The 72,089-nt window shown below is 38.9% G+C and overlaps 1 protein-coding gene across 1 annotated transcript; it reads left to right on the forward strand.

The window, feature by feature from the left end:
• Nucleotides 1-7,471: 7,471 nt before the first annotated feature.
• SLC17A6 (solute carrier family 17 member 6) lies at nt 7,472-38,944 on the forward strand. The gene is made up of 12 exons (XM_086472065.1): nt 7,472-7,557; nt 10,458-10,710; nt 11,784-11,902; nt 28,629-28,743; nt 30,335-30,422; nt 30,525-30,611; nt 31,528-31,670; nt 33,580-33,729; nt 35,895-36,027; nt 36,564-36,674; nt 38,124-38,251; nt 38,612-38,944. Exons 1-12 carry the CDS (start codon nt 7,472-7,474, stop codon nt 38,942-38,944), a joined length of 1,746 nt encoding a protein of 581 aa, XP_086328191.1.
• Nucleotides 38,945-72,089: the final 33,145 nt, after the last annotated feature.

Genomic DNA, 72,089 nt, shown 5'->3' on the forward strand with positions numbered 1-72,089 from the left:
ATTTGATTTTATGTTATGAATAAAATGATGGGAATCTTTTGGTTAAAATATTAGTCACTTGAGGATACGCTGGCATTGCTAGCTTGGATTAGTGTTTTCTGATGCAGATGCAAACCTATGACATAAGAACACACACCACCACCCCCCCCGCCAGGTTATTTTCCTATTTTGGATCCAGATTGGAGACAATTCTGTTAGGCTGATTCCAAGGAAATTTAAGAGATGAAATGTGACTACATTCAGTTGTGACTTTATGTGATGGTTGTCAGCTTGTCAAGAAATAAAACTAAAGAAGGAAATATGGGGTGAAGGGAAGCCTCCCTCAGTGAAAAACATGGATCTTTCTTGGGAAGGCATGAGAATAATTTTCTACAGACTCCAGTAACCCAAAACATCAACTAGACACATGCTTCCTCCTTATTTATATTTTGATACAGTTATACACACTGTCTCAGTATCCTTCTATATAGAAAAGCTATGGTAAAGCAGTTGAAAATGCACAAGTGTCCTTAGATCACTGGAACTTGTTCTGGCCGGGCCTAGTGGTGAAGACAAAATGTGTTGGCTGTCTGTATCCTAGCAAATTGTACTTTGTGGATATAGATTGCTAATTACAATTTTATGTATGTATTTCTCCTTAGAAAAATGGCTTTACATGTAACAGGCTCCCCATACATTCTTCCTACACAGCACTTTATGTGTTCTGGTTTAATTTAGTCTATTGACAAATCAGTATTTGTTCTAAAGAAGGATTATTCTCCCTCTTCCATAACCAAAAAAACCTGAGGCACGGAAAAAATGAATGACAAATTCAGGCTGTGATATCAATCCCAGACCCAGCACTGTAGTCCAAGAGTCTGCCTGCAAACTCAGATGTCAGTTCCCTGTTGTGCTGAGCACAACTATGTTCCAAATATCTATTATGAGTTGTGTTGGGTTGTTTTTCACCACCAGGGATAGTGTCCTGATCAATTGATGTATCTGAAGTTACCTTTGGTATCTCTTTAACCGTTTTCCTAGCAAATGAATGTCTATAATAGATTTAAGTGCTGTTCAAATCAATGCAACCTGTGATCTGAATCAACAGAAATTCCTCCCCAAACTTAATACATTTTAAAATAACATTAAGAGACAAGTCAACAGAAAAGAAAGGACTCCTGCAGCCGTAGAAAATCTGATTCTGATTTTCTAACTCTAGCAATGAAAAGGCACCATAATACAGTCTTCAATCTGTACATTACCCTCAAGGTTTCTCATGCCCCGACTATCACTCAGACCAAACTGACTTTTCATAAAAGCCTTACTTAAGCTGTTAAACAGTCCAATGATGGACATCATGGAAAAATAAAATAATGATAGATTAATGATATAAAAGGTCATTAACCATCATATTAATAAAATACAGGATAATATGCTGCAGTCCTTGGCTACATTTCATTGTGGGTAATTGCATCCCACTCACCAAGTGTTGCACAGCTTTCTTGTGTACTAAGAGAATTGTTACGCCGGCTCACCCCCAGAGCTAGGTGCATTTCTGTCTGTGTAACATGACAGATGGCTTGAAGTCCTTTGGGATCCTTTGCATTTAACTCATGGAGCAGTACAGGAATTCAAAGGAACAGATGTTCCTGTAATGTCTGGGAAGAAGATAAGCACCTCCATTTACTTTTAGGAAAAATATATTTGATATTGTCAAATTTCTCAACAGATATACCAAAAAAAAGAGATATTTTTAATACAAAGTTCATTGCTTTTGTGATTTAAAAGGCATTTGCCACTGGGTGGATTTTTATCAGATTTTTTTTTTTATCTAGTTGCTAATATTAAAACAAACTAGATTTTAGACAGGAAAAGGAGGATGGAGGAAATAAATAAATCTTTATGTAATGTAACAGGAAAATTTCTAGCCACGGAGTAGTCATATATGGCAAATGCAAATCACCCAGTGTGTCGGGGTTTTTTTCGCAGTGAAATCAGCTGTACTAAGTAGAACATAAAAACTGACTGCACTTCTAGTGCCTTAGTGGCTTTTACCACCAGAGGGCTGAAGCACCAGCTTCGACACGATAATGAACCTGCCCTGCTACACGAGCCAAAGACACCTTGGATTACATTGAAAGGTAGGCATTGCCATTGGAATTAACACTACAAATTCATATGCTTAAAACCAAGATATTCCTTAATACAAAAAAAGTGCAGCTTTCAGAGACATTCATGCTTTTTTTTCTTTGTTAAAATGACCATTGTTACCTTCTAGAAAGCAATAGCAACTTTCCAGATACTGGGTTTTTTAGCAAGTCATCAGAGTATTTCGTCACCTATGTTAGTGCAGAGATTTCTGGGCAAATTACCTCCAGTTCAGCTTAAAATCAGAAATTAGTGTGCAACTTCTATCCTCTATTATGTATCGGGTTTTGTGCTTATTAGGCAATTGGCAAAGCAATGTAATAATGTTCTAGCAACTGAATGGGGGCATCTGAAAGAGAGTAGCCCAATTTACAAGCCCTAAGCTGTCATACATCACACTGAGCTGGAGTAATGGAAAAGCTACACAAATTTGCTTGACAAAATCCACAGTCATGGTTTAGTTTGCCTCTGCAACCAGCTTCCTGCTAGATTTGTCCCTGTGATCTTGGCCCAAAGTTCCAGATTTCTATTTCCAAGAAGCATGAGCTTGTTGACAGAGACCTTCGGTGCGAATGTGTATGTTCTGCCAGACACATGCATTCTTTAGCCTGTTCCAGCTCAAGCCTGTTCTCTTTGGAACACAAAACAAGAGAGATAAACAGTCTTCACGCTGTTGTAGAGACACAGAGCCAAGATCTGATCCAAGCGTTCAACTTCTGCCATGTTTGTTTTATAGCATATAAATTACCAACCCGGCCCACAGTTCAGGAAATTAAAATATCATTCAAGATATAAATGACACAGACCAGGAGGAAACAGAAAGAAATTCTGTGAACTTCTAGTGTTACAGCACATTACAGCTACTCCTTTCAACACCACTGTGTAGTACACTTCTCAACGGACATAACAACCCCACTGTGCACATAACCTAGGTCTGGCATTCTATGCACAAAAAAGAGCAAGGCTGTTTCATAAAATGTATGTTTAGTCACAGCTGAACGTAACTGCAAAAGGCAAAATCATCTACAAAGTATTGACAAACCAATTTCATGTAGTTTTAGCTGGGATTCAGGAATCTTCACAGGTTGGAGTGCAGGATTCATCACAGACACATCTTTAACGTGTCAACACATGGACACTACAACTAAATCTAAAGCCACAAATTGCTCGATTGTGTTAATTTTTCAAGAGACTTGTCCAGTTCTTGCTGTGAATCGTCATGACACTGGAGGATAAAACAAAAGCCCACCTAGGTTGTTCTAGGGGGTCACCCTCACAAACTTTCAGGGAGAGAAATTTCCTGGGTTTAACAATCTCTTTGTCCCCCTTTTCTGCCTCTTCAGTCAAGGGCTCAGCACAAGACTTTATTTCAATAATTTTTTAAAATAGTGAATATTTATTTTCAATAAATAACTTACTGAAAAAGAGTTTACAAAGCTGTTGCTTCTTCCAGACAGCCTTCTCCCTTGTGGCCCGACAAGCAAGATGATTATTTTGGCATTGTTTTCAGACTTTGCAGTTCCATAGTCCCAAAGAAGGTAAAAAATTGCTTTGTTCTTAAGGTGACATCAAATTCCACTGGATTCAGTGGGCAGCTACCATAAATAGGAGTGAGAATTAGATCAAGATTTTTGAGGCATGTTTATGCTATCCTTAGTCCCAAATGACTCTGTGTTACAGACATGCATTTAATGGCATAATTAAGATTTTAAGCACATAATTTATTTCTGAAGATGATACTGTTTTATTAAGAGCAGTATTTTGTCACCTTCGAGTAGCTGGGGAAAACAAAATCTCTTAAATTTTATCTGTATGATTATATGAATTTAAAGTAGCACATATATGATTATTTTTCAAAATGGATCATAAAATATGTTTTAATTTATAAGCCCTGTAGGCATGACACTCGGGAAAGAGCTAATTCATATTGCAGTGTATCAGCAGGAAAGATGAGGATAACAATGGAATTGAAATAATTCCTATTTTTCAATCACCGGTGTTCATCACTGATGAAAATTTTAGCTTAGGGTGTAGTTTGCTTCAGCAAGACTAAAACTTAGAGAAGAGAAATATATATTGGTGTGTTGCCTTTGTATTCCTCTAAAAGAATTACACTGTATTTAGACACTATTCTGAGGGTTATTGTAGAAAATTTTGAGATTAGACATATAGCAACAAGAAAAACTGAGCGAAGAACCACGTCTGTACTTCTTCATCTCTTTCAATTAACTTGTTGAATTAGCTCTATCAGAAACCTGTAAAAAGGAGTCATTTATAGAAACAAAAGGGCAGGTAAGGACTCAATCCTTTAGCTTTCATGTAAGCAAAATAAATAAAAAAAAATCTTATCAGGCCAAAAGAGCTGTGTTTACTTACAAGATTTCAAGATTAAACAATAAGCTTTCCGCTCTGTGTGAAAAACTGCAGGCATCTGCAGCATCCTGCATCGTACCACATCATCCCACAGATATTCTTAGAGCTTTGTCAGAACTGAATTTGTCACTGTGTGACTTTTAGCTGAAACTCTTTCCTTCTGGTCAATATGTGAACATCTAGCAATGATAGCTGGACCTGAATTTTCTGCATAATGTCGTATTTCACCAGCCGCTGACACCAGTGGAAAGAACTCCCAGTGATTTCATTGGAGTTTGAATTAGGCCTTTTGTGACAGCAGTGTGTCTGTTCATTATAGCAATAATTATTGATAACAATTTTGATAACATATATTAATGTTATGTGTTATTTATCCTAGAAACAGCTTATTCTATCAAGGTTAAATAACTAATATATAATGTTAATAAAGTCTGTACGTATTTCATAACACTAATGACGTTATCTTTCTACTGCTCTTATTGGTGCCTCATGTGAAATGAAAACGGGTGAGTTTGATCAAATGTGACTTGGTAATGTCCGGATATAATATGTGATAGACACAAAACTTCTACTCTAGATGGCTACAGCAGCAGCCTAGTCACTACAGCATTTTACTATACCAGGGTTATTTGCTATTTTGCATATTTTATCCAATTAAGGACAAACTAATTCTCCTCTAGTAGGATTCTACACCCAGGAATGTCTCATCTGGCCTTTAAATTCATTTTTGTGCACTACAATAAATTACTTATGTTTCCCAAATCAGTCATCACTTACTTATTAAATGCTGTTATTTTGCTAATAATTATTGCTGCTACTTAGTAGCCACAGCATCAAAGCCAGGCCAGTGCTGAGCCTTCTAAAAAAAGGGCCAGAGCTCCTTGTACACAGTGTGCAAATAAACAAAGCACCCTTGTCCTGCAGACTTTACAGTCTCGAATTCCAGCTCAGAAAAGTACTCAGTAACTGAAAGGCTTGCGTTACAGAATCCAGTTCCATTTCATCCCTGCTAAACAATTCCTGTTCTTGCTGCCCCTCAGGAAAATCTATTAATACGGGTTTCTTTCGAGCATCTGCAACGGCACACTGGAGCCGTGCAACACGAGGAAGACTGGCTTATATAACTGTGCAGCTTTGCACGTACTGGGAAAAATCCTTTCAGCAGCATGATGGTAGTGAGAATGCTGTGCTGAAACCTGTGCTGAAAACCCCATTCAATACCTACCGTGATTTAGAAATCAGCTCTGTGTTATGACGCTAATTAGCAACATTCCAATTACATAAAGTTTTAATTTATTTTTTACTCTAGTACTTTGTAGTTCTTTTACAACTTTGAAAAGAAATATTGGAATTCTACGCGGATTAGTCATTAGGGGAGTTTCAATATCAAAATAATTGGTCTTGTATAAACGTGCTTTGCTGCTGTAAAACTTCATTAGCCCTCCACCAGAGGGCAACATCAGGAAAAAATACTTACATAAATCCAAAGAGCAGTTGCTTTTAGGATATTGCGGCTACAACACACGTTTTCATCAGGGAATCTTACTTTTAAAATATGCTGTTTACATTTTGGCACCAACTAAGCAAGTGAAGGAGCTTAATAATTTTAGAAGGCTTTGTTTAGAGCACAAGTTATACATTATGTTTTGTTATTAACCAATATACAGAAACTTTAAGGTTAGCATGAAGCCTAAGAGAAATCGGATGGTTATGACTTCGAATGAAATACTACGTTTTGCATCTTCAATCTATTTCAACGTGATTAAAGGCAGAAAATTACTACTAGATTCTGGAAAGAAAACTAATTCCGTTCAGAATGTGTCCGGCTCATTCCAGTGCTGTAAACACCACAAATGGAGTCTAAACGTTACGCTGGCCTGCTCAGAGGCGTGAAAGCAGAGGACACAAAAGCAATGGAAAGCGTTAAACGCTTAAGAGAAAGCCGTCACCAGCACCTGCCTAACACGGTACCAAACGAGCGGTGTGAGTCAATACGGCTGTAGAGACCACCGCACCTTCAGCACAGGCGCCGTCTGTCCCCAGCCAGAGCAGCATCTAACGCCCCGTTCCCCAGCAGGGTGAAGGCCGTGTCCCTTCCCCACGCGAGCGGCACCGCCGGCTCGGCGCGGCTGGCCCCGGCGGGCGGCACAGCCCGCGGCCTCGGGCCGGCCCCGCGGCGGGGGGCGGTGACGGCCCCGCCGGGCCCCGCGGGCGCGGCTCTCCGCGGCGCGGCGCTGTCCGCGGTGCTGAGGGAGGGGCGCGGCGCTGTCCGCGGTGCTGAAGGGGGGAGAGGCGCCCGGAGGGTGCCGCTCGCCGCCGCCTCGGGGCGCGACCTGCGCGGCCGCGCGGCGAGCAGCGGTGCGCGGGTGGGCGGGCGGGGGCAGCGCGGGCGCGGCAGGCCGCCGGGCCGTCCGAGGGACAGAGCCGGCGGCGCCGGGGCGCGGGGGTGCTCCGCAGCGCTCTGCCCACGGCGGCGAAGCGCACCCCTCCCCCTCCGGCTCTACAGCCGGGGACACCGCCAGCGCCAAGCCGAGATTGCTCTGAAACGCTCCCGCAAAGGGATCTCCGTCCCCTCCCAGCCGGGCATGGCACTGCCTCTACCCTCCGCCGCGGAACCCTGCAAGGCCGAGAAGAGTTTCTGACCGTGCCCGGCAACTCCGCGCTGCCGGGAAACCCGGGGGCTGCCTGCAGCGCGCTCAGAGTCCCCGCTCGCTGCCGCACACAGGCGCGCTCCCTCGCCCTCGCCCTCTCCCCCCCCCCCCCGGCTCCGCACGCCGTCTCCCCCTCTCCCTCTCTCTCACACACACACACACGCGCGCACGCTTTCTCTCACTCTCCTTTTACCCGGAGGTGCACTGATAGCCATTTAATGAGGGGGAAAAGTTAAGAGATTAAACCAATATGAACCATCGTTGCTCGTAGCAGTGCCCTACCCAGAGCAGAGCAGAATCCAGCGAGCACCCCTGCAGGAATGGAGTCGGTAAAACAAAGGATTTTGACCCCTGGCAAGGAGGGATTGAAGAATTTTGCTGGAAAATCTCTTGGTCAACTCTACAGGTAAGACTGAGATCTCTTATAGGACTCTGCTTCCTAGAAATAATTGGAAGATTTTCTAAACCGCCAGCTGCTGAAGCAGGTCGAATGTTTTGGGGAGGTGGAGGGGCTGGGAGCTGCTGAGATACTGCTGATATAATCTGGATCCTGGAAACTAGTGCTGAAGCTTCTCAATATGGCACCCTCGGAACTTCTCTATCTGATTCGTAGATGGTGTCAGTAAATATATAGCGAAAGATTACCCCATCTTTCTCCCACAAAATCAGGATCCCATCTTGAAATCATAATCAGGAGAGAGCATCTTCCTGTATTTTTGTTCCGTGTTAATTTTGCAATGGATCTTTCCCCCTGCCCTTACCAATCATTAAAAATAATAATAATAATAATAATAATCTTTCCTGGTTTCGATTAGTCTCATCCCTTGTGTAATTCATCGTCAGAGGAAGATAAACATGGACATATATAAATAATTTATATCCGAACGATTTTTTTTTCTCCTGAAGCTGAAACATATAGAGGGATGTGTTTAATTATTTATCCGTCTGCCTTGAGAAGCATCCACTTGTCTTACAAGTAATACACAACTGCAATTGCTAAACTCAAAAGCATCACTCAACAGTATGTTTCTGTGTGTACAGAACATTTCTACCGTCTTTGAGCCCTGTACACACAGATAAACAAGCCCAAATTCTCCCATACCTAGAAAGTGTATGCACTAAAGTTGACACATCGAGGTCCTCTGGCGACTTGAGTGACCTCCAGGACGCTTGAGAATAGTCTGTGAAATTCCAATCTATTTTCGATTGTTCCCTCTGCTAAAAATTACCCCGAAGTTGTTTGTTTTGTTTTGTTTTGTTTTGTTTTGTTTTGTTTTGTTTTTCCGAATTACAGATTAAAGGTAACTGCGGATTTATCTGCCTAGGGTAGGTCACGTAAAACTCTTTTTTCCATACCTATGCGGCAGTCTTGGGCACAGGCACAAGGCTGTTCCACAGCATGAGTCACAACTTCTGCTGCCATTTTCAGGAAAGGGGATATATCAGTGAAGTGATAAAGACGGAATTAAGATTTCCATTTTAGTAGGGCGGGTACAGCTTTGAAAAACCAAAAGCAAAACCAAATCCATTAACAACACAGTAAATATCCTACAGTTCTTGCTCATATTAAAGTGTAATTTTCAACCATCAGAAAAAAAAAAAAAAAAAGAAAAAGAAATATTGATAATCCAGAATAACTACTTAAAAGATAATTAAGGAAATAAACATCTTTTTTCGCCCTAAACGACTCTACAACATACAAATAAAATGATCAAGCCTACTGCTTTTCATATAGTCACACAGTGAATAATGGAGAAACGGTGTTTATATTTTTCAGCAAAACTCCGTTTGAACTCCCCTCTTGATTAACAAATGCGCGTTTTACTAATCTTTTTCAGCGCACAGGACTGAAGTGTTTTGTTTCCGATTCTTACAATTAAAATAGTTTTCCTGTCCCTTACACATCGATTTCTAGTGTCTTCCCGAAGACAAGAAGCCCATTCAGGGAGAAAACATTTCTACATCATCCTTTATTCGCACGAATGAATTTTGAACATAAACCCAAGGTGTTTTATTTTATTCACAACTTCAAGACATTTCTTTAAGCATGGAAATAGTTCTCCCAGCAGAGAAAAATCGGGAGAATTTCAACTGGATAGCTATTGTAGAAAATACCTGTATTTTCTCCAAAACACGGAGAACCTTTTGAGCCTTATTCTGCTAATTGTTACTGCCCCATTAGCCGGATGAATTAACCTCAAAGAGATACTCCTCCGAGGAGAATTTCTGGCGTGAGAAAACACTCCTAGAACAGTGGTAGGAGAGTCCTGAGTGTCGGGAAATGGTCACATATTCGGTCCTCAAGACGACAGAGCTGGGATGGAAGCAGTTAGTTTTCCTGTCTTTTAAATATCTCATTAACTACAAAAGAAGATTAAGAGATTCATCATGGGACGTTTGCTCGATAAATCCGATCTTTCTCACTACCGACACGGCGTTTTTAAAGCTTTTCCACCAAAGAAGAAATAAAATGAAATGTTCTAAGTCACCTTTCGTGGATGGCAAGGTGGTTGGTGGGGTTTTTTCAGTATTTTTCTGTTGCTTCAAAATAGCTGCAAGCAACCATTCCCCTTCAGATTCCTGCACATTGTTTTCTAGGAGATTGTGTTCTCGTGTAAAAACCAGGGGGTGGGGGCAATGAGATCGAGCTTAAAGATGGTCTGGGAATGTTAAACCTGCTGAGCCATCACACGCTCACAACGTGTAGCTGAGCAGACCCTTTGGAAAGACTTCTCCGGAGATGCCAGTTCTCTAAAGACAGTCATGTTTTCTTCCACTGCATGTGACAGCCATTTTGCAAACCTAAAATAAGGAGCAATATCGCCCCCCTCTCCCCGTCTGTTAATATTTCTTTTGTTCCCAGACCTGAAGCGAGATGCACACCAAGATCATCCCCCTTGGTGTTTCTAATTCAGCAAGGAGGGGAGAAAACCTTCTCCAAAAGACTGTTTCGGTTTCCATACTATGCTTCTTGGGCTACCCAACATGGCGCCTCTGCAGTGGTTACAGATGATGTCTTCTTAATGCGTCCTACATATTTAAGCAGAAGTCTTTAATGATAGATGAGCAATTCTCAGCTAGAGCTCCTCCCTGGGCTTCTGCGGCGGGGTGGCGGGGGGAGCTGGGGATGACTAATCGTGACTCCCACAGGTCATTGCTAAAGAACAATTGAAGGTGAGTGAAAAAGAAGGAATAAATCCTCAAATCAATCCAAACCAAGCCAAAGGGGCGGGGGGAGCGGTGAATTTAAGCCTTCAGTAGCACCCCGGCGGCCAGGGCTTGACTTTCCCTTCTTGTGTCGGGCAGAGTCCTAGAGAAGAGGCAGAAGCCCGGGGACACCATCGAGCTGACGGAAGATGGAAAGCCCGTGGAAATGCCCGAGAAGAAAGCCCCACTGTGCGACTGTACCTGCTTCGGGCTGCCCCGGAGGTACATCATTGCCATCATGAGTGGACTGGGATTCTGCATTTCCTTCGGGATCCGATGTAACCTGGGAGTGGCCATAGTGGATATGGTCAATAACAGCACCATACACAGAGGAGGAAAAATTATTAAAGAGGTGGGAACATTTCCCTCGTAAATCCCGTGTCCTCCCAGTACAACTCCCAGGTCACCTTTAGCCCAGGCGAGACGGGGTCGGACCCTTTCGCCCCCGCTTCGGTCCGCGGCTCTTCCCGGTCCCGCCGCCCCCCCTCGCACCGCCCGGCCCCGCCGCCGCCCCTTGGAGCACGGAAACCCCATTCCTGAAGGAGAAACAATTTCTACCGATTATTCCTGGTTTTCCTTTTCGGTTCCCAGCCCAAAGCCGTTTTATGGTATTAATTTGCGGGCAGATTCATTATTTCCCCCCCCCCCCTTTTGCACACACCCTTAACAAAAGCAGGTACCTGGTTATATAAATGCAGGGGACAGGGGACGGAGGGCGCCGGGCAAGCGACTGCCAGCGCTGTAACGGAGGCGGGGAGTTTGTGCGGGAATGTTTGAAAACACCGGCGTGAAAGAACTTACGTTGATAAAAGGCGCTAAATAAGACCCGTTTTAAAGCGAGTTCTAGCGCAGAACGTGGTGAATGCTCAATACGGACGGGTGTTAAACACACAAGTTTGGGGACAAAGCAACCCCTATAGCTTACGCCGGGCACAGGCAAGAGGTAGGTGCTTACAGCCGCGGCCGTCGGGCAGGGAGGACAGAGGACCTTCCGTCCCCCCGGCCGCGCCGCGCCGTGTCTGCCAGCCCGGCAGAGCCGCCCCGGGGCGCTGCCGCCGCAGCCGGGAGGTCCCGCGGGTCCCGGCGGGTCTCCGGGTCTGCGCTGCCCCAGCCCGACGCCGCCGACCCTGACCCGGCCGAGGGGGCTCCGGTCACCCATGAGCCAGCCTGCCCCTCGCGTGGCCCACGGACGGTGCTGGTTTTATCGCTGTTACTGGATCGATGTTGCCTGTTATTGATCTGGAGCGTTTGCCCGGCGCCCCGCGTCCTTGTCCCTGTCCCCCGCCGACAAGTGCCGCCGCCGGCGGTAGAAACTCCCCCTCGACTGTCCGGTCTGAAATTACTGGGGTGAACGCTTTAGTCTGGCACGATTACAGCCTTCCTCTTCTCTTTCTCTCCTTCTCTCCCGGTCCCTTGCGTTGGAAGAAAGCGAAGTTTAATTGGGATCCTGAAACGGTCGGCATGATCCACGGCTCTTTCTTCTGGGGATACATAATCACCCAAATCCCCGGCGGGTATATCTCGTCCCGGCTGGCAGCGAACAGGTAACGGCGGCCTCAATAGCCCGAGGGTCCCGTCCGAGTCCAAACGGGAGGCGGCCGGGGAGCGCGGTTCGGCGGCGGGGGGAGACACTGACCCCCGGAGCCGGGGCACGGCAGGACGGCGGGGGGAGACACTGACCGCCCCCCCCCGGAGCAGGGGCACGGCAGGACGGCGGGGGGAGACACTGACCGCCCTCCCGGAGCAGGGGCACGGCAGGACGGCCCGGCCGGCCGCAGCCGGGGCTCCCCTGCACCCCTGCCGCAACCCACCCCCGGTTCAAAGGCCGTCGCGTTGGAAAGGGACAGTTGCACGAAGTCTGGAAACGCGGGTGGGCTGATGCGCGGATCACCTATCTTCAGACCACCTGCTGGTCTTGCGGAGCTTATCTCGTGTCGGTTTCGTTTTCCTTTAATACGTGATTTAAGGAGGTTGTGGCAATGATATTCACACAAACCCTATTCAGAGGCAAATTCAAAAATTCATTATTTCATCAAAGCTTGAGAGATTTTTTCCCCATGATTGAACGAAGTAATTTTATAATTTTATGATTTTTATTTTAATGAAAACGAAAACCATCAGCAAGAATTTTCCATTAATGCAGAAATGATTTTAGAATGGTCGAAAAACATGTTTCAATGAGACTTCCACAGTGAAAAGAAAGTGCAGATGGTGCAGGGACTTAAGGACTCGTTTCTATGGTGTCTGGCAGTTTTTCAAGCACCCAGGGTGCGATTCTACCTGTTAATTAGATCCACTGAGTATTCAAGACACATGAGGCTTTCACATCCATGCTTAATGCCATAGGCTCACCGTTTGCAGAAGCAGCAAAGGTCCTAGTGCCACTCTTCCAAACAGTAACAAAGTAAGTGCAAATGGATACTAAAATCATCAATATATACCTTTAACTCTTCTCAGGAGCGTGCAACATCAAAGGTAGGCCTGGATAGGCAGAGAGGCTTCGCCTGGTGATCAAGCTTACTTGTGTGTGTTTGAGAAAGAGGGGAAGGAGAGAGGGGAGCTATGGTACAAATGCTTTCTCCAAGGTAAATACTATTTAGACAGAGATCTACATTAAAAATAATGAGTATTCGCTAATGGAGACATGCTCTGTAACTGAGATAACCCTAATATCCCTCCTTTTAAAGCAACTAAACCACAATACATTTATTAAACTGAAGTATCCATTGCCTGTCCGTTTACAAGTGCCATCTTTCTGACAATGGTTCAGAAATGTAAAAGGCTATTTCAAATAACAATTAAGAGCCAGTTAAAGGGTACTTATCCTTCATTCTTCGAGTATTTTTGCATCTTTACACAGTCTATAATTCGACTTGGAGAATCAAAAACCTGTCTTCATTCACCCGAGCAACAGCAGTGAAGTCATTTGAATCAATCCACATTTAAACTGGTGCAACTACAAAGATTTGCAAGACAATGGCAGGGACATTCCCAGGAAAACTCAGCAGTAGAAACACACAACCTGGCATATGTGAATCAAATTTTCCTCCTTGTCACAAACATTTACCTTTACAACAGTAAATGAAGACTAGTTCCAGTTATTAGCCTGGGTGTATTTTAACTCATTGATTTTCACAGATTAGTGGTTAGTTAGCACTATTGTGAAAGCTTCGCAGACAACTCCAACACAATGCAAATGACTATGTAAATCACAGATTTAATTAAGGAACTAGCTATAACATACATGCCAGTAATTGCAAATAATAAAATATGGATTGTGGCTGTGATTTGTATTTAGTTTGTAGAAAAAAAAATGGCAGAGAACAGAATGCTGAGTGGCGTGGTTAGGTGTAGTGGTTGGAACAAGGAGGTGAAAATACAAGTTAGTTCTTGAATGTACAAAGAGATTTTGACACCTACACATTCAACCTGAAATGAACAGGATGACTGTAGGGTGGAGTGGCACCCAAAATAGGGTGCAAGCCTTGATGTCCACACCCTTACCAAGAAACCACATCAGAAAAAGTCAGACAAGCGAGTTTGCAGGCCTAGAGGCCTACAGCACCAACAAAATATTGTGATCTACTATAGAAGTCTCTGCTGACTTACGTGTCTCGTGCTATAGCCACAACTGGTCCCTTCACACTGGGGTGAGTGACAGCCAAGTAACTTTTTTTTTTTTTTTTAGCAAACCTCACTGAATATCTTTGTCATGTCAATGGTTTCCTTTGCATTCAGAGCAAGTCTGGATTTATACAGGAAAATGAAGTTCAGATATGTTCTACATAAAAAATAATAGACTCTAGAATAGCATCACCAGAATCAAGATGATGTGTGAGAAACTGAGTCTTGAGCTCAGGAAAAGGGGACATTTTCAAAAGTTTCATTCCCTGGAATGGGAAGGAGATAACGATTGCATGGAAAAGATAGAATGAGTGAAAGACTGACTCCCAGCTGCTAAGAGCGTCAAAGAAGGACACTGGGAGGAGGTCAAGGTGTCCTTTGAGAGCTTAATTTGTTATTGACAGGGAGTTGCTGAGTGTACGGCACTGAGTTTGCTTGACATTAAGATTCAGTCTAGCATCCAATTATAGAGATTGGGTTGACAGAATTCAAAAGTTTCTCTAAGGTAAAACACATGAAAGAAATGACCCTCCTGTGGTATCAAGAAAACCTTTCTACACACAATGGATTAATTTCAAACTGGGCCGAAACCCTCCATTTTGATTCTGACCCTGTTTTAAAATGCTTACTGCCAGTCAGGAATTAGCAACTCTGGGGTCTGAACTCTCTAACATTTTCTTCAGCTGAGTCTGTCAATGGGTACCATTTTACTGAGATCCTCTGCTAATTGTAGAACTCTGGGCTGCTGCTGCACCATTATTGTGTTCTGCCTTGACCCACTGCTCTGATCGTGCATAGCTCCCTCTTACTTCTGACAGATCAGACTTAGTGATTTACAGATTTACAAGTAGTAAATGGAGTTTCTCAGGAATTTGCACTTGATAGCTTGGGTCTCCATTTCTGTCATATTGCATCACTGAGAATTTTCTGTTACAGAGTATTTTCAGCCCAATATGGAGAAAAATGCTTTATTTAAAAGAGGTGTATTTACAATGCTGTAGTATCAACAAGGTCAAACACAACTCTGATAAAAAATTCCAGAGAACATTCAGAAACAGCACATCCCCTGAGCATTTCCCTCTCAGGTGCTCAGTAGAAGTTCGGCTAGTGTGTCACAAAGGTCAGTGTTCCTGAACACTTTCAACCTCTGTTGACTCCTGTAGGAATGGGGAACCTTCAGTACATTGCAAGACAACGTAATTTTTCAAAAGGCATGTATTAGGCCTCAGGTGCTTCCTCATTTGCAATCAGTGAAGCTTTAAATTTGCATCCCTCGAGTGGTGTGTGAAAATAGAAGAGGATTCCCTTTTGCCACAAGAGGCTAGAGACCTCTTCTCTCAGAGGAGGATCTGCCTCTGGAAGACGCTGGTACGAAAGCACTATGCAAGGGACTACAGTAGACCAGGGGAGCAAGGGAAGCGCATTGTGGAGTCCCATGGGTAGGGTTTATCACAGCTATACCTTTTCTCAGGGTTAAGTTCTCAACGAACAATGAACAATTCACCTTGTCACCAACTAGGTGTGACATGGTGATAGCAGATAGTATTGAGCAGGCTCTGGTAGTTTAGAGAAGGCATCTTGTCACATGGACATCCAGGTTTGTGACTAATCTAGGTTACTTCTCCTATTTGAATGTAGGTACAGCCTTACACTGAAAAGACTGCCCTTCTCCCCAGGCTGGGGTACACTGGGAGTAGAATTCATAGTCCCTGTAGAGATGTTTCTGTAACTACCTTTATCAAGAGAAAATCGGCTATGATTCAGAGCTTTTGAGCCTGCTGGGGCAAGAATGGACAAGGAGATTCCAGAGACAAATCCACAACAATATAAATGTTTGTTGATTACAACCCTTTCTGATTAGTAATAGCAAAGCTTTCTTCCCCCAAAATGAATCGAGTGAGATTTTTATGTTTTTTTTTTGCGACTGTTTGGGATTCAATGTTATCTTTTTCACTAAATCACAATGTATTTTGACTAGTGGGAGCAGGGTTTCCAGGAGGAAGGAACTGAGTTACTTTTGCATTGTTTGGAAGCATTTTTCCTTGAAAAATACACAAAACCATGAAAACTCAAGTGTGATGCCCTAACACCATATATCCACACTACTTAATCAGCTGAGCTATTACTCATAATGGCAGATAATGCCATTTAAAAGCACATAAATCTCATTTGAATGCTTTTAAATTACAGGGTTTAATATCAGCATGCCAGAGGCTCCCACCAGAGGGGCTGTCATTATACAATTAGAATGCAATGTGAACAGAAAGGGCATGAAACACTGACAGTCCTCGAGCCCCACCTAGTCTGAATTTCTACTTAGTCCATGAAAAGGACTTTTCCTAGGGCTGATCAGAATTCATCTAATCTTTACAAATTTTTAAAAACAATCATCATTCTCAGTGCCTAAAGACAGTTAAAAAAAAATGGTTTGGTGGTTCTTCAACTCTATCATTCAAAACTTCATTTAAATGGAACGTGTTTAAACACCAGTGGCCAAGAAGTTTAAATGTTCCAAAAAAAAATGCAATGAATGGAATATTCTGATACCAAATTCAGAAAGGTCATTTAATGATTACATTCTTTTGTACTATCTTAACAACTATATTATAGACAGATTTTGTTGTTCAGATGCTTTGAAAATGGCAAACTGGACACTGGTGCAGTTTTTCTTGACTTTGAGCTCCTCCAGGAAGATGTAACTGTTTAACTGGGTGAGTGAGTTAACAAGCACATCAAACCTCAGGTGTTTTATGTCATTCCCAGCACGTATATCTCCACCTGCACAGTGCATAGGGACCCCAGGTTGCTTGGGGTACTTGCCTGGGTCATCACATGGTGTGATGAAACCCCTTCTTTGTGTGTTTTGCATAAGCAGGCGAGTGCCTATAACCAGACTACTGGTATTTATCACACTGGGAGACTGATGAATAACTGTCTAGTGTTTATGAACCTTTCAAAGATTTAGGTACTGTTATGATACCACTGAATTGTCCTTAAACAAGATCTACTGTGATCTTCACATTTCAGCCATTTTGGGAATATGTATAAATGCCGATAAACTTGTGGGTAAAAAAGGACCAGACAATTAGACGATACATTAAACACCATTTGATAAACTGAGTTCTGTTCAATAATTATGACACTGAAGTGCAAAGTAACATCAGGGAGTGGGGATCCACCCTGGGAAGCAGTTGCACTGAGTGGGATCTTAAGCCAGGCTGGACTAGAAACCCATCATGAGCTTCCAACATGATGCTGTAATAAGGAAGTTGATGTAATCCTAAGATATTTATTTTTCTGTATTTAGTGCAGTGAGTGCATTTAGGTCAATGACACTGATGTTGGATTGTTGCGGGTAATTTGAATACAGGCATATTGAAGTGTTGAAAGATTAGGGGTTGATTTAGAGATCTTTGATTACTTAAAAGATGATTGTATGTAATGTCACATTGTGAAAGAAATAGCAGGAACACGACAGCAGTATAGAAAAAAAGAAAACTAGGAGGTAATCTGATTACAGAGTACGCATGTAACTCCACTGGAAAAAATTGCTGGGTATAAATGTGTGCTTTAGTCCCATGGAAAGATATAACAAGAATCAGTAAATGACAGCTGTATAAATGAAAAAAGCATAAATATTAACAATAATGACTAGCCACCACTGGTCCAACCAGAGACATTATATGCTAGATTCTTCTTCTTTGGGTGTTAAATTCCTATATTGGAAGTTGTATTTTTGCTATTACGAAATGTTTTCAGTACAGAGATAATTAAGGAAAATATAATGCATAGTCAAGTGAAACATAAGGGTTAATGCCATAGTGAATGTCAGGTTAGATGGCCTTAAAACTAATCACTTGTTTTTAATCAAGAGATAAAACAATTTTATTTAAATTAATATTTCCTCTTCCACATTCATGCTATTGCAAAGCTGCAGCCATCTGTGAATAAACTACCTGCTGTTTCACACATGTATGTATGGTGTGAAACTGTACTGTTTTCTACCACCTAATATCAGGATAATTTGAATGTTGTTATATTTAACTTCTGATACACTCTTTAAAAAACATGCTGGAAAACTATAATAAACCCCTTGTCCTGTCAAAAGCATCCCCAAAATGCTGTGGCAGTATTTCCTCATTGATTTCGTAAGTGAGCAGTTTAAATGCTTACTGTAAATCAGGAAAGATTCTCTGAAATTAAGGGATCATTGTTAGATTACGCAGGATAGGGAATGAATTCCCAAGTTTGCAGTTATATATTTAAAATAGAAATGCAGGTTTTGACTGTACGTGCCAAGTACTGTTTCAAAAATAGATCTGCAATAATCACAGACTTTTTTTGGCAAAACAATACTGAGTGACCATTTTAGCTCATTTGTGTATACTCAAACATTAGAACCTTTTTACAGAAAGAAATGCAGAGGACAATAGAATGACAACTTTAAAAAAAATTAAAGTCACTGTAGAGTTCTATGATAGTGACATATATTTCTTATTATCATCTGTTAAACCACAAACCCTGGCACCATTCACGTTAAGAATTGTCACTACATAACTATACTTAATTTCTATACAATGCAATTATGTCTCATCTGTGTTGACCTCTTCATCAGTGTCATATTCTACTCTGAACAAAAATATATAAATCAAACTTTCACTTCAAATTCATCTTTGTTTTTAAAGTGCCATTCATCTTGTTATTAAGGGCTAAATCCTTCTTCCCAGCAAGTAATCCGACAGGATTATCTGCATGAATAAACTGAATGATATTGCAGACAACAGTATGTCAGTGCACCTCAGCTCAGAGTCCTCAAGATTTTCACTGAAACTGTGTCACTAGTGTGTCAGTGAAATCAGAATATTTCTCCCTAACTCAGCCTTAACGATAACAAGCATAAAAAATGTACGGTAAAGTTTTGATTAAGATTTACAAATACAAAGATTTCCTAGAACTTTGCATCTTTACATTTTTCTGTTTTGAAAAGAGAAATTATTCACTCCTCTTTAGCAGGCAGAGGTATTGTGTGTTTTTCTGATTTACACACAACGTACAATTCACAGCATGACCAGGGGATTTGTGGTTGGTTAGACAAGAGCCAGCTTCTGAACTTCTGAAGGCATAAGCTGACCCTGCACTGTAAGACAGAACCCCCAAAGTCGTACGTGCCAACACCATCTTTCACGTTCAGTTCAAAATTCTGCAGATTAAACTGGGCTTCGATCCCAGGCACTGGTGTTGGGTTCGTCTGTTTCCAGGCAAAGAAGCAGATATTGCACAAAAAACCCAAAGTGATTTTGTCACCCTTCTGCATTGCAGGGTCTTTTAAGCACCAGTCACTGCAAGAAGGGGACTGGGGCAACATCTATGGGTGGCTGGTGCCGCTGCTCCCTCTGCCATATGGCTCAGGGTCCTTCCATTTTTCTGTCATGAATGATGAAGCTGTTTTCACAATTTAATGATGCAACAAGGGATTTGGATGGGGGTTTTGGTTGATAAAAGGAGGCCTCAGATGTGTGACAAAAATTAATAATGTATCCAAGCCCTTATTATACTAGATTAGATGGCGGGAGGTCGGCTTTTACATATTAATGCTTTATGAAGGGCTTATAATAGGATTTAGTTTGAAGAGCACACAGACACACATCCCCCTCCTCCCTTGTACACATATGAATGAAAATAACCTGGTTTATCACGTTTTAAAAAAGGCAAATAAAGCTGCTATACTATGGCTTCTGGCCACAGACTATTATTAAAGAGGATCGGTTTTAAGCTCACAAAGCACGTTCAACCTAAGACTGGCACTTGGGAATAAGTGTTCCTCTCTAATGTCAAAGGTAGCTTATTCTATCTGTTTTGCTCGGCAGCTGAGTTCATCAACACTCTAATGTTCATGGCACAACCCCAGCTTTGTTAGCCCTATGCCATTTAATGCAAATTAAAGGCCCAATTCAGAAAAAAACACTACATTCCGTCTATCATTTATGAAGTCATAAACTGTCAGGGTGAGCATTTCACAGAAATATGTCTACAGTAGAGGGGTCAACAGAGTCATCAGGAAATTAGCCTATACTAGAGAAAAGTCAGAATGATTATGTATGTTGCAGAATAGCTAGTGACTCCCCATACTGGGTTCATTTTCACTTAGTCCATTTTAAATATATAACCATAAATAGAAGTTGTCCCAAGAAAGGTAATCAGCATGATTACAGACTGAGAAGACAACTAGAGTAAGAGAAATATTGTCAGGAATATTTAGGTTACAAAGGGGATGAACAAGTGACATGATAGGTACGTACTTAATAAACATCAGTGTAGGTAATGCAAATATTCCAGATGACTGTCTACTCACAGTTCGCAGTCACGGAGGTAACCATGGGTGCACCAGGGAACAGCTGAAAAATGCAAAAATTTGTCACACTATATTCCTGAGGAAAAGCAACCTTTTCAGAAGTCAGTCACTGTTCATATTTACATATATTGGAAGCAAGTAAACCATCATTAACGGTGATAAATTGTTAGCTTCCAAGCAACCCTCAAGCAGGAACATTATAGGCTAAAATACTATTTTCTCTGTTATTGAGAAGCACCTGTACAACTCTCAGTTGACAAATTTGGAACTATTTGGACATAGAGTGACAGTGATCCTCAAGATACTAAATGCAGAGAGCTACATTTACTCTTGATGAGTTATTTCAGGACTAAACATAAAAGTTTCAGAATTTGACCCTGCTTGATCACATATAACTAATAAGAGTAGAATTATGTCTGAAATTTGGATTTATTTTTGTGTTCCGTCCTCCATTGATCCAAAACCTTTGAAACTGCTATATGTAGAAATTTACTACACAGTTTACATAAAATTACACCAGATACTTTCAGACTAAGCTGATAAAGAAACTTATTAAAAGAAACTTATTATTTATTTGGCTTATATCATTCAGATATATCAATACTATCAAATAACACTGCTCCTAGTTCTCTCCCAGGTCCCAAGCCTCCATGAATCCCAACTGCACGTATAATACCTCACAACCAGAGTCAGAGGGCAAAAGACTAATCCTCTCTGAAACAAAACCCATGTATGCTTCTGACATATTTAATTCCAGGCACTTCACCCAACAGGTATCCTTAATCATCTCTACCTGCTTTGACGCTTCACCCCGATACAACACGTACAGATTTCATGCAGCAAAGTGCTGATTATGTTGGTTGCATAAAAGCACTAACGTCACAGTTGCTTTGCTCTGAAGGAATCTGCATTTGCCCTGAGCAGTCCAGATACAATCAGCTGTAACACATGGCCCATATGTCAGAAGACATTCACACAAAGCAGTACAGATGCAGCTTTTGAGTACAACACATAGTAGTCACCTCCCAACCAGCTCCACAAAACATTTCAAGCTGAAAACACAGATGATTTCTTTGATAAGTGTACTATACATCTCTAAATCAACAGAGACAGTTGAATCACAGCCTAAGCCCTGAACTTGGAAAGGTAATTTGAATGAGAAGGTCTTGGTTTGAAACATGATCTAGCAGACTACATGTTTAAAGAGCAAGCCATCCTAAAGCTAATGAGGTAGAAGGAATGAGTCAGAGTTTTATCGAGACATATATGGATGTAATGAGTTGTAAAACAAAACCGCAGGTTTGAGAGATTCCCCAGCTGAATTCAAACAGGAGAGAGAGGGGGTTGGTAGGGTGACCAAATGAATGAAGAATAATGGAAGATGAGGTGAAGAGGGCCTGGCTTGCTTAGCGACGCAAAAGAAGGAAAATAGGATTACTTTTGGGCTAAAGTGCAGAGATTAAAACCGCTGAAATAAAACAGCAGGGCTACAAGATATCTACTGGATGTAGGAAGTAACAAGCTGGAAAGGCCTCCAAAATAAGTAGGGCAAATGCTAATTACTTCTGAGATGGAAACCGATCTGCTGATGAAAAGGTGACGTAATGCACTTGCTGGTAAGAGCAGCCATCAAAATTTAATGACCCAGGAGACTTTTACATTCAGCATCAATTGCAATGATGCTGTCATCCAACAGTGCCCAAGTTCTTCATAAAATACACATTGAATATCAGAAATAGGTCTGTGAACAGGCAACGGAAGACGCAGCCTGAAAATTATTTAGGGTCTTGGCTTGATCTGTAGGAGTCAGTGGCATTAGTGGGGCTTGGAGAAGGGAGAAGGCTAAAGGGGTTTTGTATTAGTGATACACATTGACTTAGTCTGCATGGCACTTCACTCTGGTGCTTGATCCAGTCCTTGTATGGTCTGTTTTTCTTAAAGACTTGTGGATATTTTGGTATTTATTTGTCTTCAAAGCTGGCAGATCAAACCACAGCAAATTCAGGCCATCACAAATTTGGCATTCTGTATCAAAGTCTTCAAAGGCCCTCATCACACTCGATATGGGTAGAGATACACTTTGCAAGAAGGGAAGTGTTAACTGGCAGCTAACCCCCTGAAATGCCTATATATTCAGTCACTGCACAACTCAAAAAAAAAAAAAAGTTAAAAAGTATGATCACAAGTTGTCATTGCTAGCAACATTTGCAGAAGGAAGGATTCAAAAAACCTGCTGCATGCCTACAGGCATTCCAGCTAGCTCCTGTGCTGTTTCTTCCTAGACATTAGGTTTTACTCAAAAAATTAAGCATTTAATCCAGCATTCAGCCTTGCAGTTCCTCTCAGACAAGAAATTCTTTGGGTTATACAAAAATATAACATAATCAGTTCTACACTGTGCTGTTGGCCTTTTGCGGGAGGAGCTGTCTCAAAGATGAATGATAGTAAGTAAAGTCGGAGTAAAAGATAATGAAGTTTTGAAATCTTGAACTGACAGAATAGTCTAAAAAGTAACTTGTGCCATACATGTTCAGCTGCTCAGAGCTGCTGCTGCTCTGGGACTCTCCCAAACAACTTACTGTTTTCAAAGAAGATCACCAAAGAATAGCCAAGACCTAGTTTATTTCTTTTTATATAAGTTTGATAAAATAAGTCTTTGTGCAACATATCTTATGTGTTTTCTGTAAGGAAAAGGAATGGCAATAATCAACTCACAACTTGAATGCAAATAAATTTAATCTTTTTTAATGTCAGAATTTTTGTCTCATCTTTGAATGAGGTTGGGAAAACGTAGCAAGGAAAACTCATGTTTTCACTCTTTTTTAGTTTCCACACTTACCTAACAGAGGACTCTCATCTAAGACTAGGAAAAATTTTTTGTTCCTGTATTTGTTCAATACAGGTATTTTATCCAACAAAAATAATGTCCTCTAGAATACAATTAGTATTACTGTAAAATTGTCAAGCACAGAGGCTTTATGTCCCAGAAAAGAACACGGGCTACATTTTCCATAGGTTCCTGTTTACAGTCAGAATAAACCACCTTATAAGTTTTGGATTTAATTTGTTGTAGCAGTGTGAAATGCTTTCACACATACCTTCCCCCTGTGATTCCCTAGAAAACTAACAAAATAACCAAACTTTCCTATGCTGTAGATAGGTCTTCCACAAAGTGATGAGCAGTGTCTTTTTGGAGGTGAAAGCTATTCAGCTACAGTCCTGCATGAATTTTCTATTGAAGTCAATGAAAACTTCTCTAAGTTATCATGAAGAGTGATGTAAAACCTTCTATGCCTTCATGGTTTTCAATGCAAACCCATTAAAATAATTGTGATCTTGTTTTGTAGTTGTCAGCGACCAACACTTAGTATTCTTTAATTATTTTGGATTTTAATGAAATGGCATTCATAATTCATTGATACAGCACATATTAAGCATCTTAAACCTACAGTATTTTCTCTTTTAAACAAATATTTTAAAATGCTGTTTTGAACATACAGTTACTCTTTGCTTTTTTTTTTTTTTCAAAGGTACTTCATATGCTTTAGAACAGACTTATTATTTGGTTTCCATAACAGTTTTGTTTTCACAAAGCTGGACCCCTTACTCAGAGAACAGAGACATAGTTAATTGTGGAATTTGTCAATTATATTAAAAATTGACATAAATTGAAACGCACAGAACTGAGACAGCTGAGGAACTGACTTCTCCCCATACACATATGAAAGGGGTTCTAGGTTTATGGAGTCATTGTACGATTTTCATTCCCAGTCATGGGGGTAAAAGGATGCTCCCAACCAGGACTACTTGCTTTCAGGTATCATACGCGTAACCCAATAGGCCACCCATCTGGCATTCAGCATTTGGCACACACTTGTGCTCCCACTGTTCTCAGCTCATTTTTTGAGCTGGCACTTCTTCCAGCCGAGCGACGATATCGATAACGCACTTGCATACAGAATGCTCATGTCGTATGAATTGCCTGGAAAAGGTGGATGAGAATAGTGGGGCTGCACAGATGCAGAGATTAGAAATCCAGAGATGAAAATAAATACATTTCTTTCTCTTTAGTTTGTCCCCAAAGAGAAAAATGAGCCAACTGGCTTCAAACCCGAAAAGATTAATTCCCCCTGCAACCTCATTCCATTCTAAGCATTTTTCCTGAATTGTCAGAGTCATTTCCTTCCTCTGCTCCCATCCCAAACGTCTCTTAGTCAAATATGATTTTGCTATTATTACTACTTGTATTACAGGAGGACCAAGTCACAGCTCATGACCTTCATATAATGCCAATGTCAGTAAAACACTGAGGATCAATGTTAGATTCTGTCTTTTGGGACTGAGTCTACGGAGTTTAGAAATAGAAATAGATAAGCAAAGCATAATTCTTGGTTTCAGGGCTTCTTCTGGTCTCTTATGAGGGCCAGGATTTACCTATTTTCCTCTCCTTGACACACCACTACTGTATTTATTAATTTGTTGTCTTCTGTATATGGTTATTTTCTTCTATATATAGTTACACAATTGTTGATTTTGGGTCAGAAAGGAATTTTCCTCCAAGTCTAGGGACTGCTGAAGGCATGTCAGGGCATTTTAATTCCCTCCTAATGCCAGGGCCAAGAACGGTGGCAATGCCATTGACCTCTCCTGCTCTGTCTCTGCGGCATACTGTTGTTTTCCCAGCGTTTACCTTCACTCTGCTAAAGCTCTTCACTTGTGCCATGGCATTAAAATATGTTTTGTGGGGTTTGAAGTGTGCCCAGCATGAAATGGATGTTCAGGGCTACCTCTGAATGAAAATTCAACAGCACAACTATGCAGATTTCCTAGGCTGAGCTCAACCCAAGGGATACCATGCAGCAAGGCTTGGCTCACTCTATAAGAGACACGACCTCTGGTGGTGTCTGTGCTTGAAGTATAAAGCCTTCTCCACAAGCCCATGCCACTGTAGAAAGTATGACTGAAGCATTGCACAACAGGGCATGGCAGCTTTGACTGTGTAATCCATAAGGGCCACACCTATCCGTTCAAAGTGGTATTGGAGTATCAACAGGACAAACAGACACATGTATAAAAAATGCATTGGGGTCCAGGATAGGAATGAACACTCCTAAACAGGCTGGAAGTCTTATTTTAAACAGGGAACCATGTTTTTCAATGAACATAATCCATCTTCAGTTGCAATAAATACAACTATGGAACCTCACATACTGTCAATGTGCCATGGAAACCTAAGGATCTTAAAGAAAAACATGGTTTCTAACCTGTTGTTGGAGTTACTCTGGCAAAATTTGGCAAATGAGAATTGTTTGAGAAGTAGAGATGAAACATAACAGATCATAAAATCACCAGCTTAAAAAACAAAACAAAAATATAAGCACAAAAAAAGACTGACACAATTTTGGGGTTTGATGTGTGGGTCAGTAAAACACCTTAGAAATGCCTTAGGAACAATCAGAATGTTCCATTTCCCAATTAAATATATTCGAATGTGAGCAGCATTCAAATATATTTAGATTTATTGTAGCTCAAAATCATTCTTGTTTGATCTAAATCATAATAATCATTGTTAGCTGAGATATTTAAAATAATAAAAGAGTGGGTTTGTACAAAACCCAGAACTATATCACAATACTCTGTTAGGAAGAAGAATTTAGTATTTATGGAGGTGAAATAAATGTAAGAAGACAAAAGAGCACAAAGGATAAATTATATTTATGGATGTGTATTGAGAGATGCAAAGCAAACATAGGAAGAGGTATTTGCTCTTGACTAAGAGTTACAGAGAAAACTCACCCACTAAAATAGACATGCGCTAAATTCATGGTGCTGCTTTTAATATACATCCAAGAAAAAGGATAAAAATGCCATTTCTCACAAGAATCACAATTTAACTCTAATGTATTCTACCCTTAAATCCATAGATTTTTTAAGGGGAAATTGATCTATTTTTGAGAAGGCTGTTCCTATAAAGCATAGTCCTGAGAGAGAATTGACTTACAAGTGACATTGTGGAATTATTTCATCATCTGCTCTTCGGTGTAACTAAATATTCACTGGTACTTGTGTGTCTCAATACAGGCAAGATTTTCATTTGGAAGATGCATGTCTCTGATCATTCCTTAAATTACATTTTCCTTTCTCTTCTAGAAGGAACAGACTTAAGGAAAAAGCTTTTCTATAGTGAACATGAGAACAAAGGCAGTTCTGGGAAACACAGCTTTCAGTTGTGGCAAACAGAAGCTGATTTCAGATACAGAATTGAAAAACTAGAGTAAATTTCTTTGAAGAAACACTTACTGTAACAGATCTGTCAAGCTCATCCTTATAAAGAGATGGCATTTTTTAATATTCTATCTTAGCATGATTTTAATGGGAATAGTGATTTAGAAAGAGTTGCACTGGCCAGTCACACTAGCTAAGAAGCTGCCCCAGCAGGTCTATGTACAATCACAAATTTAAAACTATATTGCTGCCTTAGACATCTAGCTAAATAGCTATTCAGAAAAAGAAACAGGAAAGGCTACAAACCAAACAATCCTTTCTTGCTTCTTATAAGCAAATAAGGATTTTCTCAATGAACCTTTAGAAGAGTTACAGCCTATTGCTCCTCAAAAATCACTAACAGGAACATCTAAATTTTTAAAATAATTTGAAAAAATCACAAGAAATGCTCCTATGAGTCCCAAACTCTCCTCATTAATAAATAAAGAGAAAGGGCAAATGAAAACCAAGACACCATTGTGGTTTGTGTGAACATATGGGGATATTAAATTGTAAGGAAATGAACTGCATGTGCTTTTAGAGTGGAAACTTACACATAAAGAAATTAAGAGTAAAGACACAATTCAGGCCAAAATAGTTCACACAGAGCAACACAAACATGTGCACCAGTCAGTCCCCATAAATGTATTGAATGTGCTGCCAAACAGAGCCAGCAATGTGCTGCATAGCCAGCTAGATGTTGTTTAACAGGAGATGGGGATCACAGGGAACACAATGAGCAGACCAAATTTACAGCTATTTAACAAAGCTTCCTTACTGTGCCAAAAGGCCTTTTTTTCTGTTGTCTTTTAATATTTGTCAAATAGAAATGGAGTATACTTGGTCTGCTATTTAAAGATTCATATCAGGCTGTAATTCTAAACAGTGAATGTGAAACATAGATGTATTTGAGGAGAATTTTAATCTTGAAACTTATTGCTGCTTCCTGCTTCTTTAGCCCAAGGTCTGTTTCTCACTAACTTATGGCACTGCACCAATTTCTGAACAACATATGCTAAGGTTAAAGGTTTCTGTCAAATCGGTTCCACATCAGATACCATGATGTCATATGTTAAGACATCTCCAGAATTTATCTGAGCATTACATAGCTTTGTATAAAGAAAGTAGCCAGTCATTGCTACTGGTTTCATCCCTTTGCATAGTTCCTCTGAAAGGAAAATGGGGGTTAAAAAAGATAATTTCCACAATAAGGAATGAATGAACACTAAAAATTGATATAATAAAGCTGGAGAAAACATTTCCTCCTACAAGGGGCAGATATTAATCAAATCAAAATTCAGTCAAAGCAGTGGAATTTTGAACATGAATCATCACTTCCCACATTCATTTAGACCTTGTAATGCACTTTATTCCTAGGATGCTGTTGGAATCAAAATCAGCAATATTCAATGAGTAGCCTCTGAAAAACCAGCAGAAAGAATGATCTGTTTTCTATTGATATATGTTTCCAGATTGATTAACTCTTGTGTCTAAGAAAATCCCAGCTCTGTTTGAAGTTCTTCCTGCTGCTTTGCCATTTAAAAAAGTGGATTCTCTTCTGCTTTAGAAGCAGTGAGTGCGTGGTGCCACTTTCTGACAATTAAAGCACTAATGAGAATCTTTCTTTTACTTGGCCACCTGTTCAGCAAACCATTTGGAGTCCTCATTTCTAATTTCTCTAGAGGGTGGCAAATTCAACCAGAGTCAGCTGAAATAGATGTGAAAATTAACTAAAGGAAAGAGTGGGGATATATAGGAAGAGTAAGATCTATACCTGTGGCTGCCTAAGATGTATTTCCTTAGGAAATAATGCTAAAAAGATGCCTGTGTCCCTGTTTGGTCTGGGTCTTATTAGACGGGTTATTACACTAGACGGAAGTACACACTAATCCAGTCCAGCAGTTAGTATGTTCCCTACATAAAGAACACATATTTAAATACATTATATTGATATGTGGGCATATGCGGAATAAGTCAATTGGAACAACACTGAAGTTGCTTCCTTTCCTCTTTTTTTCCCGCCTTTGCAGAGTATTTGGTGCTGCTATACTGCTGACATCCTCCCTCAACATGTTAATACCGTCTGCAGCCAGGGTGCACTATGGGTGTGTCATCTTTGTTAGGATCTTGCAGGGCCTTGTAGAGGTATGGATACATTTTAAAATAACCAGTAAATGTGACAGATGCTTGCTAGCTTTTAATTAGCAATTGTAACTTTTGGGGATTACTGATTTTCAGCGTGATGGATTTCAATGTATGAATTACACCTATTTGATTTTCCTTCATCTATAAAATTACATAGCAAAGTTTTCTCTTGCCAAGAAGCCAGTGACATACGTATTTAACACTGAAGTTTCACTGAAAACCTGTACAGGATTTACACTGGTGCTATTCTTAACAGTTATGTGCTCTTTAGCCTCACAGATTAAATCTATAATAAAGAATCAAGCTTCTGTCGTAGGTCCTGACCATGCTTTTGTTGAAATGAATGAGAGATTTACTGTAATTTAAAAGAGAAAAAAATTGAGCCTGCCTTTTAAATTTATTTGTTTGTTTGTTTCATTACTGAAAGACAGAGTTTTAGGCCTGTGACCACTGGCTCTTTGTTCCTCCAGATTACACTCTTCTGTTGCATGAGCTTATTTTAACTCATGCACTTTACTGTATAAAAAGACTCAAAGAGGGTGCAGAATGTGCTTGAAAGTTAGGTTCTTAAATTATACGTGTATAAATCTGGATCCACTGCTGAAAAGTGATCTGCATGCACAGGGGTGTGCTTCACTGCCAAGAGGAGAGGAACAGAAGCAAGAGAGTAATTACAAAATAAAATAGCTATTTTAGACCCATTCATTTCTGTGATACTGTTCAAAGGAATTGTGAACACAAAACGTCTTTGAACTTTTTGCATAGGAAACAAAACATCAGATTAAGAGAAAAGGGACTCTATATAACTATGCATACATCATAATAATTCTTAAGCAGGAATTTTGTGGAAAATTGCCGTAAACTTCATATTACATTGCCCAAAATTTCAACACTGCAGGATGTCATGACATTTTTTTTCTTAGTTTTTCTGTTATTAAGTTAAAGGTGGTTTTGAAGAGAGACCTAAAAAGTAGCTGGTTTAAAATCAAACCAGCTAACATCATTCAATTATTTGCTTTAAGTGTTCAAGAAGGTTCATTAAAGACAAAGATATTGAAAAACCTCTCTTAACGTTATATTTTTAAGCTCTTATTGATCTTATTTTCTAGTTTTAGGGCAGTGGAACAGTAATCTGTATTTCCTAGATTATACTTTGCAGTCTATACTTTAGATCAGAAAAAGTTAGAACGCCACCAAAACTGAGGGTTGGAGAATCAGCCCAGCATTAGAGACTCCAGAGAGCCTGTGTTTTCATCCTTCCTTTGACTCTAGTACTTGCGCATTGAGATACTCTCTTTTTAATTCTTCACAATTCTTTCCTGAAAGGGGGAGGGGGGGGGGGGAAGGAAATAATTATGGTGTTTTTCTCTTTCATAAGGCCTGTGTAATGATTTGGAGTGATAAACAAAACCCATTTCAGCTTTAATAGAAAGTGAAGTTTTTCTATGCCTGTGCTCGGACTTTGCTATAGAAACGCAAAGCATTTTCAATTTCTTGTTTGTAGCAATTAAAAAAAAATAAAAGTCATGCAAAGACAATGAACTGAGTGATTGATCAGCATTAGCTAACTTGTGGCACACCCATTCCCCAGGGGGTCACCTACCCTGCCTGCCACGGCATTTGGAGCAAGTGGGCCCCCCCATTAGAAAGAAGTAGGTTAGCAACCACTTCCTTTTGTGGTAAGTACCTTTCTGGTTTTGTCTTTTATTCCTTTGTAACGTACAAGTATTTTGAGACTGATTTTTTTCTCCCTTTTCATCCACACATGTCTTGTTTTGTAGGTTCCTATGCAGGAGCTGTTATTGCAATGCCTTTAGCTGGAATTCTAGTGCAATATACTGGGTGGTCTTCTGTGTTCTATGTGTATGGTATGCATTTTCGCTCATCTCACTCCAATACTGTACGACCTTACTCTACCCTTTCTAAAAAAGTAAAAGCTACTGTTAAGAGGCCAAAAAAAGAGAAGTGGGTCTGTAAAGCCAAAAATACCATCTAGAGAAAAGGACAACGAAAGAACAGAATTGAAAGGAGAGAGCAGGAAAGCAACATTATTAAATAAGAAGGGAAGCTAGTTCATGGTGAAACTTTCATCACTTCTAGTACAAGTAGTGCGAACTGCTGTGCAGATCTATAGAATCTCTGATCATGTAATGTTACTCCTTCATTTATCCAACTGTAAGTTTAGAGTACCTGCTCTGACTAAGATGTCCTGATTTTTCTCTGAAGACTTACATAACTTTATTCACAGTAGTTGTGCTACCTTAACTTACACTGATGGGAAAGAATGTACCAAAGGAATTCATTCTGCAGTGTAAAACTGATGTGAATTAGGGGGGAACCCTACAGAAATTTACTGAACTACTCAGGAAGTGCATTGTTACGTTGAAAACAATGCCACAATCTTGTATTTTGCAGGTAAAAAAATTAGTGCAGTAATCGAACAACAGTGGCTTAAAGCAGAGTGGAACTTCATTTACAGTCTGGTGAAATGAAATAGAAGCTGTTTCATTGTATTGCATTGTACAAATTGATGTTAAAATATCAGCCAATATTCACTTACAGTGAAATCATGCTGTAAATGAAACAAAGACGACTTCACTCTGCTCCAGCTTTGCATGTATTTTGCATAAATATTGTTTGCAGGATCTGACTCTCTGCTAGAATGACTCCACAGAAGAGCAGTAACAATTGCCATTTAAATTTGTTATAATTATTCCCAGATTTTTTCCTTGTTTGCTGCTTTACTGTGCATTTCTTTTTAAAGTCTTTCTTTGCATTCCAAAGGGAGCTTTGGTATAGTCTGGTACATGTTTTGGCTTTTGGTTTCATACGAAAGTCCTGCAAAGCATCCTACGATCACAGATGAAGAAAGGAGGTACATAGAAGAAAGCATTGGAGAGAGCGCCAACCTCCTAGGTGCAATGGAAGTAAGAATATTACCCACACACTTGTTTTGTATGAGATAGTAATAAAACCCAAAAAAACCCAAATAGAAACAGCAACAAAATATCAAATACATTTCTTCTTTAAGACAGAAAAGCATGTTTTAAAAAATCGATTTTTTGGGGAACTTTTATAGTATCTTGAGTTGAAGTGGTTCATTTCCCTCCTATATAATCTTTTCTGAAAGGTTTTCCTTTTCCTGTAAGTAAACTAGAGGAAAAGCACTACTCAGTGTCTCCTGAGGTCTTCAGAATATCAGAAAAAGCAAATCCTGATTATTCTATGTTTCATTTGCAAGAAAGACTGCAAGTTGCAACAGAGCATGTTAGGACACCCGTAAGAACGTTCCCCGTTATTGTGGTAATTTTGCTGGAAACATGTCATCCGGCCGCCCATAATATGACTTAGTTCTGTACTGGTTTAGTTCTCAAGAACTCCTAAAAAACCCAGCCACTTAAAAATCCTATCATGCTAAATAATAATTTTCTTATTTCTCTAACTATTGAAAAGCTTTGAAGAAAACTATCGTCATTATTGATCACTCAAGAAAATAAAAACAATTGTTTAAGTCTCAGTTCACCTGCACAAATTGTTACACCATCCCCTCCCAGCAGCCCCTCACTACTGCTCTTCATTGTGTTTTCTGATTGGTCCAAACATTGGCTCTTGATTGAACTCAGGAATAAACCATTTTTCTCTTAGTAAAAAAGCTTTGATCTAGATTAAATAGGCAGCTGGAAATATTACAGAAATATTCTTTGACAGCTGACATTTTTAGGTGTTCTTTGAGGGTCTGTTGGTATTCAACAGCATTCAGCAGTGTTCGTGGGTTTTATACTTGTAAGTGCTTTTGAAAATCTGATGCGAAATTATATACTTCAAAGGATGTCTGTATAATTCTAATTTGGGATGGATAATGTCTATTTTTTACTGTTGCTTTTTAATTGCAAATTTTTGGAAGTTTCTGGTTTGTAGCAATAGTTCAGTGGCTTCTGAAATATTTAGGCTGAAATTCTTCCCATAGTATCAAACTAGTTTTTCTGTCTGGCTTCTCATTAAGTCAGTAGTACTTAATCCTTAGCTCTCACTGAAGTGTAATTTAATAGGTATACAAGATACTGCATATATTCATCTATGGGCTGGTTTTTCTTTGAAAAAGCCAGTATTCAAATCAACAGTAGACTCAATTCAGCCTGAAACATTGCTGAAATGGTTTTCAAACACTCATCTGGGTCTGGATCCTGTATTTGGATCAACACAGATGGGCAGAACCCTGGGCTCAGGGAGAGGTGCTGGGACTCAGCAGGATTGTAGTTCTGCCCATCTGTCTTTTTTTTTTTTTTTTTTTTTCATTATGGAATTCATTTTAAAAATACAATAAAACAAACAAAAAATATATTGACCAAGCAGTTTCAGCTGAGGCTTGATAAAAAAAATTTTCAGAATGCTGGAATTAAGATTTAATTGCTAAAATACATGCTTAAAATAAATCTGAATGAAATTGTGTACTTACAGTGTAAAACCAGGCTGTTGCCTTACAGACAGCAACATTGTCTTTAAAGACATATTATTATTTTGGACTTAGTATGCTCATGTTCACACGATTGAGATAATGGCACTTGTACATGAGTGTTATGATACAGCTAAGTATCACTGAGCTTTTCCACTTGGGCATTTTGTAGTAAGTTTTATCTTCTTTTGTTTTTGAATTAAATCTTGATCATTCAAGTGTGCATGCATGTACTTTATGATAACTGAATTCACTGGAATTCAGACACATGAAGTTGTGCGTATACAAGCTTGTTGGAGTATAGGTAAAAGTAACAGACGGGAAAAGGGAAGATAGCTGATAATGATCAAAATGGTGACAGGATCCCTCTTTCTCTGTTTCAGAAATACAAAACTCCATGGAGAAAATTTTTTACATCTATGCCAGTCTATGCAATAATTGTTGCAAACTTCTGTAGAAGCTGGACTTTTTACTTGCTGCTTATTAGTCAGCCTGCTTACTTTGAGGAAGTGTTTGGATTTGAAATAAGCAAGGTATGTACAAATAACGTAAAGCTTTTATTTTAGCTGAGTAAATATCAGAGCTACATTTGTGGTATTTATTAGGAGGAAAGAAAAGTGTCCTGCAACTTTACCCAGTCTCAAATCTTATCCCTCCCAGTTACTGTTCCCTTGACCAGCACATATAAGTGAAGTAACAATAATGACAAAGGACTGAATAGGGGAAGGTGTCGGCAGGTTGAGATTTAGTGACGAATCTACTTGAGGTCATATTGCAGACAGACTTTCAGTTAAGTGCTTGAAACCAGATCATGCACGGTATTAGAAAGGTATCAAGAGACCCCTTACGCTTCTGTCCCTGACATCCCAGGGCATGCAGGATCCCACCAAAGCTCTAAAGAAAGCATCAACAAATGGTTCCACTTCTCCCAGTGCGTTTTGCAAAGCAGGACCACATGGTTTTAGGCAGGATAGTACAATTTATCACCTTTCAATGTCCCCCTTTAACATGGTGAGAACCGTTCACCTTCTCACTTAGGAAGCAAAAATGGTGGTGGCAAAATTTGAGGCACAGGGATGATCCAAGGTACCACATAATTCATATGAATTTTGGATCAGATCTGTAATGTAAATATGGTACATGCAAACAAGCCTTCGGAGTGTATAGTAGCCTTCTACTAATACAGATTTCCTTCTTGTGAAAGTGATGGGGGCTTGTGATTTTGAGAGACCTGTATTCTTCTGGTACTGTTCCATGAGGTATTGTCACCCTAAATTGTCATGTAAATGACAATGAGTAGCTGCCAAAGTGTTGCTATATTACGGAGTATTGTCAAAATTATGTAATGCCATCCTGCATTTAAAGATGGGCTTCCATCTTTAGTTGGAGTTATTTTAAGAAGCTCTGCTATGCCTGAAACATCAGCTGTTACGCCTGCAATAAGAACAGTCACATCCTACAGAATTAACCTGACCATTTTGTTCTAGAAGATTTTTCTTAGACTGTATACAAAGAAATACGGAGCTTTGTAAACAATGACAGCAAACTCAGTTTTCATCTGCTGTGGCTATAGATGTTCCTAAATGAATAGTTATCATTTAGTCATGAACTCCTCAGAGCAGTACCTGCAATACCATAGTTACCTCACAGTTATTATCCGGCTTATTGGGAGAAGCATCTGTTAACACGAAGCTGGCTGTCACAACATAGTTCCCACACATATAAACTGCAGTGAAATACACAATTTCACGACCTTAATCAAAGACTAGAGAAAACTTATTTTCTTTTTACTCTCCTGGAGTCTGTCTGCTCTGCACGCTGATGTAACTCGAGTCAGACATCAGGCCAGCTGACACACTGTTCAGACAGGAATTGTACAAAACGCCTGTGCTTGAGCAATTTTTCAGATACACACAATAATCAGAATTCTCTCTTAGAACAAAATGCCATGTGTACTAAACCAACCTGCCTGCAAGGCGGTTACGACGACATGAGATAGCAGGTGGCAGCTCGTGCTGTGCTCACAGACACCCTGTCCTGCTTCGAAGGGGTGGTCTTCAAATATATTATCATACCTTGGAACAGTCATCACAAAATCACTATGTCTTACTTTGCTAGCATGTACAGCATTTTAATACTGTCGATGGATGTTTAGTATGTTATCTTTCACTGCCTACAGAGTTTCTCAGACATGTCTTGTGCCCATGTGAAATTTGAAGCTTGAGGGATGGTCAGAAACCAAAGGCAAATGGCCATTGTGCACGTGAGGATAATCCACAGTGAACCTGACTAGACATGCTAGGTTTGCTGGGCAATGCTACCCCAAACACATCACCAACACAAATGTAGCAATTCAGTTCAACACTTTTGGTCATAAATTTTCTGAAAAGAAAGGGCAGCGGGGCTATAAGTCAGCGAAAAAAAGGCATTAACTTAAATATAAACTGTGAAAACAATCTACAAACAAAAAATGACATGGCATCAGAGGTTCTTAAAAACTCTGGCTGTCCTTCATAAAATACAACGACAACTTAAGCTTGCCAGTTTTGTTCTTTAATAAACCAGCTTCAGATTTCTAGTTTTAACACATAGCCTGAAATTGAAGAGAAACAATTAATTACTTGCTGAATGCTTCAGAAAATGAAGAATCAATATTTTCTTATGGTTTATACTCCGCTAATTCTAATGATTATTTTAGGTGGGTATCTTATCTGCTGTGCCGCATTTAGTGATGACAATTATTGTTCCTATTGGGGGACAAATTGCAGACTTTTTAAGAAGCAGGCAGATTCTTTCAACCACTACTGTGAGAAAGATAATGAACTGTGGAGGTGAGTCTTCCTATTTTATTAAAAAACTTGTTGTACAGATTCAATGTCCATATAGTATGCTCTACGCAGTAAACAAACAAACTGCATGGTTGTATGTACTTATGAAGCTAGACTTTGTGCACACCGTCTGCACTAAGAGAGCCCAGACAACTACCTGAGATTACATATCTGACTTCTGAGAGGTTAAAGTCACATGAGCTGAATCCTGGCTGTGATGAAGGCTGCAAAATTCATAAGTAGGTTAAGTGTATATTCCCATTAGGGTTGGCTGGAACGACCTAACCAAATCACAAGTCTTTCTTTTCATTTAAAACTGACAGGAGGTAACAATAAATTAGCATACCAAGAATAAAATAAGGATTATCTGAGACAGCAAGAAAATGTGGTTTTTAGGGGTGAAAGAAATACCTGATTATATTCCGCTCTGAGGTAATGTTTTGCCTCTGTCTTCCTATGAAATATTACCATATCCTGAGGCCTGCAGTATTTGAGAGGGAATTAAATCTGATGCCTGGTTTTCTTTATGATTTCCCCAGGTTTTGGTATGGAAGCAACTCTTCTTCTCGTGGTGGGATATTCTCACAGTAAAGGAGTGGCTATTTCATTCCTAGTGCTTGCTGTAGGCTTTAGTGGATTTGCCATATCTGGTAAGATTATATTGCTGTTACAGTTAATTATTTTATCTTAAGAGATAGAACACCTCGTTTGTTTTTTATTCATTGAAAGTGGTTTAAACAAACCTCAGAATTCCAAATGACACTATTTATGACCATCACAAAAGGAAGCACAATCAGTACCACACCTTTTATATTGGATTATTTGTGTTCAAATACTTCAATCTTTTCCATATTCATTGCAGCAGATTAGGCTTTCTTTTCATTGAGGTGCTAATGTACACCACAGATTTTTCTTGAAATCAAACATAATAAAAATTGACATTATAGCATGATACCTAAATTTACACAACTTTGTTTAAATATTGGCCTTTTACTATTTTTTTCCACTGTGTATTAGTTAGTGCTTTATTAGTCTTACATTTTTTTATTACTTTGGGGCCTAACTACTAGCCATTTTTTTCTGATTTAAAATTCAGCTCTTCCCCTTTCATGCTGATACATGACCCCTTTGCCTTTCCCTTTCCCACACACGAGTCACCTGGCCTTCCCTTGTTTTCCCACTGTGATCTTAGTATCCTCTCCCATGCTGGTTCCTTATGTCTAAAACAGGCTCTTTTCTTTTGTGCCAAACATATAAACTCTCCTTAATCAAATCTTTCCTTAATCCCACATATTCTGCAAGGTATCATGCCTGTTCCGTACAGCTTGAAATGTGTATTGTTCTTTCTCTGACCTATATCACACTGCCTGCATTTCCCTTTTATTATCTTTCTGGATCCAAATATTTGATTTCTGTTTTCACTTATTTAAATGCTTATTGTGGGGACTACGAGTTCTGTCACTTCAGAGAAGCACGTGTTTTTTGTAAAATTATTTAAATAGTTACTGCATATATGTCAACAGATTTGAACTCCTGCAAATGCAGGAGAACAAACACGTATTTATAAAAATGATTGACAAATCATGTATAGAACCGTCTTTGAATTCCCCTCATTTTACCACTCAAGAATAGAAGGGAACTCCCTTCCCCTGGTCTGTGTGACCAAAAGAAAAAAAAAAGAAAGTAGGCAATAGGTAAGGAAAGTAGTACCAGCTGGAAGAAGATATGACATGTTATTTACAGTGTGAAATGGTCATGAGTGACACTGTGAAATATGAACTTTCTCCCTGCCTAAATATCTTCTGGGTTCTCTACCTCACACAGTCACTACTGGGATTTTCTTTTTAATTGCAATTTTGGGAAGAAAACACATTTGGTATCCTTTTATAATATATTTTTAAAAGAAAATGAACCCCACAATCTCTCTAGGAATATTTAACCATTTTAAAACTGTGGTTAAAAAACCTTTTAGAGAAAAAGAAATGCAATGAAACAGCCCTAACATATCACAGTAAAATTGTCAAGTGATAACATTTCTTTTCAGAACTGAAGGAATGCTCTGCTTTTGGTATGAATGTTTGCTGACCTTTGCATTGCAGGATTCAATGTCAACCATTTAGATATTGCCCCAAGGTATGCCAGCATCTTAATGGGGATTTCTAATGGAGTCGGGACCTTGTCTGGAATGGTTTGCCCTATAATTGTTGGAGCAATGACAAAGAACAAGGTAAATGGCAATACAGTTTTCAAATCTTCCAGTTTAATATGACTGGTTTCAAGAAAAAGACCTTTCCATGGTACAGCTTGCAGGATATTTGTATTAGAGTCTGGGACCTCCAGGGGATAGCATCCAGGAACTTGCAAATTTGAAGCATACTTCAGTATACGCTCAGCAGAGCAATGCTTTTGTGGGCTAAGGAATAGTGATTTTTCAAAGAAAGATGGTTATAAGTAATTAGGAACTGGACACTTAAATGCCTTAGTTGTGCTGACTGTCACAGCCTCGATCCCTAATTTAAATCTTTTGGCTCAGAAAAGTTAGAAAAGACTGTGCACTAGTCTGATTTAGCAAATTTCTTCTTTACAGACACGTGAAGAGTGGCAGTATGTCTTCCTCATTGCTGCTTTAGTTCATTACGGAGGTGTTATCTTCTATGGCATATTTGCTTCGGGAGAGAAACAACCCTGGGCAGACCCTGAACAGACAAGTGAAGAGAAATGTGGTTTTATTCATGAAGATGAACTTGCTGAAGAGACAGGGGACATTACTCAGAATTATGTAAATTATGGTACCACCAAGTCTTACGGTGCTACAACCCAGGTCAACGGTGGCTGGCCTAATGGTTGGGAGAAAAAAGAGGAATTTGTACAAGAGGAAGTACAAGACTCATACAACTACAAGGAAGGAGATTATTCATAACAAACCTAAATATTGGGTATATTTTGTAGTGTTTGTGATTAAATTCATTGTGATTGTTTGCACACAGAAATAAAATGTGGTATAAACATTTAAACACATATCAAACAAGAAGGTCTTACTGTAAAAAATAATACATCAAAGTGCAATCTGTATGAGTTGTGACATGTCATCACTTTCATTAGGTTATATTTGTTCTATAAACATTAGAGTTTTAAGGGTTTACTGGTCAAAACTATAGAGGCAATTAGATACTTACAGTATACAAGAGCTAAAACTCATTACTAAGGATTAAAGCACAACTAAGCAACCAAGTTGGCACATCTAATGCTCTTTTTAGAAAGCCAAAATTACTTGATCATTAAAAATGCACTTATATATTTGTTACACTGTATTGAAAGAGATTGTGTTGATTACACACGTTTACTCAGTGCAATGTAGGAATTGTGTGTTTAGTCTAAGATGAGCTTTCTCAGAGAAGAAAGGTTGAGTCCTAGGCATTTACAGCGGATTGATCCAGTTCCTTTAATGGTAATTGTATCAAGCCTAGAGAATGAATAGGGCATATTGTATGTTTATTGTGATTACATGCTGCAGGATACTCTGTGATGAATAAAGGAATTATTTAGGAGTTTTATACTGAATGTTTGGGCACAAATTCTTATTTCTATTCTTTACAGAATCTTATAAAATTATAGGCATTGTCATGTTCTTCCCTTCATTTATCAACTAATATAAAAACATTATATAATGTTAAGTCTGACTTTTCATGCAGACTGTCAAATCCCTTTTTCAAAAACCAAGCTTTATTATTCTATTCTTTGCAGTATATTCCAACTTTGTACTGGTGTCTTTACAGAGAGAAAAAAACAATATAACCTAGAAAAAGATATAGTCTTTTACAAAATTCCAAAGAGAAATTTGCTATGAGCAAGTAGCCCTATGAAAAAGGATGTATTTGTTTTGCAGAATATTTTGAAGCCAATAGAAGAAACAGAGAATAATTTAACCCTTATTCTTCCCTTAATAGCTATCATATTTTTACACATCATGCCACAGTTCTATACATAGATATAAGTTTATTGAAGATACTGTAATTATAGAAAATGTTGCTATTTTAGAAATCCCTGAAATAAAAAATGTATTTGTCTTTCAATTAAACCTAATAATAATGGACACTGACTATGAGTAACATATAAACTCATAATAAACCAAAGTGGTAAATAACTAGTGTTGAGTTGAAAGAAGCCAACAAGCACCACGCTTGTCTCTTTAGCATAACTCAACAGTGACTGCAACATTAGTGTACCAAGCAATAAGTGCAATGCATTACAAAGTGCATAATCTTCTAGACTATATATTAACCTTCATTTAGCTTGTTGTATATATTTGGGGTTGTTGGGATTAAACCAAACCGAACCAACTGAAGTTAGCAACACCAGACCACTTCTTAATACTCTAAAATGACAACAATGATCCATTTCTTAATTCAATCAAATGATTATTATTGTATGTAATAATCCATTCTGGATTCTTGGTCTGTTCATTGTATTGTGCTAGTGATTGGAAACCCTGCTACCGCAATATACAACTTGAGGATTGTTTCTTCTCCTTTTTTTTAATGCAAATCATACCTTGACCTTAAGAAAAAAGTATTTTGCTTTGTGCCTCAAAGTGATGTAAAATGTGACCATAGCTTTTGCTGTGTTTAATGAAAAAGATGTGGACTGTGTCACTTTCGTTGCTGCAAAAAGTGTTAATAAAATGCTCTATTTATCCTTTTATATAAAAAGGACCGTTGTAGTTTCTTGTTATTTTTCAGATGCACTTCAATATAGATGACTAAAATTATAGTCACTGCAGAAGAAATTCTCCTGTCAACATGGAGATAACACCTTACGTCCCAGCCGGGAGCTCTGCTGAATACCCAACATCCTGCATTACCTACACTCTCCTCCGACCGCGCAGAGGTGCGTGGTGGGAGAGGCACCTAACTCTAGAGTGTTGCTCCTCCTCTCATAATGATGGCTGGAGGAGGCATGGAAGAAAAAGGAGCAGGAGGATCATTGTGTCAGCCAATGCAGTGAAACTGGGGAAGACAGGCTAAGCTGTGTTAGCTAAAGAGCTGGTGTGGATCTGCATTACCTAAAGAAAATTAAAAGCTTCCCCGAATGCTGTTCTTGGAATCTGTTTCCTTTCTTGCTCCTGCAACAAGACTCCTTAACTAAAACATGTTGTTACTTTCTGACCGTCTTTTAGATAGACCCTACAGGAACTAGTAAATTCAAGAAATTGTATATTAAAAGTAACTATTTTTCTAACAAAATTTTTACTCTTCAATAATTTTCTTGCACTGAGTAGAAGAATGTAGAAACGCCAAACTGAACAGAAGGCTGCAAAACACTAGACAGAACAGTAATGGGCCCAGTGTCCCTCACCAATAGGCTAGTTGTCATGAGATGATGAATCAGGTAGCATACAAAGTTACTGCTAATCGTTTTGATGGACTGGTGTGATGTTGCCATCGAAAATTCCTGAAAGATTCAAAAGTGGGATGAATAGGGGCTGTAAAAGTACTGTTGTATTTATCATGGTAAGTGGACAGCTCAGAAAATGAAAACTAGTTAACAAAATTAAAATCAATTCTTAGTTTTCAGTCTAATTGTACAGGCTCTCTATCTTTTGGAGTTTCAATAATAATTTCCTTTCATTAAGTACAGGTTTTGGTTTGTTTTTTTTTTTTTTTTTGTAATTAGCTCAACACCTTTTAATTACTTAGAACAAAGGAGAGACTTTAATCCAGGCATTAGACACTGCACTGTTCAGCCATGCACAATTCAGTGGGCACTCCACCACTGTCTTTAAATGCTACACCACCCTAAGATCCTCCACATTCTCTTTCTAGCTCTCTGCTTCTGCTTTGACTACTTCCTCTTTAGATGGCAGTGCAGAGGAATCCGTTCTTCTGGGAAGGAAGAGGAGCACGACAGGCTTTAGGATTTTTTACTTCTTCACAGACTCCTGTTCACAGAAAAATGTGGAAACCAATCACCAGGAACATGGCTGAGAAAGAAGAAAGGGAATTGGAGAAAATAATTGGGTTCTTGCAAAGGATGATTAAGTGAAGACAAGCAGCAACAGCTGGATCTGTTTTAGGGAAAAGGACAGTTGAGGGGGCATGACCCTTCATCTAAACTCCTATATTTCTTCTCAGTAAGTACATTTATGTGTCCCCCTTGCTACTTCATTTTTATGAAGTAGCATTGCTAAAATATACCTCTTTAGCCTCTTCTGAACTGTGCCTTTTCTGCTCAGAGATTTCTCTCTGCACTTGGGTTCAAAGACTAGCTCTGCAGATGTGTTGCACCTGTATGGCACAGTGTTCCTCTTTGGAACTCTGAGCAGCTGAAACCATCCCTGTTTATCAATCAGACTGCGTTCACAGTCACTTGGTCATTCTGCCAGGTCACCTATTTCTGTTCTGCTGCCCTATCTGGAACCCTCTGCTCACTTACTCTGTTGAAAAAAAAAGGAAAGGAATTGTTATTCACATTTTTGTTTATCAGTTAGTTATCTCTTCGGTGAAGAACAATAAGTAAAATGAAGGGGCAGAATCTAGGTTCCACTAAAATTATTAGAAAAGCTTTGAGTTTAGCTGGGCTAGAATATCACCTCAAATGTTCGCCTTTATGTCCTCAAATGATTTCATATAGATAGTATCACTCAACCAGTGACAATTTTTTAAATATTTGAGTCTGATCCCTTCTGTTAACACATACTCGTTGTCGCAGAGATAAAGCTATCATAAAGTGCTCTTTGCTTTCAGAAGTGATCATGAAATTCAATGGAACAAATTTCACAAAACCACTTTTCTATGGGGGAAAAGAAAGCCTCAAGGTAAAGGTTGAATAACAGTGACAAAAGAATATCTGCAAATATGAATGAAGTCCTCTTTCAGCATGAAGCTAGGAATAGGAATGAATGTGGAAGTCAGAATAAATGTCACAGTTCAAAGCCATACTGTTAGCAAGATAACATCACAGTCTTAGTTGCTGCCTCTGAAAGATGAAATGTTTTGTTCCTTTCAGGATAAGCTGTGAAGGAGTTTGAAGGCTAGCCCAAGTCTAGATTAACTACTTAACAGCAGCTGCTTTTGTACTTATTTTGAATTTGTCTGTGGTTTTTGCTTGAATAATTTTCATTCCACTGCAAGATTTAAGAGTAAATAATCACAGGACCTAGAACTACAGTCGGATATTTTAATTAGAATGTTGCTAATCTAGCTCTACTTAACACTTTTTCACTCTGTTGTAACCCAAAGCGTGCCAAAGAATGAAATGTGTTATGTATTTACATATGTACAACTACTGAAGCCTGTGTACTTCGTTACAGTGAGGCCAAGTGTTTAGACAGTATCTTCCATGTTTGAGAATTAATGTTGCAAAAGGATTGTTGTTACCCCCTTGGTAAGTTTTTTAACATTAGAAACATACAATCCTTGCAATTTTTGCTTTAGGTGAAGCCATGTTCTCTCAAATGCCATGGGTGAGGCATTAGAAAACAATACAAAGTAAGATTTTGGGTGACAGTCCAACCTCTGGCAGGCTCTTACCTATAAGAAAGCAAGTAGAGAATAAGTATGAAGGGCAGATGTAATGTCAAACATAAAATATAAGGATAAGTTAGAAATTACGGGAAATAAAGTGTTGTAGGAATATTAAGGCAAAGCTTATAGAAGAAGCTGCCATATTTCTCACTTTTGCTCATGGCAGTAGTGAGAAGAAAGAAACTGAATATAAAGTCCTAAATATCTGGTCTACCCTATCCTGAGTCTAAGGTATGATCAAAAGCTGGCTCAGAAGCTGATTAGCATGTTCTGGCTGTAGCCTACCTTGTCCTAACATAGTTTCTAACACATCTCTCTGTCAGGGCCACGAGGGAACCTAAAGGCCTTAGTTGCTCTGAGCATCCTGCCCTGGGTCACCCGCCTTCACCCCTGTCCATGAGCGAGGAGACCCATTTCAGCTCGGGCCTGGGCTTCCCTGTCTCTGGTCTGTCTTCTGCATAGAAGCTGGATCTATGTTGTGTCCTTGTCTCCAGGACTGCCTCTGGCCCACCTCCTGTTGCTCCTGAGAGGGCTCTCTGGATGAACCCTGGACCCGATTCATTCCCTGCTGTCTCTGGGACCGTCGGTGGAGCTAGCACCCTGCTCTGCCCACGCTTCCCAGACCCTGTGGGACCGCACCCGGTCAGTAGTGGCACAGCCAGCAGCTGGGGCAGCTTTGGTTCATGGCTCATTTCCCTAGCGAGCTGCCCTGCCTGCTCTTCCTGGTCCCTCCTCGAGCATTTCCATTGCACCGGTGATAGTCCAAGACTTGCTAAACTTCACTTGTCAGTTTGCAATCCTGAAATTAAGCACCTTTGTCAGTCCCTGAAGAAGCAGAGCTGTGCATAACGATCCTGTCATTGTTTTCTTAAAATACAATGAAACATGTGTCAGGCAGGAGATTTAACCTGTTAGATACCAGAGCATACGGCTTCATTAGCAGTAGGTTTTGGGTTCCTACTTAAAGTTTATCTCCGTCACAGATGGAATCTGCCATCATGGATATACTCATGGTGTCAGTTTGTTTTTCCAGGAGGAGCTGTTTCATTCATCAGTGTGTCTTGATGGAACTGGAACAAGTTTTCATCCTTGCACCCACTGCAGGCTTTTTTCACTGAGTACAAGGAGCTGCTATTACTATCCTCAGCCCTTCTGCCAGAGGTGATCAGAATTTCCTTGCACTTTAACTAGCTTTCCAAAACTGATATAGCTTTACTACATCTGGCTAGGCACTGTTGCATGATGGCACACTGTTTGCTCACAAAAGCACACAAGGAAATGATGTTCTTGATCTTTGCACTAGCCAGGGTCAGCAGTTAAGATGGATGATTCGCAAAACTGGCGATCAAGGCTTTATGTACAACCTTGTACGACTGACAAGGAGTTGATGACAAGGTGTTTCTTGTACCCTGAGGATCAAATGGCAGGTTCTGCGCACAAAGAATAGTGAATGAGATGAACATTTGACATGGACAAACAGTTCAGCTATGTTTGGTTTAGCAAGGTCCCAATTCACATTAAGTAGTATGAATTCGTTCACATCTACTCTGACTGTGACACCTTGAACACTCAGTATACAATTTACACATGTGCAAATTTACTTCCTTTACTGCTTTTCTTTCAGAAAATACAGAGATTATACATGTCATTAACAACCTAACAAAAGAAATTGGTTAACCTAATCAGCAACAGGAAGAATTTTAATTTAAATGGTAAACATATGAGAAAGATAGCAGCCATCCACAAAAAAGATAGTTATTAAAATTAATCCAATTTCAAAACTTCACTTAAAATTTAACATGAACCACAATAGAGTGTTCTTCTAGCTTTGTATATATGTACACATACATGTACATACGATATTCACATGTTTATGTACATAATGTACAGATATTTAGAGCAGTAATAGGAATGAAATCTTAGTGTCCACAAAAGATTTTAGCTCTCTTTTGACCTAATCAAAATCCTAATGTATCCTCAGCAAGTTCAAATAGCACTTACTTAAGTCTCCTTTCAAAAACATTGCAAGCTACAATAAACACGGACGTCAGCAACAAGTAACAAAAATTTTAAATCAGACGTACGAAGTTTGGTTGAGATAATTAAAGTTCATAATATTTCTAGAGGTATGAATAGCCTCATAATATTCCCCAATTTAAGGGATCTCCTTGAATTCAGAATGTACTTTTTCAGAGCATCTCTGTTCTCTCTTGAAAAAGAAATATGGAAAAGATCTTCCCTTGAAGAACGGAATTTCTTTCACTTATTCAAACAGTTGCGCTCCTCCTGTCAGGGTTTTCAAGCTTCCTGTGCATCACACTTACTGAAAAATCTGAACTGATTAAGTAGGACATGCACAGTAAAAGTGATACCAGAAATGTTGGACAACTTATTTCCATGCCATGCAGGCGAATAGCATATGCACTGTAAAAATGTATCAAGGTCCACACAGTGTCTGGTTTAAAGCAATGTTCAGAAGATGCGAGTGGATGGCTGGATGTCCAAGGATCCGGAGAGAGGAAAGAATTCCTCATATTTTGAAAAATATTTCTGTGTGATAAAAGGATTTATAGCTAGAAGAATCCAGATACATGCATGAGCGCCCTACTCACTTATTTACTTCTTTCCGCCCTTCTGGGAAGGTGAGCAAATCAAAAAGAAAGGCCACTCTTACACCAAAAAAAGATGTAAAAAAAAGCAAAAATGATGCTTGCAAGCAGAAAATGAACTATAAAAGGAAGTATCTCAAAAATAAAAGGTAACATTGCTAAAATTGGAAGAGTGCCATTTAATTAGAATTTGTCTTGTATAATCAACTAAACGTGAGGAGGGTATGATAATTTGCTTCAAGGTAAACATCCCAACAATCAGCAGAATTGCTTTCAGTTTTAACTGGGAAGTTACAATGTTACTTTCTTTTTTTTTTTGTAAATGTTGCTGTGTAGAATTAAAATTGAATCAAATAAAGACAAGGTCAACCAAAGCTTCATTTTTTTCCTCAGCTGTGTTTTTCTGTGCAGTTATGTCTGATCACAGGACCAATAAAGCACAAACTCTTTACACTGTATAGCTGAAGCACCAAATTAAATGTGATGTATGGGAAGACACTTGTTGGCATGTACAAGTCTGACACAGAAAATCACAAGGCAGCACTGTGAGGTGAAGACTGACCATCCAGCTCTACTTTAGGAGTCCTGAAGACAACGGTCCACAGTTATTTATTGACTGGCAATTGGGTGGTGTATAATAGGATAGAGCTGTGAAGAAGTGGACTGGCTGTGCTTTGTGAGTTAGTATTCTCTGTTGCATGAAAATGCAAATCCCAATGACTGTTGACATATGCCCTTTAATAATAAAAATGTAATAATCTCAGCCTAAAGTCTAAAAAGTATGCATCATCCAAAAACTTTTCAGCACAACCTGAAAATTAAAAACATTAAAAATTGAATTAAATAGATTAATTAATTTTTTTTAAAGGATGTGTTTCAGGAAATGTTAATTTTGATATTTTTTTCCCCATATTTTTCATATCTCAATCATACCTACCCAATTAAACCCAGATCTCGCTTTCTTTTCTCAGATACAGTTTGGGTCCTGCTAAGAAGCCTAATATTTGACTTTTTCATAAAACAATATACCTTTCTTGTCAAATCAAATAATAACTTTTATATACTGAACACATTCAATGATGAATGAGATAGAAATGAAAATCTAAGAAATCAGAATTACCTCCTTAGGCTAATTATTTCAAAGGAATTTTTGTGTGTGTGTGTCTGTGTTTCATATGAGTAAAAAAAGAAAAAAGAAAGGGTATATGTTTAAAAAGCATTTTCTAGTTAATTTATTTTCTTGTCTCAGAATGTCTTTATTAGCCTAGAAACTTGTTCATACAATGCCAGCCTTATTGCCACCATCATTTACTGTTTATGTTACTAAATGAAATACTCCATGTTTTACTTAGAAGAAAATCCTTTGGGCCATCAGTGGTTTATTTGTTCTTGTGCATTAATTTGATGTGAGAGGACACAAAAGCTACTTAGCAGAGAACATACAAGTTGAAATAGTTGCTGCCGAGTTGGAATACCAGCACTATTCAGCATTAACTCTTGGCACTCACTTAAGTTCTATTCCCTAACTGATACTTTAACGGACTGGAGAACCGGGCCTTATCCTCTATCCAGCTCTGCTCCCTGTGGAGGCAATGTGTTATGAAGACATTAACTTCAACACAAGGAAGATAAAACAAGTTCCTCAAAACTGCCACAGTCGCACCCGTGACTGAACACTGCTCTGTAACAGCCACACTGCAAGCACGGAAATTCTGTTCTGGAATAGCCGCCACCAGGCAGGAGATGATCTGCACTGCTGCTTCCCACTCGATTTCTGTCTATATTCTCATTTAACAGACTAGAACAACTGAAACAGGGAGAAATTCCTTAAATTCAAAGCTCCTGGCATTTGTTAGTTCTCTGTCAGAGTGAAAGCTTTATCTTCACGGGACTTCCCAAGGAAAGCGAATCAGCCTGGGCTATAGCGGCTGCTGCAGTGAATCAGAGCCCCGAATGTAAACACCTCCTATTTCAGGCAAATGTCCAAATCCTTCTGTCACTGAACTGATCTTCTGTAATCTCCTCATATTTTCTATTTACTTAGCATGAGTTGGTAAGGGTATTTGAAGCAAAGAGAAACGATGTCTGTGACACCGAGTAGAACCGGGGAAAGTATGGCCTCCGGTCACCGAGTGATGTATCTGTGCCTGCCTTCCACGGCGCCCAAACAGGGGCTGTTTCAGATTCCAGCATCAGTAGGAAATACACCTTAACACATATGCAAGTTTCCGTCAGTAGTGACAATGGTAAGTCACACAAGAAAGACAATCCTATAAAGTAACAAATGAAACAACGCAGAGGCATCATGTCATGAGAAAAAAACCCTATCTGACTAATAAGTGTACCTAGAGGCACTGCCTGGAAATGCTTATTTTCTCTTTTGTTATTGATTAATTTCATTTTGTGAATCTATCACTTGCAATTATGTTATAAAAATGAAACAGTGGATCATATGTAAGTTGATTAACAGCAATGTGTTGGTAGCATGACTTAATCATTTCGTGTTGGATTACTATTTCCTTTCTTGTTTCTTTCATTTCAAGCAACTTGGGCTTTCTTTTTCTGCAATGAAATCACAAATCATATGATTCATCCTGGAATAATCTCATAAAAATAATCAAAAAGGCATACAGAAAAAGGAAAGTGTGAGAAAGAACGAGATAAAAAAGAATCCTCCAGCTGACTAAGGAGAGAGGTTTAAAGGCCACCACCAAAACAGGCTGCAAAACCAAGCTTGTATTGTCAGGAAAGACAATAAAACAAATCAGCAAAGTTGTAGTGTTCTTATTTGGAAGTTAATTGTCTTGATAACAGAGTATATACGTTATGTATTCAAACACTTTTGGGAAACTTCACTTGCTTCCAAAATAAAGATCTATGTAATTTTTATTGGGAGCTAAAGTTTCTTTTAAAAAAATTTTTGATGTGCATATATGTTAGTTCATGTGAACAAGAAGTGTTTATAGAGTAGCTTGAAGCCTGACATCCCGTTAAGTGTGAATTTGCTTCTGTTGCCTGAATAAACAGCGTTGGACCCACTGAGACCCTGTGTCATCTGTAGTGAAGTGGTGTTGATCTCCTAGGGAAAAATGCTGGAGTCCGTCGCTTCCTTTGTTTTGTGTGGCCATTAATGCAATTCGTGATTACTAGCAAAGCACAGGAAGATATATACAGATGAATTATTGATCTGCTGTTTGGTACTAATTAGAACAGGTTTACAGTTAATCTCTAAAGCACTCTTTATCTTGTATGCAATAAAAAGAAAAATGAATTTGATTTGTACTCTGTTGTTCTTGTGATTAATCAAATGTGTTGAAACAAATCAGCATTATATTCGTAATAAGGCATTTGCAAATGAACATGTTTGTTTGCAGACATTGTTCTCCTTATTCTATATCTGTAGAAAGAACAGAGATTGTCAGTAACAACTTTGACAGAAGCAGGGCTTGTGGTAAATTTAGCTATATGCTAATATTTGATTTGCAGCAGATAAAATGCTTTACTAAGAAAAGAGAGTAAAAATCAAAACCCCTGATATTTTATAGTAGTAAAATAGTAATTTAGCATATGATTATACACTGACAATGTCTTTCTCCTTTTCCTTTTTCCTTCCTCACATCTCCGAGCCTGAGATATGACATTTACTATCAAATGAGAGCAAAGCTGAAGCCTCACTGAAGCTTCCTCTGAGACTGCGCCCTGGTTAGCTCTGCGGGCAGTGCTGCTGCAGCAGGGCTCCTTTCTTCCCCTTGGCATGAGCAACAAAGTCCAAAGAAGAGCTTTGGCCATACACAGTTTAAAATAAGGAGCCTGATTGCCTGTGCTGCCAGCACAGTTTTCATGTCACACTTTACCATTACGATTTGAGTAACACATAACGGTGCCACACTTCCAGGTAAACAAAACCAGACTTTACAAAGCAGCATTCTCATCAGGATCCTCTCTCACTAATTAATTTTTAATCTGTTTCTAAAGGCAACATGTTTTAGATGATCTTCCACTCTGATATGACACAAAAAATGTGACATAATCTATATATTAAATGGAAGAAATCAAGATGTCTACATGAAGTAATAGTTCTAATTGTTTTATCTTTGTTACTTTTAAAACTATTACTGCTAATTAAATTCACATTATGAATTTTTGCATTAATATTCACAATTACGTTGCTACTTAGTGTTGTTAGATTTATTATACCTTAAAGAACAGAAAATCAGAAAATCATCTCTCCTTTTTCTATTGAGGCTCAAAATCAGGTTTAAGTCCACAGAGAAAATAATAAATCCTCCTCACACTTCCTCCTGCCTTCTACCTCCTCCAGATGATGCTCAGACATAAAACTGAGCACGTGTAACATACACTTGCTAAAAATTCTGGTTGCTACACTGTAGGTTTATATGTACATACGTGTGTGTGTATAAAGATTAAAGATTGCAAAGACAAGTATCAACAGTTAGGAGACATCAGAATTAAAATCTGTATGTACAGCCCTAATTGGCTTCTTTTTTCACACATATTCTGAAACAATGCACAATGAACTGATGTATTTTCCATGAGACCTCCCTGTCACTCAGTAAACAAATGAATAACATAGACTAATGAGCAGCTATTGAACATGTTTTCGCCTCCTTGTTCACTGTTATCACCCCATTTAAATCCCAATTTGAAGACAGAATGATTAATTTCCTTGTTTACTCTTCAGTAATACTCATCACTACAGTGTCCTAGTGCTGCAGACAATCATCTACATTTCCTCAGCACCTATGTAATATAAGAGGGCCTTGATTGCATGCTTAGGTGGAGAATTAGATCAAAAAAGAAAATGATAATTAATTTATAGGGCACTAACTTGAGTGGTTTTAATCCTGATTTTTAGGAACAATTGATGATAAATAAAACTATCTAAGTTTTTAATGTGGCCTCTTGTATTGGCTGCTGTTACAAATGCTCTAACGCCATCAATCAGATGTATCATCTGTCCATAATCAGGCTGTATCTTCTCACACTATCGTCCCAGAAATAAGAAATACCATTATTTAGTATCTATGAGATGTTTTGTTTGTTTTGTTTAATAACTAGTTTGGTCTCCGTCTAGAATTTTTAGAATAAGAAGAAAGGAAAATATTTCATTTGATGGCATTCAACAGTCTCAAATAAAACATCATCTCCTTTTACTAGCAATTGGCTAGCAATTCCCTGCCTCAGTCACCATGCATTTTTCAACTAAAGTGCCAAGTCACTTTTCATAGAATCGTTAGGTTGGAATAAACCTCTAAGATCATCAAGTCCAACCGTTGACCCAACACCACCAGGCCCACTAAACCATGTCCCAAAGCGCCACATCTACACATTATTTGAACACCTCCAGGGATGGTGACTCCACCACCTCCCTGGGCAGCCTGTTCCAGTGTTTGACTGCTCTTTCAGTAAAGAAATTTTTCCTAATGTCCAACCTAAACCTCCACTGGCACAACCTGAGGCCATTACGTTTTGTCCTATCGCTAGTTACTTGGAAGAAGAGATCAACCCCCACTTCACTATAGCCTCCTTTCAGGTAGCTGTAGAGAGCGATAAGGTCTCCCCTCAGCCTCCTCTTCTCCAGGGTAAACAACCCCAGTTCCCTCACCCACTCCTCACAGACCTGTTCTCCAGACCCTTCACCAGCTTCGCTGCTCTTCTCTGGACACGCTCCAGCACCTCAGTGTCTGTCTTGTATTGAGGGGCCCAAAACTGCACACAGTATTCCAGGTGTGCTCTCACCAGTGCTGAGTACAGGGGCATGATCATTTCCCTGCTCCTGCTGGCCACGCTATTTCTGATACAAGCCAGGATGCTGTTGGCCTTCTTGGCCACCTGGGCACACTGTTGGCTCACGTTCAGCTGGCTGTCGACCAGCACCTCCAGGTCCTTTTCTGCCGGGCAGCTTTCCAGCCACTCATCCCCAAGCCTGTAGCGTTGCGTGGGGCTGTTGTGACCAAGGGGCAGGACCTGGCACTTGGACTTGTTAAACTTCACACAATTGGCCTCAGCCCATCAATCCATCCTGTCCAGATCCCTCTGCAGAGCCTTCCTACTCTCGAGCAGATCAACACTCCCCCCCAATTGTACACCCAAGTGTACAATGAAGTGGTGCATCTTTTGCTTTTGTCAGTGGACAAACACGGTAACTGTATATGCTACTCTGGAGCCCAAATATTTGAAAGCATGAAAGTATTGCATATCAATTTCTGGAAGGTTTTCTTCTTACTCTGTGAAGCACTCAAATTCATTTTGTCATGTGTATTGTAGAAATGGACAGAAGTGGATGGGATATGTTGATAGTAAGAAAGCAACAGGGTTGCAAAGAGACAGTCGTTCAACTTTGGTAGAGTAGCTCTGCTTTCTTCAGATGATCCAGGCCAATTCAATATGAGTAAAAGCATCCCCCATACATCCGCCATTTAAATTTTGGAAGACTTCATTATGTGCATTTTTTATGAGTTAACACACATTGAAAAAAAAGTCAGGCAAAATTCCAAGAAATAAATCAGTTTGAAAGTGAATATCATGAAACTGCTGAACTACTTTATAAAGGACTTCTGTCTTCAAATATCTGGGTTATTTTTCATAGCTATTTACTTAAGAATCAAAACCTGTATGTACATTAAAGCAAATGTAGATAAAACCCCTTCAACAAACAGTGTATCATAGAATCATGTGCAGGAGTTCAGTCTAAAAAAGGCAACTCCACAAGGAGCCACTAGAGTATAAGAAATTTCACGTATTTGTAAATTCCTGAGAAATATAGTTAGTCAAATCCAGACAATGAATTATGAATGGTTCTGAGAAAAGGGGGAAAATTGTACATACTGTACAACTGACAAAGAACATTTTGGCATCTAAATACTGAGAAAAATACTGAATATAAAATAAATAGTAACTGACAATATGAAAACATTTTTCTATCTCAAAGCTGCCAATCTAGTGGTGAAGTATATAGTTTGAAGATGTTGTCCTTTATTTACATAAAGAATGAAATGCTAGGGGCATGAATTATGTCATCTGTTTGTCTCTGGTATTTCTGAGTTGCCACCCCATCTTTTAGGTAGTAATCTCTGTTTTTCTAAACAGCTATTTTTAAAGAGAAAAATATGCCGTTGGCTACATTTTTTGAGTACACAAAACCCAGCAGTGTGACTACTGTCTTAGATAACAGCAAAAAAAAGCTGGCAACACGATGTCTCAAAGGTCAAACTCTTGAAGTGTGGTTGCATACTTCTAGCTACTCTTACTTTTGCATTCTTCTGACATGTATCTCACATCCTTCATTTCTGATTCCTGGAAGCTGCCAGTCTACCCACTCTATGTCAAGTTGATTAGATACAGAATCATGTACACTAAGGACAGGAGCCTGACATGACAACTATTACGATTTTCCTTTCAGCAAGCTGAATTCTTTTCAAGATTTTCAGATAGACTGCATCAGTGTGAAGAGAAATCATTGTCTGACCTAAAATTTTAAACACAATTCAACATCAAATACAGCAAACGTGTTGAGTTTCACTTGTATTCTCTTACAAGCATACATTTCCCCCCGTATCCTACAAGCTTATTAAACCAAGTATTTCTCCTTTTTCTCCATTTCAAAATATTACTGTCAGGGCTCTGGCATAAAAAGATCTTGCAAATCCATAGCAACCTAATTTTTAATCTGCACCACCAAAAATAAGTGCGCACGCGTGCCTTTCTCCCCCTCCCCCCGGTCATATGCTCTGCTGACAAATTCAGCATTTGGAGGGGAAGGGATTAGTCACTGGAGCAGCAAGGGAGAACTAAGGATTCCTTACAAAAGAGGTGTCTTCAAACCATGTGTCTGCTACTCATCACTCCCTTCACGTGAGAATTCAAAAATACTTGGCATGTTTTATGGCAAGTTGCCTTTTTAAAAATAAAATTATTATAATGGGACCTCTCTGACAGCTGCTTCGTGGTTTGGAATATGAATACTAGTCCCAGTGGAGGCAGATTAGAGGACAAAGTGCAGATGAAGTGGGGAGAGGTGAAAGGTTATTCACTTGAGACATGTGTCTCCAAAACGTATCTTACAGATCTTCACCCTGTAGCTATGCTGTATAGTTACATCCCTTTCTTAGTTTTGGTTGGGTGCTCTTTAGAACAGAGTATATACAAAAGTATAGATTACATAGTCATTGTACACATGATACAGCTGAAATTGCATTTAGCAAGATTTAGAAAGGATCATGAATCATACTAATAAAGAAAACTTTATGAATATTATGCATATAGTCAGGCAGTGCATTAGTTACATGAAGAGGAAAATCTTTAGACCAATTTTTTTTCCTTTTGTTCATAAATTATTTTCTTATTTACGTAAAGTATGCACTGTTACCAAATCTTAATTCTTCTGCTGTAGTGTTTGCTATTCAGGAACAAATACTGACAACTACCAGTAATAATGAGCCAAGTAATTTTACTGCATGGGATGGTCTAGGAGCAGATACACGCTATCAAACCAGCAGCATCAGAAATCGGATAGAGAAGCTGTGGAAATTGCTGGGAGCAGCTATCAAGGCTGGGAAACAGGATACGCTATGAGATCATTAAGAAACATTTCTATTGTTTCATCATCTGATGTAGCACATCTGCAAAGCAGCCCGTTTCCTACTTAGCCTAGCAGAACATAGATCCTTTACTAAGTGAAAAAGAAAGCTGAGCACCTCTTTGTTCAGGCTGAGCCCCTTTTAGGGTGACAACATGTAGTATATGCTACCACATAATATTTAGTGGCAGCTACATGCTGTCTAAGGATTCACACACCATTGACACCGTACAAGAAGAGGTCTGCTAAAAACTCGCACAATATAATTTAGTTTTACTTTTTCCTTTTAAAGATCCCTGATACCGAGTAAATATATACAAAATTATTCTTAAAAGAACAGTTTAATTAAGCACTTGACATTTGGGAAATATATGAGTTATATATAGATGCTTCTGAAATTTCAAATTGTGTACCTTTCTGTACATGTATGATAACATTTTTCAAGGATCATTTGCCACATTTTGCACTCATTTTGCACACAGAATGTAGACAAGGACAACATCACTAAGAGCTCTAAAGCTATTTTAAATTTTGCTTTTTGAAATATTTGAAGTCCTAACTTACTCAATACTTAAACAGCATTTTAAAATACATTTTTGCATGAGTTTTTGCATTATGTTATACTGATACTCGGTAAGAGCTTTTACATCCAGAGACACATTCTTTCATCGCTCTGAACCTGCCAAGAGGTCCCTGCAGCACTCAGAGAATGATCAATACTGTAGAAAACATCAGACACATCCAACTTCCTTTTTCTCCTTAGAGCATTAGCACGTAGCGTACGTAACCTGATGCTCAAAATATTTGCATTATGTCACAACACCTGACAGCTCAGTGTCATATCTGGCAACTTTCAAAAACCTATATGAAAGGCTACTTGAGTGGGAGGAGAAGATAAATATTAGTAGATTAACAGAAACATCTTTTTCTCTAAAATTCAGTGCAAGTTTGGAAAAAGGAATATACGTTGGCAAGTATGAGAGATACTTGACTAGACTCAGTTACTGTGTACAGCAGGCACTGCCAATGAAACTAATTTAATCACTGGAACTAACACAAGAAAAAACTCAGTTAATTGTGGTCTTATATAAAGAGTGATGTCAGTCCATGTCTCAATACTGGAAAATAAGGCAGGCTTGTGGGGCTTTTAAATCTGGCAGCTGGTAGACTGTGATGTTGACAAGGAGAAAGATTAGAAGCAAGAACTATTTTATTTTTAAAGTCAGAATTCTCTATTCAAAGTCAGGAGAGATCTAATATTTTTTTCTTTTTCCTTTTCTTTGCCCTCTGTCAGTTTGGAATTTACAGGAAGGCAATTGTTCTAGGTTCAGGAGTGGCAACTCTGGAACCTGGGCAATTTAAATTTTATTATTATTATTTCTTTCAAGTTGCAGATATGAAGTTGTGATAATCCTGATACAAAACACTAATACAACCACAAATCACTGTGAGTGCAGCGTTTATCACAACGTTTTTCCTCAAAGGAGAATTCAGAAAAATGTAAGTAGTCCTTATTTCTTTATACTGCTTTTGGAAAATGTTCCTTGCGGATCTTTTCCATTATGCAAGTTGCTCTGTTATGTGAAATGGCTGGCCATTTGGCACACATTTTGGAGATAGGATGTGGAATGTGCTGGGCTGAGAGATCAGCAAAGCTACTGGCCCAGTGATCTCACTTCTGTGACCGTGCAGAATGTCTGATATTCATGTCTGGGTCCAGGATGGTGGGAAGAAGAGCAGATAGCAAAGAAGAAAGATGTGGATACAACTGATTGAATACTTTGGTTTATGATGACGACAGCAAAGCTACTCATTGTTTATATGTTACCTGAGTGATCTCAAAGAATTCTTCATAGAGAAAAGAAAGCATTATGCTTTCTTACAGGTAGGGAAATCCAACTTTGCTATAACTGAAAGGAACCAGTAGGCTACTGGCAGAGCTAGGAATGGAACCCAGTTTCCAGATTTAACATACTATTGAACTATGCTTCCTTTTTTGGTGAAGAAAAAAAATAGACACATACAGATATACTTGGATTAATTGGATTGGACTTTGATTAATTTCAGCACAATTTAATTCTTGATTCTAACAGAACACTGACTCATCAGAGTCTGGAAATTGTGTCTGAACTGCTGGAAGTAACACTTAACAATTCTCTACTCTCATTTCTTTAACTGGGACTCTTGTAACATCAGGCTGTGGGCACTCAACGAATTCTGCAACACAGAATTTAAAACTAAGCCATCAAGTTGAGCTCTACATAATTTGATAGGGAAAAGTATTTCTCTATCTCTTTTTGAAGGTTCCCTTCAAGGGCAAAGACTTGTTTTTCCACTCATAAAAAGTTCTATTGTTCTCCTTTAAGTAGTGAATTGCAAGAAACAAAATTTTACTGGGCACTTCAATAAACCACTTTGAGCTTCTTGGCTTTGCAGACATGCAATGAATGAGTAATAAATGCTGCTTGAAGGATCAGAGCAATAGCTGGTGAATGAGATTATATGCCACATCCTGCTGCTGTCTATCTTGGCAGCACTCACACATAGGAACTCTAGAGGAAGATATTAGAATTATATTACTAGGGGCATATACATTTCTGAATACAACTATTATGTCCTAAAAACCAACATCTGCATTTCAGGATCTACGCCTTTCAAAATGGAGCATTTCAAAGAAAAATGCATGAGCAAGCATGGTAATCCTATGTGAGGAAGTCAAACTTTACTGAATTTTCTGCATTGATATTTCTGAAAAAGCTTAAACACTGTTTATAAATTTTCCCTAAGGAATATCTGCCTGTGAATTCCTTTCTTTGAGAAATATGTTCATTTCTGCACAAATGTTATAGAAGAATACAGAATGCCTAATAGTTTATCATTGAGATAAATGAGAAAAAGAGATCTTTTCTTTCTCATTCCTAAGCGTAAGCAAATACATTCCTTCGCACCATAAATCACAAATGTACAAGTCCAACCAATTTTCCAATAAAACATGCCTCCTTTGGATTTAGTGTGTAAAATATAAGAATTCTATCCTAAGACAATGACAATGCTTTTATCAGAGTGAGTGACTGAGCTACACAAACCAAGGGCAACAGTAACTTGTGTTGCCAACAACTTACGTAGCTTTTGTTACCTTCTTATTGTGCTATTCAGTAAAAAATGCATACAGGTAGTTACCATGGCAATTCCTGCATCACATGGTAATCATAAGCTGTTGCAGAGATATAGAGCATCTTCTTAAAGAGGCATGCATACATGCACATAGATAACAGATAATAAATTTTAGATAAACTTCCTTGTTCAGTACATCTTAAATTTAGATCAGGTATGTAAACATTATCACAGAAAAGATCACGTCAAGATTTCCCAAGCTAGACAACTGTAACGGTGAAAACACATTTGCTTGTAACTAGCTTAACGGGCACAAAAGATTAATTAGATTTTAAAACCTTAGGACGGAAGTTGTGTTACTGTCTTGTACAATGCAAATGGTATTGCATAGACTTTGTAAATAATCGTAGAATCATAGAATGGTTTGGGTTGGAAGGGACCCTAAAGATCGTGTAGTTCCAACCCCCCTGCCATGGGCAGGGACACCTCCCACCAGACCAGGATGATCCAAGCCCCATCCAACCTGGCCTTGAGCACTGCCAGGGAGGGGGCAGCCACAACTGCACTGGGCAGCCCATGCCTGTGTCTCACTATCTGCATAGTGAAGAATCATAACGAAATCGTAACACAATCATAACACAAATAACTGATTATTTCCTTTGTAAAATAGTCCCAAAAGCACTTGACAGATATGCTAATAGGGTATCTGTACACATTAAGTTAAACTCATGCAGTCACACAGAAACAGCAGAATTAATCTGATTTTGAAATTCTGGGTTTTTTTTTCAGATCCGGAAGTAGCAACTTCCATGAGTTAAGCATGTGTTTTAGTCTTTGGTCACAACCTACCTACCAATGCCTTAAGAAAATATCCCAGTTACCGTAACAGAAAAAAGCACTTCAAGCTTAGGAATGTGTCCTTGCCTTGGCTTCTACATCTGAAACAGAGCTCTTTTCACTTTTAAAGCAGCTTGCCTTCAACTGTGAACAACCTCTCTCGTCAGAAGACTCGCTGTCACAAGTTCTTATTTAGGTTGATCTAAATCAATGCCTGGTGTGTGACTAGGGAAGGACATGAAAGGATGGATGAAGTAAAAAATGCTTCATTAAATGATGCTTTCTTACATATGTGGGGGTAGCAAGGAGGGGAGACGTAGAAGGTAGTCCGTCCATCCGTCTGTCTGTTCGTCTATCTACCTCATCACTGTTCCTGTTTCGCTGATGCATTTATGGACTTTTTGTGCGGCTCGCAACATGCAGAGCAGCGAAGATCATTAGGCAGTCTTGTCGCTGCTCTTTGCATAATAGAGGCAAACAGGGCCTTTTCTTTTTCTGTTTCACATCAACTGCAACCTACAACAGTGATTTTTCACAGAATCTTTCTGCCCATTGTGCCAGACTTACAATAAAGAGTAGAAAAATGGGCTTGGTACAAAACTCTGGCCTCTTCTTCCTTATTAACCTTACAGAAACAATTCAATACAAAAAAGCTAAAGTGATTATTACCACAACTGTCTACCATCAGGATTTATCACAAATTTAAAAGCACTGAAAATGGAAGCAGTTTGGTGGATTCCTCCTGATGATCCAGTGGTTGCCTTTTGATCCCAAAGACATTGGCTCCTCAGCCAAATGAACTAAATTTACCTCACTTCTCTACATCTGATGTTTGAATCCATCCCTGAAAATGCATCCTAGACCTCTCAAGGTCTAGTAGCATCTCTATAGCAATTTTGAATGTGCTTTAAAAAGGAAAATTATTAAAATTATTTTAAAAGCTACTAAAATCTTACACAGTTTGTCACAACACTATCCACTGCATTTGTGCATTCCACATGAATTACTGCTGTTGTCAGTACTTTACCCCACGTCACCTGGTTAAGAACAATGGAGATGAGGTCCCACCACCATAAAAGCCCAGAAACACTCTGCTTTTCTCTCCAAGTGGAACCAATATTACATGAGCAGTCAGCTAGACACCCTGCTTTTGGCTCTTAAGGGCCACATAAGTGAAAGTTTGCATCTGGATTTAAGCCAGCATGTGTGGTGAACACAGGTGTAATAACTAGGTTTAGTGTGAAAGCACTGCTGAGTAACTAATTTTTTCACTTTTCCTCGATTTTTAGTTAATTTTAAGGAAAGAAAACATCCAAAATGGATTGTAGAGATAGTAGTGGAGTCCAGCTGAGACAACGTGTAATTTCTAACTTGAAAGCCAAGACTGGGACTCTTTGTCAAGTGAAGGCAGAGAGAGAAAAATAAAACAGCTCTAATTAGGGGTAGAAGTCGATGACATTTGGTTCTGTGCATAAGCAACTGTGCAAAGAATGAACTTCAGCTTCTACCAGCATCTGGAGACAAGAAGGGGTCGTAAGCACTTCACAAATGTTTTTTCCAAATTTTGAATAGGAGGGTTTTTTTGCATATTTTCTTTGTCTACTTTCCATATCAGAGCAGACCCTATTTCTCCTGTTCATTGCCATAAGCTACTTACAGTTAAAACTTTGTCTCAGGAAAATGTCAAATATAATGAAAAAGAAAGAGGGAAAGTTATAAAAGAAAGAAAGTTGGCAACAAGTTCTCCTATGGGTCATATTCTCACAGATTCAGCAAGTTCTTCTGTTTCATCCACTAAAAAACATGCTACCACCTCAGCTGCTTCTGCTGCTGCCATTGCTGTTCTGGTTTGTGTCACCAGAGTACTGTCCATAAAAAGAACACCTCCTAAAGCACTGCATAATGTCAATGCTGGTGGACAAGGTGGAAAAACAGCTTTACTCTTGAAAAACACCAAAAAAGAACCACTGAGAGTTTACCCCTTTTCTTTCTTCACCATGAAGCAGATTGTGAAAGAAATGGAGTATAATGATGTTGATGAAGAATGAATAAACTGTTTATTATTGTAATGTGATGTTCAAGGACAATTTTGGGAATATTGGAATATTATAGGATATTTGACGGATCCAGAACTGAGTAAAGTCTAGAAAAGAAGGTTTTGATGTCCTCTAATATGAATGCCAACACTGAGAACTCTGAAGAAAGAGGAAATGCCACTGATTTGTCAGTTAGATAAAATCAGTACAATGGACTTTGTTCTCGTTCTTGGAAAGATAGAGAGACACAAGTTGCCAGTATAAAAATTAAGGTTGTGATTAAACCAGGAGCTAGTAGGCAAGTGATAAAAAAATAACAGAAGGCATGTCAGAAAGTTTAAAGTATTTTTTGTTAAATTGTTGATTCTGTATGTTGACGGCAATTGGTTTACACCTAGAGGAAAATGAATTTTTAAAAGAATGGAAAAAAAGTCACCAATCAGCCAATCTCTACATAGACATATCTGAGAATCTCCACAGAGTTTCCAAAGACACTTTGGATTATAACTGTCATACTGAGACTTTAAAATGAGCCACAGTGAACGATAAGGTGCTAATGACTGTGAGGAGAAAGTGGTGAAATACTTCTGTTAAAAATGAGGGTAAATGGACCCTCCATCTGTCACTTACTAATGTTTATGAATGTATTTTATAGTTGTAGAAAACTGCAAATCTGCAAATATCCTTCAGTGGTAACAGGAAGCTGGGGAGTGGCTGAAGCCTGGGACAGTGTAAGACAAGCACTGAAGTACAAAGTCATTTATAGCTTATAAAAGTCAGAATATCAATTGTCTAACCGTCTGACCAATGAGATCCTGGAACACTTTTTGGCATGGTTGGTGAGACAAAAACTTAATATTTTTAACATGAAGTTGATTGCTTTATGGAGGTGTATATGCAATGTGGTTGTCTGAACATCAGCAGAGCGCATATGAGGATTCACAAGCTTTTCTCTAGCCCTTGCAACATGTAGGATTATTTTTAAAGGAACAAAAAGTACCTATGGGAAACATTCTTAACACAGGCCTCTCAACATCACTTCACATCCACAACATGATGCTATTATTATTATTAATATTTTTTTAGTAAGCTGGATTCTGTTATAGAGATAACAGGCTTTGGTTTTCTTTTACAGTGAATTCTTGAGGCAGAATTGCTGGGAATTAATAATTCCCAACATGAATAAGGGTCACTCCAAATGTTACTGACCAAGTGATTACTATAGTGCTGTTAACTGGGCCTGCTAGTGCTTTGGAACTAACGATTCTCTATTTGGCTTTCAGGTCTAGACCAAGTATGGCAATACCTGGCAGTTTTCCATAACTGCTGTTTCAAACTGACAGGTACAACATTATCTGTTCTCTCTTTTCCCCATATGTTTTCTGGTCGTGAAAAAGTTCTTATTCTCTAAATAACCAAATGCATCTTCTAACTTTCAAGAATATCAAAAAGTCTGTGAGGATCAAGATGAATCATTTGACACACACATATTTCAATGAACATGTGGGTGGATGCCAGAATGTTTTGCCCTTACTGCTGTTAACTTTCAGGCTACAAAATTATCAGGTATCAAAATTATGTCATTGATTCCACAGAATCTTCACTAACAAAATCTGCCAGGCGATGACTAAAGAATTATTCTGAGATTTGGAAGATTCAAATTGAGCCCCGTGTTAGGATACAGGCTTCCCGTGTGATCTCGTGCATGTTACTGAGGTCCTTGAAATGTGATGCAGAAAATCTGTGCTTTCTCCTTAGAATGAGGGGATTTGTTTCCAGTTCTCTCAGAAAGTTGTCTAGTCATCAGGGAACAGCGTTTGTTTTGAGCACAGTCTTTTAACCCCACTTTACCGCTGAAGCCATTCCACACGCAAGGAAGGACTACAGAAGAACACAAGAACAGCCATACTCGTTCAGACCACAGCTGACTGCTTTGGCTCCAACAATAAACAAAAGTGAGCACTATGGAAGAGCACAAAAAAGGTAATGCAGAATTTCCCCTGTGAATGGTCTCCCAGCCTCCAACAATTTTCAGCTTGGAAAATTCCCAAAGCCTGCTGGTATTTGTCTACTAAGTAATCCTCAATGAATCTCTCTTCCGAATACTTACTAGTCCCCTCTTGACACAATATGTTTTGTCATCCAAAATGTCCTAAAGCAACGGATTTCACAGGTCTAACACAACTTCTTTCTTGTTTTGTGGTGGTGTTGGTGTTGTTTTCTTTTTGTCAGCCCCTACTATCCCAATTTGATGGTCCTGATTTCTTACGCTGGAAGACAAATGACAGCTCACTGCGCTACTCATGATTTTGGAAACTTCTGTCTTGATCAAGTGGTCTTTATTTCCATGTTGAAGATCACTAGCTTATGCAGTTATCCTCTGTGTGGAAGTCATTCCATTCTTCTGAATTCCTTTTCTCTGAAACTTTTCCAGTTCTAGTATATATTTTGTGAGGTCAGAGGACCATAACTGCCCACAAGATTTCTGCTGTCAGCGAACCATGGATGTATTCAATGGTTTAATGCAGTTTTCTCTTCATTATCTTTTCCTGTTCCAGTAATCCCTAATGTCTGATTTTCTTTTTGACCTTTGCTGAGCACTGGGCGTAGCATGTGTCTCTATACTAGGATTCCAGTGTTTTGTTCGTAAATGGTACTGGTCATCTCAGAGTCCATCCTATTATAGATGAAGGTAGCACAATCTTCCCCATGTGTAACGCTTTACAAATAAATAAACCCAAATTCTCATATACAGTTTATATATAAATAATTTACTCCAGAAATAAGAATCAGAAACAGTAACACAATCAGTGTCACAAGGAAAAGAGAGAGCAGATTCCTTATACCTACTCGACTAAATAATTAAATTTTTATACTACTTATTGATTGGAAACAAGAAGCGTATCTCACCCTTCCTAACTTAATGCTATCGTTAGGCTGTAGGCACTCTCCCTTGTCTCAAACATGCCTTCTCTCTCTTGGAGACCTCTGTAAATGTTTAATTGCTCAACTCCATGTGGGATAGCTTCAGGCAGGAGGAACAGACAACACATTATTCTACAGTATTTTACTGGCTGATGACTAAAACCAGAAGAAAGGGAGGGAGAGAGAGATGGAAGGAAGAGTGGGAAGAGAAGGGGAAAGTGGGAAAAGAGGGAAAAGGAAGAGAAGAGAGAGGGAGAAGGAAGGAGTGAAGAAGTTAACATTTGTTAGACAAAAGAGGGAACTGAATTCAGGTTTGTAGCCCACATTGGTCCTTATACTACTGAGTTATCAGATTAATTTCGGAGATCCTGCTTCCGCTATCTTTTGAAAGAAGATTGGCCTCACCTCAGAAGAAAGCTGAGATGCTTGATTCCCAGGGAGACTTAAGGACTGAACTGAGTAAAGTTCAGTATGTCTGACAGTCTCTTAATTCCTGGAGAGGGGATGAGTTCAAACGATGTCTTTCTCATTGTGATTTCCTCTCGGCATTTTAGAGTTCCTTGGTCAGTACTCTAGCCTTTGCACAGCATATTTTCACTAAGCCTGAGTTTTCTTGTGTTGTGCCAGGCCCAAGGGGCTTTGGCTGTGGTTTCCACGCAGTGGCAAAGTGGATGAGTTAGAATCTGCCTGGTATGGCAGTATGAGACCCAAGGTCCCCTCGCCACTGTAGTCTCTACGTCTAACTGAAAATTAAATGGATTTAGGTTTAAGAGTCTGAAGTCTGATCTTCAATGTTATCAGACTCCTATTAAATAGAAATAAAATGGCTAATTATTTTTTAATATCTTGGAGTAAATAATTTTTTTTAACACGACACTGAAATTCCCAAATGAGGTATATATTGAAACAAAGGATGAAGCCATAATAAGGTATTTTTAACATGTAGCACTCCAAGAGCCTTCATATCAGATCATTCCGTTTCCCACAAGTAAGGTTAATAAGGCAATGTTTTAATTTATGCTTAATTTCCACGTGGATTTTATGTTTTTTGGGTAATACAGGTTATTTTACACTGTATATACAATACCTATTGTAGTGGGGCCTTAATCACAGTTATGGGCTACAGTAACTTTGGCAATATTGTGACCACCTGTTTCATTTATAGATGAGCCTTTTTAGTCACCACTGTCTATTTTTATGAGGTCTTTCTCTCTCAAGGAGAGAAAAAAACTTTCAAAATCATGGTATATGTGGGCGCCACTGCTGGCATACTCACTTAAAATATTTTCTCCACTAAACGTGAAAAAGAAACCTGAATAAGATCAGCTGTCCCTCAAGGTGCTTTGAAAATGCAGGTCTATGGGATCTACATGTTAATTTTCCATTGAAATAAAAAGGAAATAGTCAAATATCCTGTGCAACTCAAAAACTGTATCTTAAGATTTATGAAAATGTCTAAAAAGCTAAAAAGGAAATTCTTTCCCCAGCAATAATATATATTACCGATCTCCATATTTAGCTGTATTTTCATTCTTTAGCAAAGAAGAAAATATTGGTAAGCCTATGTTATTTTTTAGTATTCCTGGCAAATATAGGATTGTTTTCATGAGTGGCAAAACTCCTTTTGCTCAGCTCTGCACTGGACATTTGGTGCTAAGCTGCAATGCAAGCTACAAGCTTTTCTTGGGTATGCAAAATAGTTTACTACTAACAGTTACACACAATCAGGTTTAGTTAAAGAAATACAGCCAGATTTAAAGGGCACAAACCCTTCAAAAACTTAAAAATAATCAATTCTATAGGGGGTTCTGGAGCTTTTAAATATGTTTCTGAAGTACAGAAACCTGATGTGGATCGTAAAAAGAAAACAGTGCCCTAATAGCTTACAGTATCATTTTACATCACAAAATTGTACAATCCAGTGTGCACACTCTGTAACACAGGGCCACAATCTGCCCTTCTATGCATCCCCATTAATTTTAACATTATTTAAATTGTTCAAAACAGAAAGAAATCTATTGTAAAAAATTTTAGTCTGTAACATACTTTATTGTAATGACTTGTATAGTATTAACATATTGTGTGCAACACAGCAGAGTTTTCACACGGGCCAAGTCTACCTCTGGCTCCAAACGCATAGAGGCCTCCTGCCAGTGAACCAGGGCAGTTCTACTAAATAAGGGATTATTACGTTCAAGCACCCCCACCAAATTAAGGATCACTATCTTTTAGTGCAATGTTAGAGCATACGGAATCTGAGGATCCAGATTTTCATACCTAAGCTTTAACATTCACCAAGCATTAGTCAGGCCTTAAAACCTAAAGGTTTAGGGGAAAAAAAAAAATCATTTTTGTGAGTTAAAATTTAGTTTAATCAGCTGTTTGCCCGTGTGGTGGTATTTTTGCTTTTAGCTTTCTGGATCATAACAATGTCATTACATTATGCTGCCCAGGTTTCTTCCATATGTACGAGGACTTGAAACTGTTTTTTTTTTTTAAATGGATGTTTGTGATTCTCATTGAACTGTCTGAATTAGGAGGCTAGCTCTTGAGCAAAACTGCTAAGCATGGTTACACCTTTGCTAAAATGCCAACAGTTCAATTAAAGGTAGTTATCTCAGTGGTGCCTTTTACAGCTTCTCAAGAAGGACGTGCTCAGACCATACTGGCTGCATCCACCTCTTCTGAGCTACCTTGAGAACAGAACTGAACCCAAGCCAGTTTAGTTGTGCACAGAGCTGAATCTAAAGCCTGTGATGTATTATCAAGTCTGCCACCAGTGTGGACGTCTGATATACTGTAATCTGTAGAAATGCCAGGACCATTAAATATTTTTACAAAGGAAAAGTTCGCTATTTGCAGAGTTATACACAGATGCGTCAGCACTACAGCTTTGCGTACGCAGGGAAGCAGAGGCAATACACATAAATTAATGTCCATTGAGGACACCTTCCACGAAGCTTTTCTATGGAGACAAAGACAAAGGTTTTTCAGCTTGCTTCCAATAGCAGAGTCCTGACATTAGAGAAGGGAATTTTTGGCAACGAGAACTAAACTAAATCAAAATGAAACTGTTGTTTAGAACATATTTAACAGAAAGATTTTGCGTAACAGTGCACTTCACCGCCAAAAGCTGAAACACTCTGATTTCACTGAAATATCTTTTAGTTGAAAAATTAGATGTGGTGTCAGGAATAAAGCACCCTGTTTTGGCACTTCTGAATCGAAAGTCTGTAGTTTTTCTTACACACAGAATGAAAGCATCTTACATTTTTTTCCAGAATTTTCATTTTAGAAATTCCAAAATGTAGATGGTTTTCTCCTAAATAGTATAAGAATAACTACTGAACTCTTAATTTTTCGACTGGCTGAATTTTCTGTCTTCTGTGTAGCATTCAAAGTGTTCCAGTTTCTCAGAAAAGAACGACCATTTTTGGTCTACATCCTTATTGGACTGGTATGCTGAGAAGCAATCAAAAACCTGTGTTATTGAGCTGCAATTTCCACTTTCCTGGAAGAATGAAAAAAACCATGAGTGTCACATGAACACATCTGTTGTAAGACTTTAAATTTCCAGAAGAGTCTTGATAATGTTTTCAAAAACTCTGTCACATAAGGTAGCCATAAGATCTCTGCTACGTTATATTAGATGGCTGTCTTGTTGTTTGGCACTCCCAAGCTCAGAGAACAGCAACAAACCAACCAACCAACCAAAGAATGTCTTGAGCTGTATTAAAATAATGACAGAAACAGCAACCTGAGGAAAATTATTGTATAACCTCATGGTAGTCTTGTAGTTAGTCCTTGTGTGTCTTCACCTTGCTTATATAATTAAAGACAGGTAGTATAAGATGATGAAAGAAAATCTTTTGGTCAATGTACAAAGAAAATACTGATTACATATACATTTATTAAACCAGCTTGTTGACCGCACCTATGAGTTCATTACTACAAGTGTAAAACGTCAGTAAGGAGAATAAAGATGTGTAGATTAGTAGACACTGCACATTCATACAGCTAACAAAAAGAGGTTTGTGGCTGAGCATAATTGCCACAAATTTCTTAAAAATAAATGTAGATTATTCTACAAACATATTCTTCAAATTTACAAATAATTGCAGACTTTCCACCACATATTCCTTTCTAGGTAAGCTGTTTACTAACTGCAATAATGTTAGCATAAAAGGCAAATGAATATTAAACAACCTTTTTTTGCTGTTGAAAATTTAAAAAGTATTTTCCCATTAGGCAGAGAGATTTTGGCAATATTTACTTATCCTATGTTTCCTACTTCTATGGGGGCAGGGTAAGTACAATGTATTAGAGCCCTTAGCATTTATACTGCTAGCTAAATTCATAGATGCTGGCAAGCTTTGCTCATTTGTCAGAATGCTCTTTGCTCTGCTTGGTTTCACAGTAGCTGTGAAACTGGTCTCCAAAGCCTAAGCACACCACAGATATTTATGCACAGAAAGGGATGGAAGCAAGAGAAAGCTTTCAAAGAGGGAGCTGGCTGTTCCCATCTGGAGCTCTAAATGAGGAGCTTTAGCCTCACTCTGCCCCACAGGGGACACGCACACCAGTGCAATAAGGTTTCCTATACATCTTGTTAAGCCAGCATTAGATTGAAAAATGCCAGTTTGCATCCACACGCCACCATCTCCTGAGCCCTCAAGCTTGTCCTTAGGTCTCGTAAAATACTTGCTTCCACCTGTTTCCACCAGTATCCCCTAGAGTTTACCATGAATTTAATTGCCTGCCAGTTTTTATGTCTGCTTAAACTACAAGACCTTTAAATAATTTATGTCCTAATTACTGTTCATCATTTTTTAACTAGAAGGCTCAATTCTGTCCACACAAAAGGAATTCATAGGATTTGTTCTGAGGATATACTTTCAAGGAGCCATATAAAAATAGCAAGCGCGATCATGGTTTTGAAAAATGAACTTAAACTTACTCTAATAAAACGTCATAAAAATATTAATCATTCCCTCCTGATATGGATCATAGTCATTTTAGCACAGCTTCTATTAAATAAGTTCATAGTTCATGTGAAATGTAATACCTCAGGTTTCTGGGAGAGCTTATTTATTGATCATCTCATTCAGGGCTACCATTCTGCTTGCAATTTATATTCCTTTCTCCCAAGCAGCAGGATTAAACCCAACTGATGTTTCAATCAATCTCAACTAACACAACCTCAGGCTATCAAATTCATCTAGGATAATTCAGAGCAGAAGCCTGCAATGCCTCTGGGCCACAGTTCAGAATTAAACTTCTCTTTTTTGAAAGGGAGAGTGATTTTTTTTTTAGGACTACAGTATTTTCAGGTACAAGCAAGTAATGCTTAAAGTTGCTCTATGATTTGTGGCAGGGCATCTTGGGGAGAGGGGAAATCATTCTAATGGAGTGTTATAAGTTTCTTGAGTTCAACAAGTTAATAGAAGACATATGTCTGGAATGATTTTGCTGTTAGCATTTTGTCTGAGAAATATACACAAAGGAAAAACAGAAGATTAAATTATAGGACAAGGGTAGAATAAAGGCTTTTGAAGTTTTACTGTCGCTACCAGGAATAGCTGTAACTCTTTTACAGGTTTATGGTATTTCTGTTAAGCATATCCTGGCCAATACTTTAAAAATCTGATTGTGTATCCATGCATGATTGCTTCTCCACTTTTACCCAACTGGGCCTATTTAACAGAGTAGGGGCCAAAAATTCCAATGGTCTATGCATCCAGAAGCTTCAAAAATGGATTCAAATGTGAAATTGAAATATACATTGTTTTTGTAGACAGAATTAGGAGTTGTAGGAGACATTGGTTATTAAAATGCTTACTTAAGAAAATAAAACTGTTAGATGTTGACCACTGTAGAAAACAAGAACTAAAATAATACAACTACTCAGACTTATTTTTGCATAACTTTGCTTAAATGAGAAGTGCAACATTTAGGAGTAGATTTGTCAATGTATGGATGTCCGGCCTCTGGCTGTGGGCTGGGTCTGACTCACCAGTATAATTCAGTGTCTGCTCTCCGATTCCCTCTTCCCGGGAAGCCCTTCAGGCACGACCTGCCATGCAACCTACCTGGATTTCAGGGTCCTGAAATGCCACATTCTTGACCAGTACAGGTGCTTACAGCATCATTGGATGAGAATATTTTTACATGTATATTCACGAAAACAATGTCCGTTCGCTGCTGCGTGCCCTGGTGTATGTGTGCTGCGTGCTGGTGCCTGTCTGCTTTTGGTCACATAACAGATAGCCTTGTAGTGGTGTAACTGGGGGAAGGAGAATATATGGCTTTGCATATTTTAGAATAGACTACTGTTTTTTTCCTTTACTCAAAAGATTGGGTAGAACTGGAACAGTTCGGAAAAGACAAAAAATCTTGAGATGAATCCACTCAGGTGTGTTCATAACTTATACAGGAGATAAAAAGTTCTCTGTCTAATTTTCTGTACACTTTTTGGAGTAAAGGTGTTGCAGGAAAAAAAAACAAACCCAAAAGCTAGTACATTCAATGGCTGCACATTTAGGTTACACAAGTAATTCCTCAGTTGCCCACATTTATCTTGTTTTACTTGAATACCTCATCACATCTGAGCTTTGGCTAGCCTAGACTCAGGAAGTGTGGTTGAATTTTTCATCTAATACTGAAAAAGGTGGCAAAGATTTCTGAGCAGATTTTCTTCCCTGGCTTTCTCCAAAGGCCTAGCAGATATTCTGCTTTTTCCCTTCAGGAAAGGCAACATATGGAAATAATACAGGGCAGATCTCACTCCAAGCCACTTTTATGCTCTTTGAAACCTGACTGTTCAGGCAGTAAAAGTATTTCTTGACACAACTGCTCTCAGCTACTATGTTCTTGTTAAAGCAGCCAGTTGTTTTCCACCCAGATGGAATAAATATAGTGACCCACATACTCTTTGGCCTGAGAGATCGATCTCTCCCCATATCGCAGGCAAGGCATATCGTGCTTCTACTGGTGTCTGTCACGAAACCAGCATACAGCCACTGACGTCAGCTTAATACAGTGCAAACTCTCGACACTGGGTGACACTGAAGTGTTTTAAAGATAGCTTAATGTTTTCCACCTATTTCCAGAGAAATATACGTGTGCCAAAGATACAATCAAAATCCCACTTTCACATCTTCTGCCCAAGCTTGGAAGTATCCCACCTGGAGAAGAATGTTTTGTGTAATTTCAAACACACAGGAGGATTACTGAGGCACTCTTTAAAGCTGAATAAAGAATGTCATACTTAGTTCAGGTACATTCATCTGATCTTTTCTCATTAAAATCAAGAGAAAAGATTTTTATTGTCAAATTGCATCAAATGTAAGACTTTTGCTTTCACCGTATTTCTGGTTTAAAATCATATTTGTGCTCATTACTGAAAGTATTGATGCGAATTCATAAAGGGAAAGTGCCTATATGCAATCTGTTCAGCAATGCAAATATTGCTTTGCCAAATGTTTCATCCTGATAATTTTTGTACCGATAGAGGAAGTTCAGAGGATGTTGCTGTAATAAATTGTTTTTCCTGAGAGGAATTAGAGTCCTCTGATGGTGCCCCATGTGTTGTAATAACCCTGGGCTGCAACAGTTTCATCATGCTGTGGTATCCTTTGTTGATTTATTGCTTAGCTAATGGTCTTTAGAGGGGAGACTTGCTAATAATTTTAATTCACCCCACATACAGTTCAACACGGATAGTGTTATGTGTACCTTGACGTCAGGAACTTCTAGCAGCCCAAAAGACTGACCAGCAGAGGCCTCATTCACAAGGAATTAATATCTAAAGGTGAGGATCCTGTTCAGGCAGAGGGACATCCATTCAGATGTATGACTTGTATCTCTTAAAGAGACAGAGACTTTAAAAATCATTTAGTAGCTTTTTAAAGGACATAACGTTACACACCACTTCTCACACAGCAAACACAACAAAATTCTAATTAACTAGCTAAAAAGGCAGAACTCTCTTGATTATAAGTTTTAAAAGATGTGATATATGATGGAAAAAATCAGTTACTTACTTTGTGGTGCATACTAAAACTTTTCTTTTTTTCAACAGAACTGTCCATGGAGTTTGAGCAGCAGAATCACGATTTCTGTGAATATACATAAAAAACCGAACAAAACAGGCATGTGTTTAATGTTTGCATTAAAAATATTGTTGTGCCTTGAAAAAAGACCCAGTTAATTTGTGCAACACATCCATGGAAGATATAAAGGTTTTTTAATTTTCCTTAGCTGAATTGTGTTTAATCACTGACTGAAAATTAGACCATTCAACAGGAAAAGAACTTGACATATTTAGTAGGACCTAATTTGTCGTTCAGTTTTGCAGGTAGAACTCTATCCAATATTTCAGTGCCAGAATAAAGAATACTGAAAAGCAGCCCATATGAATTCT

The sequence above is a fragment of the Leptosomus discolor genome, chromosome 12 (assembly GCF_034619465.1).
Source record: "Leptosomus discolor isolate bLepDis1 chromosome 12, bLepDis1.hap2, whole genome shotgun sequence".
NCBI lineage: Eukaryota > Metazoa > Chordata > Aves > Leptosomiformes > Leptosomidae > Leptosomus > Leptosomus discolor.

Coding starts and splice junctions, on each gene's coding strand:
- SLC17A6 (XM_086472065.1), top strand. CDS start 7,472: ATGGAGTCGGTAAAACAAAGGATTTTGACCCCTGGCAAGGAGGGATTG. Junction 10,711..11,783: donor GAGGAAAAATTATTAAAGAG/GTGGGAACATTT, acceptor TTGCGTTGGAAG/AAAGCGAAGTTTAATTGGGA. Junction 33,730..35,894: donor TTGGATTTGAAATAAGCAAG/GTATGTACAAAT, acceptor TGATTATTTTAG/GTGGGTATCTTATCTGCTGT.